General features: G+C 36.4%; 1 protein-coding gene and 2 long non-coding RNA genes across 9 annotated transcripts; 2 read left to right on the forward strand and 1 right to left on the reverse strand.

Moving 5' to 3' along the window:
• The first annotated feature begins 14499 nt into the window (after positions 1 to 14499).
• LOC127148907 (uncharacterized) lies at positions 14500 to 16359 on the forward strand. Of its 2 annotated transcripts, XR_007820146.1 has the most exons (6): positions 14500 to 14683; positions 14758 to 15470; positions 15543 to 15790; positions 15858 to 16024; positions 16090 to 16195; positions 16287 to 16359. It is a non-coding gene; the product is annotated as an uncharacterized LOC127148907 (long non-coding RNA). The 2 variants fall into 2 exon arrangements; XR_007820145.1 differs by having other exon boundaries at positions 14500 to 15470.
• A 92-nt stretch (positions 16360 to 16451) lies between these two features.
• On the forward strand, positions 16452 to 24065 carry LOC127148908 (uncharacterized). Its single transcript, XR_007820147.1, has 3 exons — positions 16452 to 16540; positions 16622 to 16663; positions 23521 to 24065. It is a non-coding gene; the product is annotated as an uncharacterized LOC127148908 (long non-coding RNA).
• A 12851-nt stretch (positions 24066 to 36916) lies between these two features.
• LOC103502754 (putative pentatricopeptide repeat-containing protein At1g13630) lies at positions 36917 to 43339 on the reverse strand. Of its 6 annotated transcripts, none has more exons than XM_008466825.3 (7): positions 42228 to 43339; positions 39902 to 42060; positions 39426 to 39617; positions 39162 to 39308; positions 38087 to 38129; positions 37714 to 37790; positions 36917 to 37324 (listed from the first exon to the last, which is right to left on the reverse strand). In XM_008466825.3, the coding sequence occupies exons 1-2, from the start codon at positions 42661 to 42663 to the stop codon at positions 40010 to 40012; spliced, it is 2487 nt and encodes an 828-aa protein (XP_008465047.1). In that variant the 5' UTR covers positions 42664 to 43339; the 3' UTR covers positions 36917 to 37324; positions 37714 to 37790; positions 38087 to 38129; positions 39162 to 39308; positions 39426 to 39617; positions 39902 to 40009. The 6 variants fall into 6 exon arrangements, with proteins under 6 accessions (XP_008465047.1, XP_016903313.1, XP_016903312.1 ...); XM_017047824.2 differs by adding an exon at positions 39699 to 39771 and having other exon boundaries at positions 38087 to 39308; XM_017047823.2 differs by lacking the exon at positions 39162 to 39308.
• Positions 43340 to 72089: the final 28750 nt, after the last annotated feature.

Below are 72089 nucleotides of genomic sequence, written 5' to 3' on the forward strand. Positions count from 1 at the left end.
AAGGAGCTTGACTGAGGGATCTCTTCGTATGATCAGTTTAGTAAGTTAGGGAGTAGACTGAGGACGCCACTCTTTCTTTTAGTCTTGAGTCCTCCGAAGGTTCAAATGTGGACAGTCCTTTGGACTTCGGACCACTCAAACTCGTTCACGAAGTGACCTTCAAGATCGAGCCTAAAGCGGGATAAAGGGTTGGCACGATGTCAATCTAAGAAGTTCATTAACGAGCCAGGCAAGAGGCCTTCCATAGAGAGATCGTGATCTGAAACTCCTTCCAAAAACTACCTCCACAGTGGGTCGATCCTTTACCTCGTAGTGTGCTCTTGGTACCAAACCTTGGGCCTCTAAAGTGGGACCTCTGACTTCACAATTGGTTAATTGACAGGTGTCTGATGTCTGCACCCTTCTGATCATAGGATGGACTTCCGGTATAATGCAATCACAAAAAAGAGAACTCCATACTCGATACATTTGTTTTGGATAATCTTTCATCATCGTTAAGACCGAAGGACTCAAGTTCCATATAATTGAGCGGGCATGAAGGATTCCCTTGGTTGAATCTCTCTTTTCCAAGGTTTTGACCTAGCCTCCAGCTTCTTATTTGACTCCTCCTCAATGTAATCTCGCCTTTGAAGTTTTCTCGTAAAGTCAAAAGGGGTTGTTTTGATTTTTTCATCTTTTCTCATTGATAATAATCAAGTATCTAAAACCACTATTGAACTCCATTTATCAACCAAAAAGACGGAAAAAGGCCTCTAACGGTTTGCATTTTCTGAACTCGTACAACTAGCCTCTGTTCTCGCATATTTCATCTCCTATCTGGAAGGATTGATCTTGTTTTGACAACATCAACTGAATATTTATCCCCTGAATTAGGAGAACAAAGGCTGGCCCCGAGAGACAAGAGTCCTCTAATCTTGAGTCATAAAGCGTACCCGAGTTGATGATCGACTGAATTCAAAAACTCCACGGGTTAGGAGCCGTTGTTGTGTCTCTTCTTTCAGTAGCAGGAAAATAGAGTAATAGAAGACTTTTCAGAAGATGTTGAAGCTCTGATCAAAGGTAATTCAGAAAGAGTATCCATGTCTGACCAGAAGTTCATATTCCATAAATCAGTCCTTCGGATCCATACATTTGTTTTTTAGAGTCTTTCGTCATCATTAATACCAAGTGAAGATTTATCAGTTTTAAAGATAAGCGACTAACTCGACAACTAGACTTCCACCAGGACCCCGAATAGCTCCGACTTCCAGCTTCCATACAAGGCGAAGTTTTTGGAGAGGCATCGACAGGTTAAGCATCAAAAGAGAGAGGATGGAGGTCTAATCTTAGATCATCAAATTCATTCTCAAGCGCACCCATATAGAAGGAGATATCCCGAGAAGTTATGTTGAGGAAGAAGAAGTAGCTTTCTTAGTGATCCGACGATCGATAGCTTATATATAGATAGATGAAAGAGGAGGTCAGGTATGATAATATGCTTTAGCAAATATGTGACCTGGAATTCTGAAAGGGGAAGGACAATCTCCAACTTGAGTGATAGATAGAGTGGAAGAGCGAGAGAGAGAATACAAGGATAGAAGGAGCTTACCCTGGAATGGAAAAGGCCGGAAGCCCTAACGTAAATAGGCAGCGACCGGGCTCTCAGTCTCATGAATCTGAAGATAGGTCAGTAGGGTTGGGAGTGAGTACGGTATAATTACCAGTTATAGGAAGAGTGCAAATCAGATAGTTGGGCCTTAGTGGTCAATACGAGAGAGAAGTAGTTCAAGTTTCATTATCCCTTTCAAAAAATTAGCCTTGGGTCGGCGCTAAGGTCGGTAGTCCACCCAAACAAAGAATGAGCTTATAGAATCTCTTTCGGAAGGAGAGGTGATTCAATATGCTCGCCTAGAGGTTCTCAACTCTTTATCTGATTAGGTTAGTGAATTCATAACTCAAAGTGTCTAACAAAAAGAAAGAACTATGGGCCAGATTCAGTCTATTCTTTAGATGAAGAAATAGCGAGAACAATAATTGAGTCGACTGTTAAGGAGAGAGAAAAGGAAAAAGGTCTGATGGGCTGGCCCACGGAGTATGAATGATTTATCAAGACTATCCAAAACAAAGGTATGGTGCGGAGGCAAGGTTAATTTACTTACTCGTAGGACTTGTCTTCCAGAAGAATAGACTATTACAGATCTTAAGATGCGAAGCGAAGTGACTGCTATATAAGAATAAATAAGGAGGTCTTGAGCTCTTTTCCAAAGCTAGGGAGGAAGCGATACCGGATAGTAGTCTCGATCGGAGCTATGTTCTTCCATTGAGGAGTTGATATCTTGTGCCATTTCTTCCGAGTCATCAGTCTCTTTCCAGTGTCAGAAAGCTATTAGAATAGAGTATATTCACAAATATTCCTAATAGACTATCCCACGTAGCGGTCTTCAGCAGCGAGACCCACTACAAGAAGCTGCAGAATGAGAATAGGCAGAAGTCTTAGTTTCATGATCCTTTTCATTGGACGATTCCACACGTGTGAATCAAGCATGAACAAAGAAAGAATCTCAGATTTTCTTCTGTTACGGTACGGAGAAGATCGGAAAGGAGCGAGACCTCTCAATATTCTTTGTTAATATTCTTTGAACCTTGTTTATTCTACATCGGCTGCTAGGGAAGAAGCCTCTGTTGCGTAAGGAGTTGCAAGAGACTGCTGGTTTTGAGGGAAGACGAACCTTCTTGATTTCATTTCAAAAATTCCCCAGTTCAATCTTTCCCAAAACGAAGAATTACGACCATGAAAACCCACTATTTAGATTCCCATGGAGGGGGAAGAGATTCAACAGTCCTCACTGGTTTAATTTAAAAGAAGAATGAAAGGACATAATATCTAAGACTCGGAGGCCCTTATTCACTGATTTTATAGAGCGGACTGGTCCTACATAGCTTAATAGACTCCGTCCTACTATGCCTTCTCCGTCTTCCTTTCACTTTTTGGAGGTAGGCTTTCCCCGCTACGTGGGTCATTTCTTTGTCTCGCCTTCTTTTTCTTCTTTTGAAGTGAAAAGACTATTTTCCCAGGTTTGAATCCTAGGCTCTCTTTTTGGACGGAGGGGAGCCTTCTAAGATTCCCATGGAGCGGACATAATATCTAAAGACTCGACTACTCCGTGGAGTGGGCTTACTAGTAATGCTGAAGTTTCTTCCTTTTCTAGCTTTCTAATGCCCTTCTTTATGGTCAAGTGTATGGTCACTTCCCCGAGGCACAGATCCCATAGAGCAGGAATATCTTCTTCTATAATGAACTATCTTCTTTCTAATAGCTGGTTTCAACAGCCACCCATTGGGGAGGAGATAAGAACTCAATCTATTGAAACAAGGGATTCAACCACAACGACAACAACGACTTCTCTAATAAGGAAGAAAAAAGACGATAAAGGCGAGATTGAAAGGTGCGAAGCAGCTCGACTAAGAAGGAGTTAATGAAAAAGGTTTGCGAAGAAAATCAGATGAATATGGATATAAAAAGTCATTCGGACGGGTCAAGACTCCTAACCTATCCGGAGGACTCATGAAATTCCACTAACCCGTGCTACGTAGGACGAGTCAGAAATCCATATGAACGTGAATCAATGAACAAGGGTTGTGCTCGCTTCGCACCTTTATCGTCTTCTTGACTAGCCTAGGGATTTTTGGTCTTTTTTTCAGCCATAACTCATATTTTTTTTCCATTTTTCACATGAAGCACAGGTTTTTGAGTCCATTTATTCATTCACATCTTCCTTTGTTTCCTTATTCTTTCATTCAGAACTTCTTTCATGAGTCCCGCTAAAGGCCGCTGTCTCTTCCACATTCGGCAAAGTCAGTCAAGTAGTTCACGAGGAATCATTATTAGCATTAGCAGTCGGTGAAGCTTTTTCTAATCTCGTTCTTGATCATGGCACAGATGTATTATGTTGGGCGCAACTGCTCAAGAAGGAAAAAGTGCTCAAGCTTTAGCTGCTTGTAGAACATTGTCTGAAGAGCTCACTGAAATGCGGTTCTTTCTAGCTCGGAGAAGAATCTTTCAATATGAACTACTTGACTTACCTTGCTAAATAGCTTGGCTTGATCTTTCCAAACTGACTTCAAAAAATAGGATTCCCTTTCCCTTTGACTCTCAATTCCTTCTTCAAAGGGATCCTCGTTCGAGCTCAATTACATCGAGCCTCCCTAAATCTAAAAAGATGTTTTGATGATTTACAAGATGACCGGAGGCAAGGAATGCTAAGAGAAAGAAGAAAGACAACTCAAGAGGAGTGGTCCAGAGGTTATGAAATAACTCGACTGTGAGGAGAGGGGAGAACTCGACTCCAAATGATAAGGGACGGTTCAAATAATTTGAAAGCGAAGTTATGATCCTTGAACTATTTGAAGGAGTACATTATGAAATAACTCGACTCCAAAATCAAATGAAAGGTTGAAATAATTTTCAAGCTCATTCCTTATTCTGCAACTTAGAAAGAGCCCTTTCAATTAGAAAGTCCTCAATAAAAAAGAAAGTCACTGGAATGAAACTGAAGCAGACGAGTCAAGACGAGCGAAAGCGGCTCCACTTACAGTAGAGGCGCAAAGAATTTGTGGGTTAGGACCAACGAATTTGCAAAAAAATCTATGGATTCTTTATTCTCTGGGCTTGGCGGGCTCATTCTCTTTTCTTTACTACAAGGCTTCACGCCTTATTTATTGGGTGGAATTCAAAGTTCAGACTCGGGAAAGTTCTTATTGAGATCAATTCACTAGGGTAGTAATCTCATCTATATGATTCAGATAGTTTCAGCTTTCGATCTCGATCTTCTTCTTTTTTTTTTCAAAAGAGATTGAAAACTCGAAGATGAAGAGACAAAGCAAGCACTATCGATATTCATAGTTCTTCGTTCACTATCTTATTTGAAGGAATGATTTTTAAGTCACTTTCAACGTTATCTCATTATCAATGAGAAAAATAAGAAAGAGAAGAGAGTTTGAACGTTGAATTCTGGTATTTTAGGATTAGTTAGTTGCTTAACACATTTTGGTGAGTCTGAGATCTTTCATTCTCTTAGGGGAAGATTCCTATTCAAGAGAGAGAGAGGCCGACCCAATTGTCTCAGGGGGACCCCACGCGGGTTAGCTGCGAGGACAACTATCCTTCCCTACCTACTATGCCTTTGACGATTTTCTTTCTTTCTCCCACTCGATCGCTTCTTCCTTTTCCCCTCAGCTCAGCAGCTTAGTAATCCCCCTCATCAACTAGGTAAACCGCAGCTGATAACCTTCAAAGTAGTCTTTCTGACTCTTCCCCTGCACTCTCTTTCTGACTCTGATTCAAGTTCAAGTACTTCCTTTGCCTCTATTTCGGCGGAAAGAGAGAATGAAACCTATTCCGACCTCTCTTATCCAGTCAAGCTACTTTGTGCAAGACCTCTCCTCTATCGTTTGCTTTGATAAAGAGATCCTCTTTTCTAATTGAACCACCTGTCAGAAGAATCACTCTGCACCCAACTATGACGCAAGAGAGAAGACTCACTCAAGAATGAAATACCGCTGAAACCCGACCCCTCTCCTTTGCAATCGAGCCTTTTTCAACCCTATATCTAATTCTGCTTTGAGTACTGTTAATAATGTTTTTTTGATAATAATGAGTTCCTTGGCTTCTCCATTGAATCTCGCCTTTGAACTTTTAGAATAAATAAGAAAAGTCTCAAATCATCTTTTAGAATAATAAACGTGAAGTAGTAGTGAAAACACTCAATTCCTTATATCCGTCCGGAGTCATCCTATATATTCCCACCGGGCGGTCGGACCTCCAGGCTTCCGAAAGTCATTCATTCTATGAAATTTCTTGAAAGAATGGAATTTTGATGCCTTCTACGCGGAGCTTTCTTATCTTTTTCTTTCTTATGAGATCTTGAACTTTGAATTGACTCTTTCAATGCCTGTACTCTATTGAGAGGTAGGCTTTCTCTTTCCATAGGAGGACGGCTCCAACCAATAACATCGATCAGTCTCATCGATAAGGACATATTAACCTGTCCTTCGGATTGGCTTTTTGCCTTCTAAAAGTAGTCTTTTGACTCAATCTTCCACTTATCTTACATCACGATAAAAGATCTTTTTTGACTCAACCCTATATCTTGCTGCTTTATATAAAGAAAAGGATACCCAAAAGTGCAAAATGGCTATTCTCTTTCCCAGGGACCGGAGGCAAGGTTATTCCATAGTGAGACCTGTCCCATTTCAGAGTCCTTCGCCTAATGAATATAGGGATGATCTTGGATAGGCTTTCCATGAACTCCACTAATATTTAACGGAGGATTCATGAATTCCACTAAGTTAAAGATTCCACTAAATCAAAAATCAAAATTCAATTTTTCTTTGATAATTCTTGAGATAATTCTATCTCATATTTCAATGACCATAAAAGTAGGCCTTTTTTCCAGACTAGAAATCCATTATTTTGAGGTCTACAGGCTGGACACGCTAAAGGAAGGGAAGTGAGTAGCGAGACTGAATCCATAAAAGATAGAGGAGGAACCCCCATGAAATGTGAGACACCCGCTCAGTGGAATAGAAAGTGGCTCTTGCATAAATGGTTGAAGGAGATAAAGTAGCTTTTCTTGTTCGATCATCGTCTTTCTACGACAAAATGCTTTGAACGAGATTTAAGGGTAGAAAGACATTTTTCACCCAGTAAATGAGCCACCGATTATCTCATTCGCCACACATGGGTGAGTTCGAAAGGAAAGGCCTCAATTTCAGACCTCCCGTCAACCTTCTTTTCTTCCTGCGAGCGATCCCATTATTTCTTTTGTCTACTTATGCTTTTCTACTTTTGCAGATGAATGAAATATGTCAAGAATGAATAAACCTCAACACTAAACTATGCCTCTTCCTCCTGGACTGAGTTCGATCTTTCCTTTGGGGGTACCGGTATTCCCGGTCCATGGTAGCTTAACTTCAACTTTAGATAATGAAAGGGATCTTGCTTCATTCACACCTCGGTCAAGCAAAAGCTACTTCATACTTAGAAGTCGAAAGAGATCCTTCTTCTTTAAACAGTCGCAAGACCGACGAGGTGAGGTCTCAATAATACCCTTCCTTCCAAGGTGGAGATGAAGGAATGAAACTGTCAATACGAACTGATCCTTCTTTCTTTTCTCTAGCACGGGAGGATTTGAACCTCTCTTCTACAACTCAAAAGAGCCTAAGAAATCAGTTTGTATGAACAAGGAAAGAAAGACAAAGAGAGCTGCTACTGCTAATACGGCGGAGAAGGAGGCTAGAAGCGAAGCTTAACCTACAACATTTCAAGTAATTGTAGTCCTTCCCTTCGGACGGAATAAGACTCAAAAGGAGAAGTGCAAGGATGACCTTTCTTCTGCTTCGGAGATTAGAAAGCTAAATAGAGGTTTATCAAGCGATTCTGATCTTTCATACTCTTACTCTTCTTTCTCAATCGCATATTTCATTGCGCCTCAATAGCTAAGGATATTCTTTTCTTCCCGCGTAGTGCTTTCTTTAGCTAAGTGGAATAAGACGAGAGGCAATATGGGCAATATTCTTTACGCCTTCTACGCGGTCTACAAGATCCCTGCCTTTGTTTTGTTGCCTAGACCATAAAGTATAAGAAAACAATGTTCGTTTCTTTTACCTGTCCTAGGACAATGCATCCAGCTGCAATTAATTAAACTACTTTTTTCCTTCTTTTTCATAGTTTTTCTCATATTTCTATTTAACGATAATTGTATAATTTTTTACTGATTTTGAATGATTTCTTGCTGCCAGCCATATCCAAACCCTAACAAATTGTTCATTTTAGCTATGAAAAAGATAAGAAGAGAATCTTTCTATTTCACGAGAAAAGATCAGTAAAAAAAGATCTTTTATCATTATTGAATCAAAGTCTAGTCCTTCGGACTGTAAAAATGCAAGAAAAAAGTTGAGAAAAGGCCGATCAGTCTTTGACTTCATTCTCATTGATTCGTTGTTTAAAACATTCATTCCTAGATTTCATTCAATGGTGGATCAAGAAAAGAATGAATTCAGGAATCTAGGACATACTCATATCCTGAGGAGCTGAAGCTCTCATATGGGGAGGAGTTTTTCTATCTCGAGAGGTGAGGGGCAAAGGAAGCCGCTAGACTGTAAAAGGGTAGCCCCCCGCTTGACCGATTAAGAGGAATAAGAGGAAGAAGATCTCTCATCTCTGAGATGACCCTGAACAAGTGTTCTCGATGTGAGATCAGCAGGAAAATCAGTCGCGCAGAAGAAATACTATTTAAAGAAGCTGCTTTACTACTGTTAGCATCGAATCTCTCCAACTAATGAGAATGGGAAGGTGCGAAGTGGCTTTACCCTCTTTAAGATCAAGAGTCAGATTGTGTTAGATACCAAGATTCAAAGAATATTGACTTGATTATCTTATTATTAGTTGTTATAATCAGAAGAAGAAAAGAAAAGGAACGAACCGGAACCATACTAATCTTTGTAATAGTCAGGACCGTAGGCCTTACAGCAGAACCTACAAAACGTATGGTAAGGAAGAAAACATACCTACGACAATGAACCTACGACAAAGAATGTCCTCCGTCTGAAGGATTGTCCATATAATAACCTGAGGAGGGAAACAAGTTACCTACGCCAAAGAATCTCCTACGGAGTGGAGAAGGATCATCCTTTCTTCTTTTTTTCTAAGAATAAGTTAAGGTTGAACATCCTTGATTAGGGAAAGAGGACATTTTGCAAGGTTTTGACCTCTGTACTCCTCAAATTTCATTGAACCCCAATCCATAAACAACAAACGAGTCCTCCGAACTGGAAAAAAGGGCAGCAACTTTTCAACTCAAATCAGTCAAAAAACATGAAATATCGTATTCTAATCAAAGTCTCTCAAATCGCTATTTCATGTCAAATAGTGGAATAAACTCCAGAGGTTTGAAGAGTCCTTCGGTCTTCAGACTCCGACCGACTAATTAAGCTACGGAGGACGAGTTTCCATATTAGCTTTCTTTCGTCTCCTACTCTACGAACTAAAACCTTCTTCCTTCAATTGAGACAGATTCCTATGCTACAAGGACAGATTCTTTTGATTATGGAACAACTGAGCAGCTCCCATTCCGTAATCTTTATAGTCTCCTTGCTTCAGAAAGAGATATTCATTCAATGCCTGCTTTGCTCCTCTCCCGGACCGGATCCTCTTTCTTCCTTCTTTGTCAACCGACCTTACCTACTAAGGAAGACTCTTCCTCTCCTTTTAGTCTTCTTATTCTACCTGATGACTGAAGTTGTTACATAGCCGCACCTAAGCTCCTCCGATATAGTCTATTGCAGCTCCAATCCTAAGTAAACAAAGCAGCCTAGCTCCCAAGATACTCTATATTATATTAATAGTGAGAGCTTGACTCAAGAGACCTAACTTCACTTCCCTGACTGACCCAACAAAATAGAGTTTGAATCCTGCCTCTGGATGTTATGCTTCTTCCGTCTCCTTCTCGCTTTAAGTTCCATATCTGATGAAATGGAGGAATAAGAGTAGACTACTAGGGAAGCAACCTATCCTCTCTACAGTAAAGCTATCTTTTGACTTGGCTGATCGGTCTCTTTCTTCAATAAAGAGATACTGACTGACCACTAACCGAAAGAGAGAATGAAACTGGTCCGAAGGACTCTTATATTCCTTGTAGTAGGTTGGTTATTCATTCCCTTTTTAGAATAGTTATCGATCCGAAAGATCCTATTCTGCTTAGTTCAGTGACTCATTTCGATACGGGTTAGCTGAATCACTAATAATCCTAGGAAAGAACCTATTCGACAGGCCTTACAAGAGCCAACCCGAGCTACTTTGTTCTCCTTGGTCGAACTACTATTTTTCTTCCTCGTCAGTTGGTATCGTACATTCCTTCCTCTATAGGGCCTTACTCATGCAAGTTTCAACAATACAATTGTGACTCTTACAGGTCTGGCATGGACTCGATCCTTCTCAAGAATAGAATCAAACTCAACTTCCTTCCTCTTAATCTGGAAGTTCTTTAGCTCTGAATATTTAGGCTTATGACTCAGCCTCTGCTGGAGATCCAAGGACCGCGGAGTGGGACTAAACTGCCTTTGCACTTTGAAGCATCAACTGGGATCATAGTCGAATGACTGAAGGGGTCAAGCTTCTGAGTGAGATAGAGCGACTGAGTTTGACCTTGAACTCTGATTCTGCTAAGCGTACTTCTTTCTTCTTTGAAAGAAGATGATAGGGGGGAAAAGACTGATGATAAATAGGCCTTGCCTATAGATCTCATTCACGAGCGCATTTCCGCTACGTAGGGATCTACTTTCGTTAAGACAAGAGAAAGAGAAGAAAGAGAAAGAATAACTACCACAGAAACAAGGGTTTCAACCACAGCGACTGGAACAACTCGAACAATAACAAGGGCCTCGACAACGTCTGCAACCGGTTGAGCCCTTCCTCCCCCATGGGTCGGTTACTTACCTCCATCTTTCTTCTTTTAATGGAGAGATGGATGCACGATTCCTTCATTCTGGACCCTAGGCTTGATCTTTCTTCCACTATAGCCCAGATGGATCGATTCTTTTCATGACATATCGATCAAAATCAGTCAACTTCCCTAGGTCAGTCACCTGGAAGAGGCCTATGGAGCTGGTTCGCATTGGGAATGGGCACCGAGCCATTGAACCTGAAGTTTAAGTTTTCCAGGGCAAATGAATGTAGAAGAAAAGCTTTCTTTCTTATTAATCGTACAAATTCCCTCTATCCGTCTTGGCCTCAGGCCGAGTGGTGTGGGTAGAACAGGTCTACACCCTGGTGTTGACTAGCCATTCCATTGATCTAATGCTCCTATCCACCTTTCTAAACAAGTGATTTTTAGTCAAACTTGCAGGTCTAATTATCGGATTCATAGTGGATGACACAGGTCGGTCGGCATGGCATCAGTTGTGAAGATCAGCCTGAGCCCGGTGAGGGGAATTCAGTAGTGTCAGTGGCTGTTGGCGTCGTTGCAGAAGTTGCTTTGCAGCCATATCTCTTGCCCAAGGGTAAATACCCTTTTTCAACGTTCAAGTGAATAACCCTCAAATTGCATGAAAAAGTACGATTATGATTTGAAAGGGGATTTCGATTATCTATCAAATCAAGGATTTTTCGAGTCAACCCATAAAACCCACTGAAAAAGAAGTGCAAAACTCTTAAAGGGGCGAAGCAAGCTTCCAGATGGGTTGGCAAAAGGTAAGACGAGTGGGATAGGCCGAGTCTCCATTATTATTCAGATTGGGAAAGGCGCCTAAGCTTGGGGCCTCAGATGAGAGGACGAGACTGTGCTCGTTGGATCGGGAGTTCTCCCCCCCAAGGAAGGGTATTTGGTGGTTAAGGTAAAGGAGGAAGAGGCGCAGTTCGACTGTATGTTGAGGTGAGATGGAATTGATCAGACTTTGCAGGAGTGGAACGAGAGGCACCCCTTTGTTGTTCGCCTTTCTCTTGCTTTTTCAGTTTCTGTGTAGGAAAGCTAGTTATTCTATTTGCATATCGTATCTTGTATCAATGGTGCTTTTGGTCTACTCATTCTCTTTTGTTTTCTCCCTATGACGGACTACGAGTGGTTATTTCGGCGAACATAAAGAGAACTCGCCTAAGGTCCCGACTTCAGGTTCAAAGTCACTCTCCAACAAAGACTAGCTCGAACGTGAGGTTTAGGGACTAAGTTGCTCACCCATTTTTCCAATAGACTCATAAATAAGACACTGAAAGCTAGAAGGCGTAGTAGAAGATGTAGTGCCATAGCTGCCTTTTCTTTTAGTAGGTGATCAAACTATAAATGAGTAGGAAGATCTAAGCACTAGTAACTACATTAAATGGATCGATGCCCGGGCTATTTGGTTATTACAGAGGCATGGCCTTTTGATCTTGTTTATCGAAGGTAATTAAGGTAGTCCGGACTCCATTTGCACTTCCGTAGTTAGGATTCATCCTTATTTCATATATAAGCAGTCGCTTCGCTCCCTCCTATGGACGTCAGAGGAGATTCTTTGTCGCTCCGGAGGAGTCCGGAGGACTATTCATTGCCGTAGGTGAAAGTTCCTTAATAGTCACTTGGCTTCGCCCCTATACCGTAGGTATGTCTTGTCTTCTTCTGATCTTCTTTTACATAATCTTTCTCAGAATTAAGACCTTGCCTCCGGTAAGCTAAAATGCCATTTTGCAAGGTTTCTCCCTCTATACTCCTCTAGAGGTCCTCAGGACTTGTTTGTTTGTTTATTCTGGTACTTACGACAATGAATGTCCTACTAATTAAGCTACTCCAGACCAGTAAAAAAACCACTATTATCCTAGTATAAGAAAACAACAAAGGAGTCCTCTGGTTTTCAGACTCCTAACGGAGTGTACGGAGAGCAGTTAATAAACAAGTGGAATAACAAACTCCGGAGGAGGGGTCCGAAGGACTTGAGAAATCCATATTAAAGATGTCATGTTCTCGGATGACTTTTCTCCCTATCATTTGCTTAACACAACGGCTCCTAACGTAGTAAGAGGTCCTTTGAAGTAGGTAAGTTGCCTCCGATTGTCGCTTCTTCCTTTGATTTGGAGTTGTCTTTCTTCTTTTCTTATCTTCTTTATAATAGTCTTAACTACGACAACTCATATTGCAACTAATTAAGCTACTATGGACCCTTCTACGAGAGTGAGGAGTAACCTACTTAAAGGAAGAAAGATCAAGCCTAGCGAAGCATGAAAAGAAGATTAGCGGAATCAAGGCAATGAACAAGGGCTTGCATTAAGTTATTGTCCTTTCCCTTGTTTATCCATAAACGATCATTGAATAAAGACAATGAATTTGCTTGGCGAAAACCCTACCCGACCCCGACTCGGGCATATTCATGGGTCGAGAGTTTAGTCTTTCTCTTTCTTGATAATACCACCAACGACTTCTGAAAGGGCAACTAATATAGGGTTTTAAGAGCATCTCCTTAACTCAGCCTTTCCTTGGAATGATGAAGGATGAGGCCACTTCTTCAACAAGATCTCATGCCTCTGGCAGTCGACTTTGCTTCCTTTGTTCCACATCCCTCTCTTCTATTTCTACTAATAACGAAAAAAGATGAGATCCCGCATCCTTTTTCAAGGGAAAGAACTCCTGACTTTGGAAGGAGATAGAGAAAGATGGATGCTTTTGACTAACAGAAAGTTCAATCAGAAAGCCTAGGGGCGTCCATTTGAATGAGGCGGCGAGCTAAGCGCTCCAAGTCGAGCAACATTTCATCCTCCACGAGCCACGGGCTTTGGCTTCCTTGTTCTAGATCTGGTTGGTTGGGGAGCTCCCTTTTCTTGGGAGTTCATCTCTGTCTATAGTTCATCCCTCGTTCTGACTTCTTCATACCACATATTAACTAATAATTGCTTTTTATTTCCACTTCTCTAGAGACGAGAACACCGGATGGTGCTGGAATCCACTACAACCCTCTTGAGCAAAGGTATTTGATGCCCGTGAACCTCTAAGCTCTACAATCGCACATTCAAATGACCAGACTTTGGAAGTTAGTAGACTTTAAATGACCAGACTTTGGTTTTCTGAACCTAGAAATCTCCGTTTAGCATTGTCAGCAGATGGAGTAAATCCTCATGGTGGCATGAGTTCTAAATACAGTTGTTGGCCGATAGTGATGGTTATTTATAATTTTCCACCATGGTTGTGTATGAAAAGAAAGTACATGATGTTATCAATGTTAATTTCAGGGCCAAAACAACCGGGGGATGATATAGGCACAAACATAGCACCACTAATTGAAGACTTAAAACTTTTATGGAAAAATGGTGTTGAATGTTATGATGCTTATCGAGAAGAAGTATCCAACTTAAGGTCGGTTTTGTTGTGGACAATTAATGATTTTCCTGCATATGGTAACCTCAGTGGATGTTGTGTTAAAGGGTATAAGGCATGCCTAATTTGTGGAGATAATACAAATTCAATAAGGTTACTACATGGGAAGAAAATAGCATACCTAGGACATCAAAGATTTCTAGCACGCAATCATCCGTACTGACAACAAAAGAAGTCATTCAACGGTAAAAAAGAACTTGGTATAATTCCAAAACCACTTTATGGGGAGGATTTGTACTTGAAATTGAAAGATCTTGAATTTCCTAAATGAAAGAAGATCCATAAGAACCTATCAATGAACAGAAGTGAAAAGATTTGTTGGAATAGGTTATCTTCCTTTTTTGAGTTGCCATACCGGAAATATCTGCATGTTAGAGATTGTTTAGATGTGATGCACATCGAAAAAAATGTTTGCATGAATATCTTAGGTACGCTTCTTGTAAGGCTTTGTATAGTTTGTGTAGTTGCATAAAAAGTTATAAGTTTGTTTCTTGTAAGGCTTTGTATTCTTTGTAGAGTTGCATAAAAAGTTGTAAGTTTGTTTCTTGTAAGGCTTTGTCATTTAGGGGGGGGGGGGTTGCATAAAAAGTTGTAATTTTGTTTCTTGCAAGGCTTTGTCATTTAGGGAGGGGGGTTTGTTTCTTGGAATACAAGCTAATATGTTTACCACTTGAACTCCATGTTCTCGAATGGAGAAAGAGGGTTTAAATGAAGTTTATGTTGATCGAGCTAAAATGTGGAAGAAAGCTTGAGTTAACAAACACGGACAATATGACAACGACGACATTCAGCAAGTCGTCCATAAAATAGTAAGTCATTACATGTAATCAAACATCACTTTTTCACATTTCTATAACTTACATTAATTTTGCTATCTTTTTAGGATGAGATATCAATGAATACAGATTCATCGTCTGTGAATAGACACTATTCAAATGATGTGTTAACTCAAGCATTGGGTACAAAAGAGCACAATAGTCGTGTGCGTGGGGTTGGTGGATACGTTACTCCGACAACTTACTTTCATTCAGTTAAGAAAACATCAAGGGGCCGTTTGGGGGAAGGGTTGGGTTATGGGGGGTTAGTGTTATGATAAACCTAGTGTTAAGATAAACCTAAGATTATAATAAGATGTGTTTGGGGGAAGGGTTATGAAGGAAGTGTTATGATAATGTTGTGAAGAAGGATTGAGGAAAAGTTGAAGAAGGGTTAAGAAGTGTTGAAGAAGGGTTGAGGAAGAGTTAAGGAGTTAAAACTAGGGTTACATAACCCTTCCCCCAAACGGGGGTTGGATTACATAACCCTAACCCCCCATAATCCAACCCTTCCCCCGAACGCCCCCCAAAAGATGAGACGAACATTCTAGTTGAGAATGAAGAACTCCGTAGGTAAGTTAGTGAATTAGAGGCACAAATTCGCTCAAACTTGTCTACACCATTGTCTGCACATGGGAGTTGTTCAAGGCCAATAATGTTGGAGGGGATTGAAGAGAAGGGTAAGACAATAGAAGTGGAATCGTTGGACAAACCAAAAGAGAATTAAAAGAAAGGGAAGGAGGTGATGAAGATGAATGAACCATAGTTGAACGTCTTGAAGGTATGTAATCCACTATTAAACTGGAATGTCTAATATTGTACATCTTACTGAATCTGGATGTTCTTGAATTAGGAGACGGACTTAGTAAAAATGCCTACAGAAAAAGAAGTTGTATGTGAATCGACATCAACTTTGCCATTAAAGTTGAAGTCGATTCTCAGATATGCCGAGAAGGTAATGGAGAAAGATTCCAGCATCACTTTCTCACTACCTACTGACCTTTTTGGCATTAGTCGAAAGAGTTCTGTGCTTCGAGAGGATATCATTAATCTTTGTAACATGAACGAAGTTAAAACGTTTACATTGGTGGCCTATATGATGTAAGTCAATTTCATTCCTTTGCATCTAAATTTATGTATCTCCTTTACGAGTTTATATATTTTGTAGGTACTTGTATTCATCTGTTCTTGGTTCGAAAGAAAATGTGCAGTATGTCTTTGTAGATCCGTCCCTAATCTCTTCAGGAAACACACAAGAATCTTGAATTTGAAACTTGTCTAGTAGATTGATGGTGTCAAAAGCAAACCAAGTAGTTCTTGCTCCTTTTAATCCGGGTAAGTTAAGTTAGGGTATCAGTTGCATTGACAATAAAATAGTACTTACATTTTTGTATAATTAGGGGTCATTGGGCACTGCTCGCCATAGATGCGTGTGAGGATACAGTGTTTTACCTTGACTCACTAAGGACGACATTTAAAAGCAACTACATGATATGTAACCGACACGTAAGTTTAATCTTCTATATCATGTAGTGCTGTTAATTCTAATGCATGTACAATATTATAAGATATGTGCAATCTTATCTTGGCAAAACAGAGCAATAGCGATATTTCACTTGCAAAAGAACATTAATAAAAGCAGGAAACAAACTTTATGGCGAATAGTAAAGGCAAGTATAAATATTTAAATTCATTGTATTTGTAGATTACTAGCAATTAAGATTAGTCTGTTATTCTAATTTGTTGTTTTTATGGTGTCCACTACAAGTCGGGAGCACTGCGTGTGGATACTATGTCATGAAGTATATGAGAGAAATTGTAAATAGGGGAAGCATTGTCATCTCCAATTCGGTATGTTATATATCAAACTATTTTTTTTGTGGGTATAATAATTTTCATGAATACTAATTCATTTCTTTTGCATGTCTACAGATTGATACATGAAAACCATACTCACAGGCCGAGTTAGATGAGGTGCGGGTTGAGTTGGTTGAGTTTTTGGGTTCGTACATATGATCTAGGACTTATTTGTCATCTCTGAACAAGAAACTTTATTTTTTGTGGTAGATTTTTTGAAATGTTCATAGGGAGGGGGAGTGGGAGGAGGGGGAGGGGGTTGATTGTTAAAGAAGGGAAATTTTAAGCGGACTTTACAATAACAAGAAAGCTTTGAAAACATCAAGAAGAGACTAACTTCTAATCCTATTTTACAACTTTCAGACTTCACTTCACCTTTTGAAGTTGCAGTTGACGCTTGTGGCTGGGAATAGGAGCTGTTCTATCTCAAAAAGGACACCCAATCGAATATTTTAGTGAAAAGCTTAGCACATCTAGACAAGCGTGGAGCACATATGAGCAGGAATTTTATTCCCTCACACGAGCATTGAAACAATGGGAGCATTACCTACTGTCTAGAGAATTTGTCCTTTTAACTGATCACATTTTCACTAAAGTATCTTCATTCCTAGAAAAGCATTAGCAGGATGCATGCTCGGTGGATCTCCTTCCTACAGAGATTTGATTTTGTTATCAAACATCAGGCCGAAAAAGAAAACAAGGTGGCTGACGCCTTTAGTAGAAAGAATTCCCTCCTTACATTGCTATCTTCAGAAATCACAGCCTTTAAGCATCTCCTTGATTTTTATAAAGAAGACGTTGACTTTGCAAAAATTTGGTACAAATGCAATAACTATCTAAAGGCTGATGATTACCATATTGTAGATGGATTTCTCTTTAAGGGGGAACAATTGTGCATTCTGCACACCTCCCTACGAGAGGCATTACTTAAAGAAGCTCATTCAGGAGGCTTATCCGGCCACTTTGGCCAAGACAAGACATATGATTTAGTATCTAAAAGATACTATTGGCCACAACTAAGAAGGGATTCCAATAATTTTGTCAATAGATGCTCCATTTGTTAAAAAGGAAAGGGATCAAGCACTAATGCCGACCTATATTGCCTGTTACCTATCACAGAATCCATATGGGAAGATCTTTCCATTGATTTCGTGCTTGGCCTCCCTAAGACTCAAAGAAACTATGACTCTGTGATGGTTATAGTAGACCGGTTCAGTAAAATGACCCATTTTGTTGCTTGTAAAAAAACAAATGATGCTATATATATTGCTAATCTCTTCTTTAGAGAGATAGTATGATTACATGGGATCCCTAAGACAATCGCCTCTGATAGAGATGTATAATTCCTAATTCATTTCTGGAGAACCTTATGGAAGAAACTTGATACAACTCTTAAATATAACACCACAGCTCATCCTTAAACAAACAGACAGACAGAGGTGACTAACAGAACATTAGGCCAAAACTCCTAAATATAAAAATTAAAAATGAGAAAAAAAAGATTAAGGAAGGGTTGAGGAAGAGTTGAAGAAGGGTTGAGGAAGGGTTGGGGAAGGGTTCAGGAAGGTTTGAGGGGGTAAAACTAGGGTTATATAACTCTGGTCCCCCAAACGAGGATTGAATTACATAACCCAACCCTCCCCTTTATAACCCTTCCCCCAAACATGACCTAAGGTTCTATGTTTAAGTTAAAGAAGGAAAAAGTTGAAAAAAGTGGCTAAGTGTCAAAGGAAGGAGTTAGCCGTTTAGAGGTTAGGTGGACGGTTAAAGTTCATAAATAACTTTTAAATGACATGTTTTAGGCGGCCAAGTATTAGTTAAGAGCCTCCAAGCTAGGCGAGAAAGACACAAAGGGGGCCAAACTATGAAATGACCTCTAAAGAATAAATCTAGGCATTTAAGATGGCTTGGCAACAATGGAATTTCTAGGCAAGATGGTCTATCAAGAGGTTAGCAAGGTTTGGTTATGTGGAAGGAGCTGGTCATGAGCTAGGCGAGAAGGTACTAAGAGGTTAGTAAGCTTTAAGATGGGTGGCTAAAGCTATGCGAGGAAGAGCTTGTGTGCGAAGAAACTTGAAACTATGGAGGTTAGTAGGCGAGAAACAAGACATTTGACAAGACTAGGTGTTTAAGGACAGCATGCGAGAAAGGTTATAGAGGTTAGCTAAGTGTTTTGGCAAGCTACATGGCTAATTAAGAGCAATCGGTTTAAAGCAAATCTAGGTGTCCTAATTAAATTACATGCATTTTGTGACCTAGGTGGATGTGGATTAAGGAGATTTAAGTTTCTCACAATCCACTCGTGCAAATTACTTCAAACCACTTCTTAAAGATCATGAATTGTATCTAGTTTATAGACCTGGGTTGTTGTTCAAGTTGGATACAAGAAGATTTGCGTTTGAACCAAGAGAAGGTGAGAAGACCATTTTCAATGAAAATTGAGCAATAAGGGCGTTTTAGTGTCTACAGAATATGTTAGTTGGAATTAGAATATGAAGTTTTGAGGTAAGGAAGTTAGGGAATTTTCAAGTAACCTTTTAAAAGGAAGTTTTTCCAGAATAATGGATTTTAAGTTATAAATTTTCAAATTCAAGTTATGTTTTTAGGCGAAAATGGATTTCTAGACAATGGTCGAGTTTCAAGCATGTCTAGACGAGATGAGCATGGTTTTAATTTTCATAAAGGTTTTTTGGATTGTTTCTAGACTAAGTGTTTTGGCAAGCTACATGGCTAATTAAGAGCAATCGGTTTAAAGCAAATCTAGGTGTCCTAATTAAATTACATGCATTTTGTGACCTAGGTGGATGTGGATTAAGGAGATTTAAGTTTCTCACAATCCACTCGTGCAAATTACTTCAAACCACTTCTTAAAGATCATGAATTGTATCTAGTTTATAGACCTGGGTTGTTGTTCAAGTTGGATACAAGAAGATTTGCGTTTGAACCAAGAGAAGGTGAGAAGACCATTTTCAATGAAAATTGAGCAATAAGGGCGTTTTAATGTCTACAGAATATGTTAGTTGGAATTAGAATATGAAGTTTTGAGGTAAGGAAGTTAGGGAATTTTCAAGTAACCTTTTAAAAGGAAGTTTTTCCAGAATAATGGATTTTAAGTTATAAATTTTCAAATTCAAGTTATGTTTTTAGGCGAAAATGGATTTCTAGACAATGGTCGAGTTTCAAGCATGTCTAGACGAGATGAGCATGGTTTTAATTTTCATAAAGGTTTTTTGGATTGTTTTAAGGCACACTACATGGCCATGGCACATCCGAGCGGCAAAGGATGCGCTTAGGCTGCGGGCATAACCAGGCGTAGAGAGGTTAGCGTGCAACGCTAAGCACGTAGCACAACACACACAAGGCACACAAGGGTGGTGTGCACTGGATATTCGACCATGACGCATGCGGCACCTCACTGCAAGGTTAGCACGTGGCAAGGCCTGCCTAGGCCATGCGCATGCATTAAGCCCAACCACTATGCTATTGAGCAACAGAAGGCCATTTTAGACTGTTTTTAGGCTGCTTTGCTATTTTGGGGAATTTAAGGAAATGTTTGGATATTTTCTTGACCAAATGGTTTGTTAAGGAATAAATGTTATATTTTCATGTCAAGGAGGCTCTAAAGGAAATTCCCCAAACTAAGGATCAAACTAAGTACTGTCAGTGTCACATTGATTGAAAGTTATTTATTAACATAATAGCTTGTGAGTGATAAAATGATTTCCATAACGTTTATAAAAGCATAATTTCTAAGTTATTATTCAAGACATGTTTTATGATAAATATTTATTGAACTGATGTTTCAAGCTATCTATGTTGATAAACTATGAAAACTAAGGAAATATTTCAAAGATTTTCAATATGCTTTATCTTAGCTCGAATATTCCAGGAGACCTATTGTATACATGTGGTTAACTCTATAATTGTGGTAGGATTGACGAACCTATAGTTTATGGGCCATCAAGAAGGGTATATCTTTATGCCTTAAAGGAGGAGGATTATAGTGAAAGTTGTTTTCTATTGACTGATCCGTCTTAGGACGAAGAGGTTTAATATTGCCTGTGGCTATGGATCATGTCTTCCAAAAGCTATGTAAATGTTCTCAAAAGTTCAAAGATTTCAAGTATCATGTTTTATGATAAATGTTTACTGATTGAATGTTATATAAGCAGTTTTATTTATGACTATAAAACTGTTGCTCACTAAGGTCCTTCAATAACTTACTCTTTCAAAATGTTTTCCTTCTTTTCCCGGTACAGAGATTGTGAATCTCCAAATGCTAAACTTATTATACTACTAGGTCACAAAAGAAAATTATTTATTAAAAGTGTAGTCATTTTTTGTGAAAATTTATACTTCACATGTCTTATAAATTTTACTTAGTATTTATAAACGTTATTTCAAATGGGCTACATTGTAGTTTTATAGGTATAAAGACTTCCACTTGCAAATGTTTTTATGTTTTCAAGTTAAGGGTCAACTGAAATTGTTTCAGAGGAGAATAATTTTAGTTGACATCAATCCACCTTTCTGGATCTAGAGCAGGTGATCTAGGAGGGGGTGTGACACCACTTCCATCTCAGGTAGCTGGTCGTCGCTCCATCCATCTTCATCTTCTCTCTAATCTCTTCACAGTCCATAGCTCACATGCCGCCATCCATCACCATCACCATCTTCTCTCTAATCTCTTCAATTTTCCACAATTTTAATTTTAGTTTGTAGTTATTTAAAAATTCTCATCCAAAGATGAAGGCAAACCCTCGGTACTCACGCATACGAAGATGAAGACAAAGGATTTAAAACCGAACCGCAAAAGCAGTTCAGTTTAACACAGATGAGTGATTCAATTTGGTTTCGGATGAGATTTTTATTACATTTTGTGGTTCAATGTGGTTTCAACTTCAAACCAAACCAAACCGAACCATGAACACCCTATTCCCAGGCATCTATAAAACCTTCAACCAAATGACTCCTAAGGTGTTTTTTTCTCTTCCTCCAATTCTTTCTTTCTTTCTTTCTTTCTTTTTTTTTTTTTTTTTTTTTGGTTTTTTGATTAATTTTGGAAATATTTATACATGTGTTGCATGTATTTTATTTTTCTAGTTTATTTTACCTTCTTATTGTGGATGTTAACACCAATACATCATTCCTATTTTAATTTTTATTCTACTAGATGTCATTCTTCTAATTTGCTTTAATATTTTAATTTGAAAAGAAATAAAGGTGGAGAGTCGGGGAGGGATGTGAGAGATTTATGTTTCGAAGAAAACTAGAACAAAATCATTTATAGCAATGCTACCAAGAAATCTTGTTCTTCCATTGTATGAAGGAGGGAATAAAGTTAAACTAAGTCATAACAACTTAACTGAATGAAACAAAGTTCAAACATAAATAACAGAGTGTTTTTTTTTTTTTTTATAGAAACTTACATTGTTAACATGGCCCCTCAACAAACACTAATGAAGCATGAGTTTGCTTATGAGAAATTGAAAATGATCAGTTGTAAGTGGTTTGGTAAACAAGTTTGCAAGTTGGTGTTATGTAGGAACAAATTGCAGAATAACATTTTTTGTTTTAGTTTTGATCTCTTGGTTCATATCACTACTTAACATTCAAAAGACTAGATATCTCTTTCTTTGTAGGGAAGTTGTTTCAACATATGCCTTCTCCACATATAACACACCTAATAGCTGTAAAAAGAGTCCTTAGATACCTTTGTGGTACCACTACCTCTTGCTTATTATTCTAAATAACCTCAACCAACCTCCTTCAATTAACTGCCTTCTTCAAACTTGGATTGAGCTGGTGATCATGATGATCGACGATCTCAACTGGCTTTGTAGCATTCTTAGGCCCTAATTTGATATCGCGGGGAGCTAAGAATCAAGCCACAGTTTCATGCAGCTCAACTGAAGCCGAATATAGAGCCTTAGCGATCACTGCTGCTGAAGTGTGCTAGCTGAGACAAATCCTAATGGACCTACAGATTTTTGGAACAAATCCTCTTCAAATACTTTGTGACAACAACTCTGTAATTTAGTTGGCAAGAAATCCTATTTTCCATGAGCAAACTAAACATGTTGAGATAGACTTTCATTTTCTGTGAGAACGTACAACCAGAAAAAATGTTATTCTGCAATTTGTTCCTACACAGCACCAACTTGTAGACTTGTTTACCAAACCACTTACAATTGATCCTCTTCATTTTCTCATAAGCAAACTCATGCTTCATCAGCGTTCGTTTGAGGGGCCATGTTAACAAAGTAAGTTTCTTTGAAAGAAAACTCTGTTATTTACGTTTGAAGTTTGTTTCCTTCAGTTAAGTTGTTTTGACTTAGTTTAACTTTATTCCTTCCTGCACGTGGTTGCTAGTTGATAATAAGTTGTAATCAATCGTGGGTGCTAGTTGTTGATGGATTGTGAGTGATTGTGGCTACGCGATGTTGGTAAGCTGTGAGCGATCATGGCCGTTACTAACTAACCGTTGGGCGATTTTTCATTGATCTTCATAAAATCACCGATTACGCGATTAATATTTGTCCGTTGGAGCCTTTTTCATCCACCATAAAATTACTAGTTACGTGATTAATATTTGTCTGTTACAACCTCCCAGTCCACTGTAAAATCACCATTCCACCTCTATAGAATAACAAAAATATTTTCTCCACCTCTCTAAATCTCTTTACCTCGCTTTTTTCTCTTGAGCTCTCCTTACTATTCTTTTTTTCTATTTTTGTTCTTCCAAACAAAATTTTGTTTCTCTTTTAGTTTATCGAACATAATAGTATCTATTGAGTGTTGGGATTCCAGTGTGGTTCCAGTACAGTTCATATGGACGAAATTAGAGGTTGTCTTATCCTCGAAATAACAGGGCACGTGATATCTATTTGCACATCCGAGTAGAAACATGAAACATCTTAAAGAGAGCGAGATCCATACCTCAACATGTTTATAAACGTACTTTTGTTTTGCAGCTTTCTTCACCATGAAGCCTAGCTCTATCGAACTTCTACAACAATTTAAAGGCGTGGTTCTGATCACCGAACACTTCATGGATCAGATCTACTCATCGTTTAAATGGAAATCTTTTGATCTCAACGCCTTAAGGACTCAGTTGTCTACTGATTGTTCTTCAATTTTGAAGACGCAATACCTAATCTTCTCAAAGTCGTCGTGGAAAGTGCCACCATGAAGGCTCAATTTCTCTTGCATCCATTTGCCGCCCACAACTGCACCACGCTGGCAGCTTTAGTTGTGTCGTACACTGTTTCTGCCATTGGTGAATTGCTCTGTAATGTGTATTCTTGATTTTTAATTGGATACTCAAAAGATTTTGATATTCTTTTACTCAAACAGCAGTGACTGTGACTTCGAATCGAGCTTTAGAGAGTGCAATTAGAAACAACGTTGGCTTGGGTCAAAGACTAAGCATTCTGTGTTGGAGGGTGGAAATAATTAAGAGATGTTGAATTTCATTAATGTGATATGTAACTCTAAGGAATTTCATTTTTTCTTTTAATATGTTAGTAACAACCATTAGGCACGCCCTTCTACTATGTGGTTTTTTGTGATGTGTCAATGAGTTAATTTCGCGAGGGATAATTATCAAAGCTGCATTTTTCCTATTTTCTAAACAATTATGGTTAACTTAATTTTTAATTTATTTAAATAAAAAAAATTAAACTATTTAGTGCTAGTGTTGACCTTAGTGGGATTTTGGAATGCTTTTTTCACCTAGTGACTAATGGTCTATAGGGGACATGTTTCTATTGATTTTCTTAGTTTAGAGGAGATATCATCAATTGGATGCAGTTGTTGACCACCCATTCTAAGAAATGAATAAGAAATTGTGTACTTCCCGATAAGAGTACATATTTTGTACATACAATTGAGTTATGCTAATAGTTACAAATCTTGTTTAAGTTTTGATTATAAAGAATAGATGAATTATATTTCATTAATACTATTATGCATATAAACAATATCCAACAACTTTATTATCCTCTACTTACATGTTGTCTTCTTTTAATTTTTGGCATGCTAGGCTTTGTTATGTAATAAAAGATTAATTAACAACATAAGTAGGTTAAACCTAACTCCTAAGTTATCTTTGCATGAATTTGAAAAAGTACGCATGTTGTCGTCAAGCTAAGATAACTAAGACCTCGTATAAATCTATAACTAGGGTAACTGAGTTTCTAGAATTAATTAATTCTAATTTATGTGAATTCGATGACACGTTAACTAGGAATAGTAAAAGGTACTTCATAACCTTTATAGATGATTGTTCTGATTTTAATCTTATTAATTTACTTAAAACTAAAAGTGATACTTTTGACATGTTTAAGGTGTTTGTAATTGAAATAGAAAATTAGTATAATAAAAGAATTAAGAGACTTCGTAGTGATAGAGGAACTGAATATAATTTAGTTGCTTTTAATGAGTTTTATAACTCAAAAAGAATAATACACAAAAAAACTGCACCTCATTCTTTTGAAATGAATGGAAAAGCTAAAAGGAAGAATAGAACTCTAGATGAGTTAGTAGTTGCTACCTTGCTTGATTAAGGAGCAACACCATTTTGGTGGGGTGAAATAACTAAAACAGTTAATTATGTCCTTAATATTATTCCTAAATCAAACAACACAATCTCACCTTACGAAGTTCTTAAGTAAACACCAAATCTATTTTATCTGAGAACTTGGGGTTGCCTAGCCTATGTAAGAATTCCTGATCCTAAAAGAAGAAAACTAGATAGTAGATGCTATGAATGTGTCTTTATAAGATATGCCGAAAATAGTAATGCCTATAGGTTCTATGACTTAGAAAATAAAGTAATCATAGAATCAAATGATGTATATTTCTTCGAAGATAGATTTCCTTTTAAATCTAGAAAAAGTGGGGACCTAAATAGTCAAATTAGTGGAGGCTCAAGTTCGAATAGCTTACTTTCAATTAGGATTCAAACCCAAGATAAGGAAGTAGATCTTGAACCTAGAAGAAGCAAGAGAGAGAGAACCATAAAAGACTTTGAAAAAGATTTTGAAATGTACAATGTAGAAGAATATCCTAAAGATCTAACAGAAGCCTTATCCTCAATAGATGCCAACTTATGGCAAGAAGCTATTAATGATGAAATGGATTCTCTTGAATCAAATAGGACTTGGCACCTAGTTGACCTACCCCCTGGCTGCAAAGCAATAGGTTGTAAATGAGTTTTGAGGAAGAAACACAAACCTGATGGATCAGTAGATAAGCATAAGGCTAGACTAGTAGAAAAAGGTTTTAGACAGAGGGAAAATATAGACTTTTTCGACACTTTCTCCCCAGTAACTAGAATCACCTCAATTAGAGTGTTGATTTCTATAGCTATCCCAAACAATCTCTTAGTACATTAGATGGATGTAAAGACTTCCTTCTTAAACGGTCATTTAGAAGAAGAGATCTATACAGAACAACCTGAAGGTTTCATAGTTCATGGTCAAGAATCTAAGGTCTGTAAGCTAGATAATTCACTCTATGGCCTAAAACAAGCTCCTAAGTAATGACATGAAAAGTTTGATAATCTAATTATGTCTAGTTTGATAATCTAATTATGTCTAGTTTGATAATCTAATTATGTCTAAAAGATTTAAAGTAAATAAAAGTGATAAATGCATCTACTATAAGTTTGAGAATGAGTTATGCACTATCATATAATTATATCTAGATGACATGTTAATCTTTAGATCAAACATGCACGTCATAAATGATGTAAAATCAATGTTGAGTGAAAATTTTGACATGAAAGGTTTAGGAGAAGATAATGTAATCCTATGAATTAAAGTCAGTAGAACTGAAAAGGAATTTTTTTTAGATCAATCCCATTACATAGAGAATATCTTAAAGAAATACAACTACTTAGATAGCAAACCAGCCTATACACCTTATGATTCTAGTGTTAAGTTATTCAAGAACATTGGCGAAAATGTTAATCAATTTGAGTATTCAAGCATCATAGGTAGTCTGAGATATGTTGCTAACTGCACTAGACCAGACATAACTTATGTTGTAGGATTACTATGTAGGTTCACAAGCAGGCCTGACCTAGAACGTTAGAATGATGTAGAAAGAGTAATGAGATATTTTAAGAAAAGCCAGAACCTAGGATTACATTACCAACAGTTTCCCGCTGTACTAGAAGGCTATAACGATGCTGATTGGAATTCCCTCTCAAATGACTCAAAGGTTACAAGTGACTATATTTTTAATATAGCAGGAGGAGCTATTGTTTGGAAATAAACAAAGTATTTTAGCCCAGTCAATAATAATCCATTGCGATAATACTGTAGTTATCGCAAAAGCTCAGAACCATTATTATAGAGACAAGAGATGACAAATACGTCATAAACATAGTATCGTTAGAGAATTTCTCACTATTAGTCTAGTGATAGTGGATCATGTACAGACTAATGATGACTTGGTTGATCCTTCAACGAAAGGACTAGCTAGAGAGAAGATTTTTAAAACCTAAAAAAGAATGAGACTTAAGCTTATAGAAAACCGCATCACTTGTGAGGTAAACCAAACTTGAAAGACTCGAAATACCAAGAAACAAGTTCAATGGATAATAACTAATCACAAGTGATATGAAGAGAATCATGCTAAAATAACTAGGAGTTCCATTCTTACGATTCAGTAATTAGCATGATATCATTAAGCGAATGAAAAGGTAGAACTAAGTTCTTAATGAATTCTATACTTGATGCCAACTAGGGTACCTAGCTATAGAAGTACTCTTGATAGATTCACCTTTGTGGATGTGGAAGTGAGGGCAACTTCCTATAGGATTTTAGGAAAATTCTTTAGAGCATCCACTAAACTGGGATATATGTGCAAGGCTTTAAAGCACAGCCATTTAGAACTTCACTCAAATAATATTGTGTGTGCAATGTTGTTAGGGGTAAAGTTCAAAACCAATTGTTACTTTACAATATTCTAAATCACTATCACTACGTAAAGGTTCAAGTCGTAAGACACCTTTGATTAAGCATAATATTACACAGATAGATATTGCTTGATTAAAATGTTTTTAAAAATTTTCAAGTGAGGGATTGTTAAATGAAAAATTTGTGTGAGCGATTGTGGCTATACAATCATGGATTGTGGGTATACGATTGTGGTTTTCTGCACGATCGTGGTTGTTATTTGCTGATGAGTTGTAAGCTATCGTGGCTGCTTGTACGACATGGTTGGTAGTTGCTGATAGGTTGTAAGCGATCACGCACAATTGTGGCTACATGATCGTGGTTGTACGATTGTGGCTACATGATGTTCCTAAGGTGTGAGCGATTATGGCTGTTATTGAGTAATTGTTAGACAATTTTTCATTGGCCTTAATAAAATCATTGATTACATGATTAATATTTATCCGTTGGAGCCTTCCCCATCCACCATAAAATCACCGATTACGTGATTAATATTTGTCCGTTAAAGCTTTCCCCATCCACTATAAAATCACCATTCCACCTCTCATTTGCTATAGAATAACAAAAATACATTCTTCACTTCTCTAAATCTCTTTACCTCTCTTTTTTCTCTCGAGCTCTCCTCGGTATTCCATTTTTATATTTTTATTCTTTCAAACAAAATTATGTTTCTCTTTTAGTTTACCGAGCATAATAGTATCTATCGATTGTTGGGATTCCGATGTGGTTTCATGCAATTCATATCGACGAAATTAGAGGTTGTTTTATCCTAGGGACAACGGGACACATGATATTTGTTTACACATCAGAGTAGTGCCGCGAAACGTATTAAAGAGAGCGAGATTCGCAACTCAGTCTGTTTATTAATATACTTTTGTTTTGTAGATTTTTTCACTATGAAGCCTAGTTGCACCGAAGTCCTAGGTTTGGTTCAACTTAGATGGAAAAGAAAAATAGAATTGGACTAATAATTAAATTAGGAATATGCAAAAATTGAAATTGAACTGGGCCTCCATGAGAAACCGCGTTGCTTGGTCGATTCATTATCAGTTCAACAAATAGTTATATGTGAGAGAATGGCTAGAGAAAGATCTATAGAATGAAGGTGCGCCTACTGACCAATCTAACCAAAGAGCTTTTTTAAATGAATGTTAGACCATTATTATATATAATATATCAATTGATCCAGTTTTTTAATTTATTTTTTTACTTAAACCAAAAATTGACGGTTTGGATTTATGTTCTAAGCTCGTAGTCTATAAATTGTAAACAATTTGTTGTATAAAGAAAGTGTTTTTTTTTAATATTTATTTTGGCAATCAAATTCAATGAACCACTACAAGAAAATGGAGCATTCCCGACGTAGAAAAGGACGTCGGGAATAAAGACTTTCCCGACGCCGTCAACAACACGTCGGGAGACGCGTCGGAAAAACACTTTTTTCCGATGCATCACGAAAGCGTCGGCAAGTATACGTCGGGAAAAGGGTAAATTAATTTTAAAAAACGAACTATTCTCGACGCCGTGAACAGTGCATCAAGAGCGGCGTCGGAAATAGGTGTTTTTCCCGATGCAGCATCAAACGTCGGGCAAAACGTTTAATGAGCGTCAGAAATTCCCCTTTTCCCGACGCTTTTTGGGGGATTTTCTGACACCACATCACTACGTCGAGAAATCCCCTTTAAATCGTTTCAGTTCTGTAATTTATAGAACCAAAACCGAGAGGGAAAAAGAGAAGAGAAGCCGAGAGCGTCGTCGCCATTTTCGTCACCCTTCCATCGCTGTTCCGCCGTCGTCCATCGCCGCCCTCCCTCGTCGTTGTCCCTTGCCGCCGTCTGCCACTTTAGGTAAGTGGAAAATGGAAATTTATTTAGTTTAAATTTATGTTTTAGGGTTTTTTTGATGAAAATTATTTTAGGATTTTCTTTTGGAATAGATTTTTGTTTGTTAAATTTATTTTTGTATAGAGTCTGTGTAATTTGTGGTTGAATTGAAATTTGAATGGTTTAGGGTTTAGGGTTATTTAGAAAATTGAATTGAGGGGGGATTTTATATTTAAATGAAAATTGAATGGGGGTTGAATTGAGGAGGGGGTTTATTGTTAAATTGAAAATTGAATTGGGAGGGAGGTTTATATTTGAATTCAAAATTGAATTTGGAGGGAGGGGGTTAATAGTTAAATTGAATTTGGGAGGGGGGGGGGGGTTGGGGGAGATGTATAGTTAAATTTAAAATTGAATTGGGGGGAGGGGGGGTTTAAGTTAAATTGAAAATTGAAATTAGGGGGGGGGGGGGGGGGAGGGGAGGGGGGGTTAATAGTTAAATTGAATTGGGAATGTAATATGTGTGTTAAGATTTGGTTTGGCTATCCTGCAGTTATGGTAGCCTGTTTGTGTTGAATATTTTTATTGTTGATTTGAGATGGCTATCCTATAGTTATGGTAGCTTTTTTGTTTTGAATTTGTTTATGTTTGGGATGGCTATCCTGCAGTTATGGTAGCCTTTTTTGTTTTGAATTTGTTGGTTTCAAGGGGTGGTAGTAGGATAGCTTGAAGTATTTTGTTGCTAATAATTAGGTTGTGTTGGCTATCCTGCAGTTATGGTAGCCTCTATAGTTTGAAGTTAGTTATTGAAAAATAGTGAAAATTCAGGGGAGTAGGGAGTGAGAGATATATGTTTCTAATCAAATCTATTTATGTTTTAGGGACTTAAACAATGGATAAGGGTTGGATGAAACTTAGAAATAAGTTATTCCTTGAGTATAGACATGGAGTGACCCAATTTTTAGAATTTGCCAAATTTCACGTTGATGCTTACGGAAGATTAAGGTGTCCATGCAAGAGATGTTTGAATTTAAATTGGAGCTCATTAGAGGGTGTGGAACGACATTTGCTGACTATTGGAATATCCCCCTACTACACAGAATGGGTGTATCATGGAGAGTCATTAAGCTATAGAGGTACAGAAAACTTTGAGGAAGGAACTAGTGGTAATCCTTTTAATGAAGGAACTAGTAGTACACAATTTAATGAAGAAGGTGATATCTTTGGTATGCTAAATGATTTACAAGCCCCTATTGAACATGAAGAGGAAATAGAGGAATTTCGTTTGGAAGATGAAATGTCGATGAATGTTGGGGTAAATATAGATGAAGATACAACAAATAATATATTTCAGGGCTTATTGAATCAAGCACGTAATGAGTTGTACCCCGGTTGTTCTGAATTTTCGTCGTTGAATTTTTTGGTTAAGTTGATCCATGTGAAAGTTCTAAATGGTTGGAGTAACAAGTCGTTCGACATGTTGTTAAAACTCTTAAGAGCAGCGTTTCCAATGTGTAATAGTACTATTCCTAGTTCATTTTATGAATCAAAACGAAAACTTCGTGACTTGGGCTTGGGATACGAGACTATTCACGCGTGCAAGTATGACTGTGTATTGTATTGGAAAGAGTTTGCTGATTTGCAACATTGTCCTACATGTGGCGAGGCTTGGTACAAGGTTAATCATAATAGAGGAAAAAAAATTCCGCATAAGGTATTGCGCCACTTTCCTTTGGCACCTAGATTACAGCGCTTGTTTATATCGCAGGAAGGGTCTGCTGACATGAGATGGCATAGGGACAAATGTGTTGAAACAGATGATGTCTTGAGACATCCAGCTGATGCAGAGGGGTGGAAGCACTTTGATTCTGAATTTCCTGATTTTGCTTCTGATCCACAAAACGTGCGTTTGGGCTTGGCTTCAGATGGGTTTAACCCATTTGGTCAAATGAGTACCTCGTACAGTATGTGGCCTGTTGTGTTACTTCCTTACAATTTGCCACCATGGAAATGCATGAAAGAGACAAATTTCTTTATGTCACTGCTCATACCCGGTCCTAAATCTCCTAGTAGGGATATTGATGTGTATCTCCAATCATTGATTGAGGAATTGGAAGAGTTATGGACTTTTGGGGTGCGTACGTATGACTCTCTTACAGGTCAGTTCTTTCAGCTATACACAGCCTTGTTGTGGACGATTAATGACTTCCGGCGTATGGTGACCTATCAGGGTGGAGTACGAAGGGGTATCAGGCATGTCCTATATGCATGGGTGATAGATCGTCCTTCGGAATACGAGGTAGAATATCTTTAATGGGACATAGACGCTATCTTCCACAGAATCACGTGTGGCGTAGAAGTAGGATACACGATGGAAAGGTAGAGCGTAAGGCTCCTCCTGTGGTGATGAATGGGCATGAAATATTAAAACAACTAGATCAGTTGGAGTCTCCAGTTATGAGTAAACATCCTTCAATACATGATAAGAAAAGAAAGAGAGCTCTGAATTGGACGAAGAAAAGTATTTTTTTCGATCTTCCTTACTGGTCGAGACTTTTGTTACGTTACAAACTTGATGTAATGCACATTGAGAAGAATGTTTGTGACAATTTGGTTGGTACGTTATTGAACATCAAAGGGAAAACGAAGGATACCACGAATGCTCGATTGGACCTACAGGATCTGAAGATAAGAAATGATTTACATCTTGTAGAAGTGGGTAACCGATTGGTGAAGCCACATGCTAGCTACACGTTGAGTACCAGTGAACGAGTAGAGTTTTGTAAGTTTTTGAAATCAGTTAAGTTTCCCGATGGATTTTTTTCCAATATATCGAGATGTGTGCATGAAAGAGAGGGTAAAATATCAGGACTAAAAACGCATGATTGTCATGTTTTATTACATCGACTGCTACCAATTGATATTCACCTCTTCCATATTAATCTGTGAAAAGAAAGCCTATCAAACAAAACGACTGGTTTAGTAGGTTTGGAAGGAAAGCCTATCGAGTGGGATGGGAACGAAAGTTCTCATTCCATAAATCAGCCCAAGGAAAGCCGTCGGAGAAGTGTCTGAAGTAGGAGTTGAGAATAAGTCGGATAAAAGGGAACTAAAAGGTAGCATCCTTCTTGAGTAGGAGCGAAGGATGCTCTTCCCCCCACTATGCGGTTGATAGGGCACTTACAAAAGGCAACCTAGCTCATCCATGAGATCTTGCTGGTGCATTAGAGGAATATAAGTCTATCCTAATCTCGGAATTCTCAGTCTGGTTCCGCATGAAGCGGTTGACTGTCTGGTTAGAGTTAGAGAAGCTTCTCTTTGGTCGAGTCAAGCAAGTCCCAGGATCGGGTGAGGGCGGATGGAACCCTAGCGCGAGAATAAGGAAGATCATAATCGAGAACTCAACTTCTTTTCTTAATAGGAATGATCAGAGTGGGACCATTGTTTACTTGGGATTGACATCCTCCCCCTCTTCTTTCCTTAAGTACTAAAGGAAGCCTCAGCTTGAAATCAAGCGAGCGCTATGCGAGAATAAAGTATCATAATTGATGCGGGCAGGTGGAACCCTAGTGCGAGAATAAGGAATATCATAATCGAGAACGTAACTTCTTTCTTAATAGGAATGATCATAGCGGGACTATTGTTTACTTAGGATCGGCGTCCTCCTCCTCTTCTTTCCTTAAGTTCTAAAGGAAGCCTTAGCTTGAAAGCAAGCAAGCGCTATGCGAGATTGAGGAAAACTAATGAAAAGAAAGGCTCAAAGAATGTGAAAATGGTCCAAAGGACTCATGAAATTCCACTTATTCGCCCCACATAAAGAAAGAAAAAATTCTCATAATTCAAGAAGAGACTCGATGGAGGTTAATTTGAAAGTGAAACCCCTTCCTTATTCCTTATTAGAATTAGAAGATGTACCATTGTGGAGGGCATCTATGTCTGTGTCCATACACTGTGATTCATAGGCTACCATAAGTATTGCCAAGAAAAGTGTCTATAATGACAAAAGGAGACATATACGTCTTAGGCATGGAGCTGTGAAACAACTACTAAAGGAAGGAATTATTTCCTTAGAGTTTGTTCAATCTGAGAAGAATTTGGCTGATCCTTTAACCAAAGAACTAACAAGGAAAGTGGTTTTAGATTCCGCAATGAACATGGGCCTAAAGCCCTTCGGTGATCCATAGCACTTGGTATTAGGTGGTCTATTGCAATATGCTTGATAGTCCATAGCCTCTTATTGGGTGGTCTGTTGCAATAGACTTAATGGTCCATAGCCCATTGTGTGGATAGTCTTGAAATGGACTCAATGGATGATACTAAAACCTTTGAGTGGTCCATAATTTGTGTGGATAATGATGAAGTCTCCATAGCTCTTTTTGAGCGGTTTGTTTTGGCAAACTTGATGGAGCATATAACGTAATAGTGAACGTGGGGCCACCTTTTATAAAAGAGTTTAAAGATCTCTTTCTAGAACTTTCGTGATGACACGAGGTTCATTTTATGTGCATGGCCATAAAGGCACAAATCTACATTGCAGAAACAAGAACTAAAACCAGATATAAAGCATGCTGTAAGGGTCTCAACTAGTGTTATTGAAAGTTCAAGATACAATTCACTCTCTCTAACAAAGTTGTTGTCTTACTTCACTACGCATCAATTCAAATCTTCGGACATTGATGTTTAAGCTTAATATTATTTCCTGGCTCAGAACTCAACTGTTAAAATCTCATTCTCCTTCATCTACGTACCCAGTAACTTTGCTATTATAGTCATTTGTGGGAGATTGTTAGAAAGACATTTGCGCATTTGGCCCATAAACAAAGTTAGTATACTTTGTCCCACATTTTGATAATTTTAGAAGAGGTAAGTGGGTTTATATACCAAAGATATGAAATGGAAATATAAAATACTTTGGTAGTGAGAGCATAACCTTGTCACCATACGTGTGTCGTTGCTACCGTCCATTCGATCAGACAGGTGGGCTCGAGTTTGGGTAATCGTGCTTACGTAAATAAAGGAAATAATTTTTATTACTTGTTCGATTATTTTTTATTTTCGTTAGGTATCTTCACATTGGTCCACGACTTGTTATTTCAACGTGTGCAGGTCACCGGACGTTCTTCAGTTGTTGCCGACCCGCGCACTCTTCCATCATCTTTATCAAATTGTAGTTGGAGCTCTTCTCCTATAAATTGAGCTCCACTGCTCATTTGTTTCATCATTTGAAAATCATTCATCCTCTTTATCAAATTCTCTCTTCATTCATCCTCTCTACCGTATTCTCTCTTCCCACTCACTTACCTTTCCTGAGTTCTGAGTCTGGTTCTTATTTATATTCCTAGTTCCAACGAGTGCACGTCAGAATTAGGAAGTTGTGTTAACTTTGGGGAGCAACTGACATCACAATTAGCACATGGTCGGTCGAAATTGCTTTCAAAGCAATGGTTTGCCACAACACAACAATTCCCTTTTGATCGAAATTCTCACATATTTTCCAACAGAAATCTTGTTGAAGATGGAATCACAGACGGCGGCGAAAATGTTGTAGGAAGAGAGAAAGCGAGAGAGGAAGAAGTGGGAGATGAAAAGTGGATCTCCAATCTCCAGCAGAGGGGAAAGGGATCAGAGTATCGAAAATTAAAATGGGGGAAGTTTGTTGAAGGATTTGCTGGGAAGGTGTAAGAACCAATTGGCTGAAGTGCCCCAATCGGAGTTCAATGAATTGCAATGGTTGATCGTAGGTGGCAACACTGATGTTGCCATTGCAGCGAATAGAGCATCAGAAGGAGAAAGTGGTTAGGAAAGACATAGTGATGAATATGAGTTTGATTAAAACAGAGAAGAGATCGAAGAAAAACTTGAATTGGATGAAAACAACAAAAAAATGATCAGAATTGAAGTTATTAAAAGAGGGAGAAATTAGGAGGGGGTGGGTCTGACCGTGGTAGGACACGGAAGATTTGGTTAATAATCCTATTCACCTTCCTCTACCTCAAAGCACATGACAATTGAGAGTTTATGGTTTGATAAAACAAGTTTTGGACAGTGAATGTTTTATCAAACTGTATGGATTATTTACAAGGTTATCAAACCATATGTTACTAAATTCTAACTTAGGTACTAATTTCTAACTTTCTTTCATTAGCCAATATATATTAAACATGCCTTGGAATTTTGTACTTTTGATTTTTGAGCAAAAAATACCTCAATTTTGAAAGTTTCTAAGATATCATTGAACTTCCAAAGAGTTCTAAGGCATTATTACTACAAATAGTTTTAGATGGATCTTAAACGTTGTTTTTAGAAAAAAAAAAAAAAATAATAGTCTTTGACATTCAAAAGTTTTAGAAAACACCCATGAACTATAAAGAAAACTAAAAAAATATCGTTAGTATTAAACAAAAACCATTAATGTTTTCTTTTCTATATCCATTCTTTTTTAAAGGTAATTTCTAAGCTTTTGAAAGTTCAAAGTTATTTTTCACACAAACTATTAATGCAAGGGTATTGTTGAATTATTATTTAAAGTTAAACATACATGACTTTTGAAAGTTTAGTCATATTTTGAAACATAGTAAAAAGTTTAGGAGTGTTTTCAATAATTTAGCTTCTCTTTTATGTGATTGGCAACACTTTACTTTTCCAGATACTTGGCCATGGTGTTCTCTATGAAAAAGGTTTGAATCCATCTATGATTGATGAATTCTAAACCTTGAAGTCATAAAGACTAATTTTTCCAAGATAGATTTTTATAAACAGTATGTTATTCGGTGTGCTTTCAAGTTTTCAAAGCTTTTGAAGGCAACAAAGGTTACAGTTATGCTAAATCGTGAAAATGCAACCATCTAAATAAGGCATTGATATAGGCAATCCACTAATAAAAAAATAAAAAATAAAAAAAACTAGCTCAAAGGCTTAACGAGGATATATCACTAAACTAATTGCACAGTGGATAAAATTCATTTTTAATTATTATTTAAATAAAAAATAACAAACAAACAAGTAACATAAGTTCCTATATATTGATGTAACACTTTTTTTAGGTTAAGGGCTCAACGAGAATCAACAAAAAAAAAAAAAAAAAAAAAATTAGTATTAACAGAAGTGCTTACATATTTGTAATACAACAAAACCTATCAATAATATACTTGATCAACTCAAATTCTTAAAATTTTGTTATATATACATACCTAATGGTTATATTTGCAACAAATTTGTTAAGAAAAAAAAAAAACTTACTTTTGAAAAGTAGGTTATATTTAAATTTCAACTTAAATAACTTTTGAATTTGATTAGCTTTTAGGTAGATGAGATCTGGTTCATTCCTACAACAATTTGACTTTTTTTTTTTGAAGTTTTTGTTAAGTCACTAGATCTTCTTGGATAAAATTCTTCTTGCAATCTAATCTGTGAGGGACTAAAATCAAAATAGCATTATCCAAAACTTTGAGATAATCTGCCAAAGTGGTGATGAATATTCCATATTTTAACCCTAACAGAAGTAGATATTATACTTTATCCCTTGAAATAGTGAATGAATCAATAATATAAAACACAGTAACCAAAAAAGCCCCCTCCCAAATGCAACATTTTCTTTATCCATCACAAGTCTTTCAAGGTCTAATTAGTGGAAAGCAAATAAACTTCCAAGTTCCAAGATGTAGAGTACCAAAATCTGAAGTATATGTACAAGTATCAAGACAGCACTGACCTTAACCGGTTTGACGCCAGGTCACACTTGTCTCCTTCAAGAGGCAAACTTTACTAGCCAAAGACTGATTTCAGTGAATTGCGTATTACTAGCATTTCATAAATCTGATTAGCCATTGACGTAGCACGTACGAGAAGAGCATCCAACTGAAGCATTTTTAGGTTGCACTAGTTGATGAAATAGGGAGGCTGCAGAACATCTTTGAGATCGAATTATCCCCCATCAGGTAAGGGAGGAAATTTTTATGTGGGGAAAGACTTTTGGAAGTTCTCCATAACTGTGGGGAAAAACCACTGAGTTTTAAAGGAAAGAAATTCCAGTACAGAAAAGACAACTAGAATATAATTCTGTTGATCAAAAGAAGAAATTCGCTTCCCTCCACAACCAAGATAGTTTAGTTTGATCAAGTACAGGTGGGGAGAGATACTTAAATTCTCCAGAATAGGAGCCTCATATAGCTCAACGAACTACTCCCTAAGTATTCTATTCATTTCATCGACATCACATGCATGGGTCAATATGAATCATGGACTCCTCTAATGGAACATCGTAAGAGGAGATATGATCACGATTGAACATTGGAATTAACTGAGTTTGCTAAGATAAAAGGACCCAGTTGGGAAACAAAGGAAAAAAATGAAGTTAACCTGCAAACTTTAGGCCTACCCTTTTGCAGGCAATAGCAGTCATCATCATATGAGAACCATTGAGGGAAATGCTGTTCTCTGACGTCTAGCCATGACCTACAGAAAATAATAAAAGTTAACTGGCTAGTAAACACATCATGCAACACAGTCTGACTACTTCCTACAGACATGCAGTATTGACTATGGCCCTTCCAAAGCAAGTTAATAAATTTGAAGCGTCTAGAGACGACACAGACATGCAATATTTTTGTGGGGTATTCAACAAAAATCTGAAAGTGGTAATAAACAGATGGAAGCCACCCAATAATGCATCTGGTTGCCCTTATTTAACACGCGGTCTAAAATTTTAAAAGTCAAATCAACTGAGAAAAGAGAATACTTAGTTTATCTACCTTGTCAGTTTCTCGTTGTAGAGACAAAACTTGCAAGGAAGTCCTGATCAGCAACAAGTCAAGTACAGCTCTTCAGTAACATACAGAAAACACTACAATCGTCCAAGTTTGTATACAGTTCAAAACACAGAAACATAAATTTCACAAATTCAGTAGAGCTTTACAACATGGCTTCCTAGTTGCCGGAAAGGTTTCTCCATTGGAAATCCGAGAGGAGTGGTCCATCAAACTGGCTGATTTTGTGAGGCTATTACCTATGGAAAATTAAACGAATGGCCGATGGAGGCGGATCAATTTATCAATGCCAGGCTATTGGTAGAAGATTTGGGAGTTGCGGTGCGTGTTTGATAGGGGGCAAAGTCAGTGCCTGAATCGAAGGAGATGGGGAAGGTAATTGTCGAGTCTTTGAGCAGAGATTCTCCAGAGAAGATGAAAGCGAAAGCAGTGAAAATAGAGGCGGTGGAGGCAGTAAGGAGAGATGGGAGTTTTCATGGAAGGACATGGAAAATTTGGTCAATAAGCTAATCCATCTTCCTCTACTTCTAAGCACATGACAAGGACATCACTATTTGGCTTTTAATCGGTAAAAGTAAAACTCTACAATTTTTAATTAAAATAAGCCTAAGTCAACTGACACTCTGTGTGCCGGGGAGTGAAACCAAAATGGTATTATAACCAAAGCAATCTGGAACTTAGAAATTAAATCTTGTATCAATTCAAATATGTATCTAGTTTTATCAACATCTTCTCTATTAACAACGTAAGGATTTCAATGTTCTTATAAATCATAAGGAACTGATAGCAGAGTCCAAAATATATTCATGTTCTAACAGTATTGACTATGCATTAGTAGTTTGACATTAGAGACTTTTAAATAGTATTTACTGTAGCAAGAGCTAGTTATTATAGAACTAGGTAATCTTTGCCCCAAACGGCCCCTAAATATCTTGGGAGTGTTTGGTTCAAAGAATTGAGGGGAACGCACTCCTTATTTGGTCCAAGGAGTTTGTGGTTCCGACAACGAAAAAAGAATACAAACGTATTTCTTATTAATTCACTACGTTGTGGGCCCTACGAGTTCACAACTCCACTCCTTGTCTTGAACGACCAGTCGAAATATCCATGGTTGGTATTTCGGAATTTGGTTTTGATTTGAAGCAATTCTCTGCCATATTTAACAAATATGAGTTCTAAAAGTGAGGCCCACAGGCTTGGAGAATTCCTGTGCAATGAAATCACATAGAAATATGTTTAGACATTTCTTCCCCTCAATGACAACAGTTGGCCAGGGGCATGCACATAAGAATATCTCCCATGAGCAGGAAGCTATATACCTTACCTTCGATAAACTAGCTACAAGAAATCAAGCCCAGCTTATAGTTGAAAGCACAACTCGTCATAACCACCAACTCAGTAAGATCGTCAGCTGCAGCCTCCAAGCTAGGAGAGCCCCATGAGGGTCATCAAGATGATTTTCCTTCATGCCATTAAGTTTGATATATTCCACAGTAGGAAATTTATCCTCTACACCCTGCAACATAACCGAGCAAGTCGTATAACTGATTGTTAACTTCTTTGAAGGTTTAAGCAAATAAAGAGCAAGAAGAAAAACCTTGAATTAAAAGGTTCTTTGATATAAAACAAATGAATGACTGCTTCCTAACTATGAAAATCCCATGTGAAACCTAGAAAGTCAAAGTAGTAGTTTAAAAATAATAAACAAGTTTTGATGTGCCATGGTCACACACAGTAATAGAAATTAGAATCTAGGGGCAAAATCCATAGTTGAATTTTGATTTAGTTCAAGTATTGTACCTCATGCCAAAGGACAGCTTATCTATAACAGCATGATGTGAACAAATGAACACTTAGATGGATCAATGAGAAATAGAGCCATATTAAACCACGATATCGAGGAATGGATCAATGTGAGATAAAGCCAGATTTAACCACCATAGCAAGGAATTCAAACACTGAACTGTTATCGCCCTGTTGATGGAAAGCATTAAGCACTGTCTCACAAATTTCAGGATCAGGAGTTATGCCTTCAGATAGCATCATAACAAAGAAGTACTTTGCTTCAGTAATTAGACCCCTTTTGCAAAGCCGATTAATGACAGCACTATAATCTCTAATGGAAATAACAAAATTCTTAGCCAGCATTTGATTGAAGTACCCTAATGCTTTAGAGACCTGACCCTTTGCACAATGTGCTTGAATTATTGTCATATAAGCAACTTTTGTCAAGATAATATTTCGATCCTCCATAGAAACTACCATTCGATCAACATCCTTCAGATCACCATATATACAAAGACCATTAATAAGTACATTATAAGTTACATGGGTAGGATCACAATTATGGAGCAACATCTTATTATAAAGCTGGAAAGCTTTGGTAATTTCTTTTCCCTTGCAAAAACATTGGATAATAGTGTTATATGTGACTGGATCTGGCACTAGACCCTTTGCATACATATACTCTAGCAACTGGAGGGATTCATGCATCTTATTTTGTCTGCAAAGTCCCTTGATTAGTACAGTATAAGTTACATGAGTTGGAACAACAGCGTTTGCTTCCATCTCATGAAGAAAATGAAACATTTCCTGCATGTTTCCCACTTCACAGTACGCATTCATAAGGGTAGTATAAGTTACCACACTAGGTACCAACCCTTTCAACCTGATGACATCCAACATCTTTCGAGCCTCCATTAGGTCTCCTCTTCTGCAGAATCCATTGATAAGAGTGTTGAAAGTGACAACACTAGGAGTGATCCCCCTTTCAATCATGTTGTAATATAGCTGCATAGCCTCAGCAATATCACCAAGTCTTACGTAACCATCAATCATAATATTATACAATACAACATCCTCTATCAAATCCATGCGATTCAAAGTATCAAAATACTTTCTTGCCTCAGATATATTTCCATTCTTAAATAGACCTAACAGTACAGCACGCTGAGCAAAGTAGTGTGGAAAAATTCTCTTCAAGCACATTTGTTCATATAGTTGGTAAGCCCTTTGTACGAACCCTTCCTTGCATAGACCATGAATGAGGATTGAATATACTATAAAATCAGGTTTTAAATGTAGAGTTTCCATTTCATCAAACAATGTCAATGCTTCTTCTATACGTCCAACTTTACACAAGCAGCTAAGTAGCACACTGTAAGAAATGATATTCAACTTAAACCCCCTCGAAAGAGTTTCTTGCCGCAGTTTCAGTGCTTCCTCAATATTTCCCATCTGACAATGTCCACAAATCAGTATTGTATATGTCACAATATCTGGATTTAAACCTTGCAACAACATTTTCTGGACAACTTTACGAGCCCCACTCATCAAACCAAGCAGGAGAAATCCTTTGGCAAGTGTGTTGTATGTTACTACATCAGGTTCCACACCATGCTTTTCCATGTCATCTGTGAATTCCAGAGCTTCGTCCATGGAACCTGCTACACATAACCCATGAACAAGAATATTATAACTGAAGGAATCGTGAAGAAGTCCACTCTTGACCAACAAACAGAAAAATGACCTCGCAACATCTATCAGTCCCACTTTGCAAAACTTTGACATAATGGTATTGATAGACACAGTAGAAGGTCCAACTACTTCATTGCTGTCCTGTAGAAATGAAATCGCATCTTCTATCTTGGATTGCTCACAGAGACCATGTATAAGTATTGAGGTAGTATATTCACTCTGAGGAGCTCCACTAACTTTGATCTCATTATATACATCCCAGATAATATCAGTGTGCCTCAAGTTATGCAATAGAGAGTTATAAGTTGGAACTGAAGCTTGTAAATTTAGATCCTTCATCTTTGCAAAGACAAAGAGGGCATCGTGGATCATTTCATGTCTAGAGTACGCAAATGCCAGCATATCCCATACCACACCATTTGAATCCCAGTTCCTGAATTTGTTCAAGAGCAGGTCACAAAAGGTAGACGCAGAACCCAACCCTAGCAGAGAGTAAATATGGAAAAAGACATAAAAAACATAAAATAGATCAACAAAAGAAAAATGGATTAGTGAATTCAAAAAAATTCCCAAACTAGTCTGCTTTTCCCAGCAGCTCCCCTTAACATCAGCCAATCAATCATGACAAAAGAAAGTCCAAGAACTATACCTTGCTCCTCAATCAAATGCTTTATAACGGAATGCAACTCCTTGAATCGTCCTTCACCCGCCAAAATATGAGAAACAACAAACTGAGAGAATCTAGAATGCCGAAATCCGTACTCGTTTATTAAAAGATAGAAAAAAGCCACAGCAACATCAGGCTTAAGAGTTCTCAAGGAATCAAGAACGCCATCCACTACAGTTTCACTCAAAGTAGAAACAACAGTTCGAAAGTTACATCCACCAACATAGGCTCTAAACCCAAGGGAATTCAAACCTGTGAGAATTTCACGAACTGAGTCGTTCTGATCCGGAAAGAAGGAGGTAGTGACGGTTGCCGGTTCAAGCCTGGCGGCAGAAACTGAAACTGAAGGCCTAGCAAGGATGACAGAAGAAGCGAATATCCAATGCAATGGCTTCCACTGATGAATACGGCTAAGCATGGAAATGTGAGCACGATTGGGAGAAAGCCTGCCTTCTTGTCGTCGGTTTTAGCAAACCAATGGGTTTTAATAGAGGACAAAGGCAGGGCAAATATCAACTGGACCATCTCCTAACTCATCAACTGGAGGTTGAATATAGGCTGTTTCCATCAACAACTGAACCAAACCGCATCCAAGCTGGAAGATAATAGGAACCAGAATTGAGACAATGGACAGAAAATGAAAAACAAAACCCTTCACATGAGCCTCCTGGCCCCAAGGCTTTAAATCATCGTGCTCCTTGACTATCAAATTCACCTGCTGCAATTTCTGTTGTTTCATCAGCTTGGTGACTTTTTTCCTCAATATGTCATGATCTTTGTCGGCCACAGGCTGAGTTTCTTCTACAAAACTTCAAAAGGCAGTTGATGGATAAGAAGAAGATGAAAGTGTGATGGTAAACATATGTAGTTTCTCCGAAGTAGTTTCGGGAAGTGAGAAACTGAGCAAACAAGCTTGAAGACGAAGAACTCAAAGCGAGAAGAGAGGGAGCGAAGTTAAAATTTTCAAAGTAATGGGAGACTGGAGAAGAGAATCAGGACGGCGACCATTAAACCCTCCTTAAACCTACGTCTCCCTTCCTTCACCCGTTCTTCAAGCGAGCTCAAACTCGACCTATTTCGTCCCCGCATTTTTCTATGGGCTTTCTACAATACTAATCCTAATTAAATATGTCAAATTAGTTACAATATTACATTAAAAAAACAAAAAAAAATACAAAAAAAAAAAAAAATTGAAATCTCTATAATACCATTGTTAATTTCTAATTTATAAATATAGATACCCGTAACCAACGTTTACAATTTTCATATAACTCTAATTCAATTCTATATTTTTAACATTCATCCTATTGAATTCCATAATGTAACCCATACATAATATTTTCTATAAATAGAGATGTATAGTGCCTTAAGTCACACCACAATTGAGTCTTCTCTTCTTCCTCTCTTCTCTATTCTTGTTTTATGTTGTTGGATTGTTCTTATTTAGATTCTTGGTTCTTTATTTTATAACACGTTATCAACACGACACTCTATAATTTTATTATTTACAAAAGGTAGGTTATAATATTAGTTTGTTTGTTTTTTTTTTTTTTTTTGGTATTTGTGAACATTGCATAAAACAATCCATGTATATATCATACATAGTTTAAATGTTTGAGAACGTAATATTTTATACCTATTGCATGTTGTAGTTTTACTTATTATGTTTACATGATTATTGTTTGTTAAAAATATTTTTAGTTCATGATAAGATTATGGTTTAGTTCATCTTAATTTCTTTATGATCTATGTGATTGTTTATGTTTGATTCTTATTTCAATTATTTTAAGATTTATGCATAGTTTATGGATTCTTTATGATTTGTGTCTATAATTTAGTTGTTTACTTTCTATTAGTATAAAATTTGTAATTGTTTTAAGGGGCGAGTGGGTATATAGCATTTGACCCAAAATATATTAAGGATATAGCAAAAATTATAAAAAATTGCAAATATGGCAATTTTTAATAAAAAAGACGAAATTACCCCTACATATATTTTCTTCCACTTTCTTCGCGTTTCAAGCAGATTCTTCGCGAGTGGGAAAGTGCAGACGATTTCAAGCACATTGTGGAGTCTGCGTTTCATCCTCTTCCTATTTTCTTCCACTTTCTTCCTACTCCCATTTGGTTTTCCGGTGCCGGTACTTTTCTCCTCTTTCTATTTTCTTCCACTTCTTCCTACTCCCATTTGGTTTTCCGGTGCTGGTGCCGTTCTGCCCTACTACTTTCTTCTATTTTGTTTTCCTTTCGCCACGCTGCAGGTACTATTTTCTTCTATTTTGTTTTCATTCCACCGCACTACGTTCTACGCTATGTTTTTCAGTTTGTGTCTATCAATGATGTGTTTCTATCACTGATTTAGAGTTTTAACTTATTTATGTTGAAATGTTTAACATGCAGATCTGTTTTAGGTTTGTGTGTTAGTGTATAGGGTTAGAGTCTATCGGTGATATATTTGTATCACTGATAGTCTTGAGGGATATTTAGTTTGTTTGCATTGGGATGTTAGTAGATAACCATTTAACGGGCATTGTTGTTGCCTAGGGTCTATCGTTGATATGTTTCAATCCCTGATAGCCTTCGAAGATGTTTAGCCTGTTTGACTTGGAAAATTAGTAAAAGCTCTAGTCTAATTTAGATTTTGTGTGTTATGTTGCTTAGGGTCTGTCAGTGATAAGTTTCTACCACTGATTAATGAATTTGGAGGATGTTTAACTGGTTTATGTTGGAATATATAACATGCTGATCTGTTTTAGGTTTGTGTGTTAGTGTATAGGGTTAGGGTCTATCAGTGATAACTTAGTTTAATGTATATTTTTAGTTTAGTGTATAGGTTTGTGTGTTAGTGTATATTTTTATGTGATGTTGTTTATGTTCTATCAGTGATATGTTTCTATCAGCTTGAAGGATGTTTTACTTTGTTTGTGTTGGATTGTTATTATATGTTTGTATCACTGATATGTTTGGGGGATGTTTAGTTCATTGGGTTGATGTGTTTGTTGTAATTTTAATAGATGGATAAGAAAAAAGATATTAATAGAGGAGATTGTTAGTTTGTTACTTTCACTGACAGAAGTGGTAAATCAAAGACTTTCGCACAAATGGGAAAGTGAAAAACAATCTCAAGAGCCCTTGGAAAAGAATCCTCCTCCACCAATAAGTTTAGAAATGATTGATGCTGATGTTGATAAAGAGAAAGAGGTAAAATTATTAATAGTTCTTTTACTTTTAATTTTTCCAAGACTATTATGTTTGTGTGTGAAAAGTCTATCAATGGTAGAATTATATCAATGATAGACTATTCTTTCTATGATTTAAGTCTATTAGTGATAGACTATTCTGAAATCTCAATTCTGATTCAAAAGTCTATCAATGATAGGATATTGACCATTTCTATAATTCTTTTCATTGCAATACTAATATTAATATCTACAAAAGATTGAAGATAATGAGGAAACCGAGGAAGATGATAATCATCGTGAAAATAAGTCAAAAATGGTGCATGACACATCAAACAAAGTGAAGGTATTATAATAATCACATTTTTTTGTTTTATGATAGACTTAATGTATATATGTAAATAAACTCTAGTTCAATATTATATATTTTTCAGGTTGTTCAAGAAAAGGCAAAAGTGAAAATTATGGAAATAGCGACGAATATTGAAAAAGCTAGGCCGAAGAGACAACCTAAACCATCAAAGAAAGTGTTGGAGAATGTGAAAGAATAAAAGAATATAAGAGGCAAGAAGAATGATTCTCCAAAACCAACAAGACATTCTCCTAGAATAAAGGATCTAGCACCTAGTTTTGATTTGCAAATCTCTCAATTATAAGTAGATGGATATTGTAGTGCAGTAGTTTTGTTGATATTTGTGGTAGACTTCACATTGCAAATCTCTTAATATTTAGTAGATAGATATTGTAGTGCAATAGTTGTTTTGTGGATGTTTGTGACAGAGTTCACATTGGACTTTCATATGTTGTTAGTTGATTTTACCATATTAATGAAGAAAAAGTTTTTTGTCTGTCTTTGTTTGCATTGAGATTAGTATTTATTGAATCATTCCTTTCATCAATTATCCCTTCTAATTCCTTCAGTTGAACATTGGTTCCTATCATTGGTGATGACTACACAATAAAGTCTATCATTGATAGAAACTATCTATGATAGACTTTATAGTGGATTACTTCATATTACTACTTTACAACATAGTCTTGAAAAAAAGATAGATTATTATTGAAAGGTTTGAACTATTCCTTTCATCAATTATTCCTTTTAGTTCCTTCAATTGTATATTGGTTTCTATCACTGCTAGAAACTATTGGTGATATCTACACAATAAAATCTATTATTGATAAAAACTATCTGTGATATACTTTACAATAAAGTCACTTTTACTTTTATAGTCTTGAGAAAAAGGTAGATTATTATTGAACGGTTTGAGTCAAACAAATAGAAAGTATTTACTACACATACAAAATAAATGCTCTATATGCTAAAGCTAAAAGTTTATTATAGAAAACATAATATCACGTCACTGTAAAAATGGTGGAAATTTACAATTTCTACGATTGTGACCAGCACGATGACAATGGCTGCATCTTGAGTGACTTTTCTTCTCGCCAATTGATAATATTCTTTGTTTTCGCGGTCGTCCTGCTCGACGCTTGAAAGTTGGAGGTAGTATGTTATTCTCAATCCCAATAGATTTTCAATTGGCATGGTTCCCAACCGGACGAACTGATCCAGTATAAGTTGAAATCAAAGTACTTGACAAAAAATACTTGGAAACAAAAGAGTAAGTATTCATATTACGCCCACGAAGGAGATGCATCAAATCGAACTTCTCTTAATATCAAACTCACAAAATTTTCAAAAGACATCATCTCATCAACCAATACACCTGTAGTCTTGTAATTCAAGTAACTATTTGTATCATCCCACTGTCCACTATGAAACACTACTATTGGAAGCTTAATCATAATTCCAAATTACTGCAGAATTAAAAAAAGTAGTGTATTAGTGCTAGAAGACAAAGTGTCTATCAGTGATAGACTTGTATCATAGTGTATTAGTGATAGACTTTTATCAATGATACACTAGAATACAAGTCTATCACTATCATTAATAGAAAATGATAGACATGTAATTCTGCAAGAATTAAAAAAAATAGTGTATTAGTGCTAGAAGACAAAGTGTCTATCAGTGATAGACTTGTATCATAGTGTATTAGTGATAGACTTCTATCAGTGATACACTAGGATACAAGTCTATCACTATCATTAATAGAAAATGATAGACATGTAATTCTGCAAGAAGATGAATTCATATCCAAGATTACAAACAGAAAAATTAAAATACTAAAAAGAAAAAATCTAGAAATTTAACGAAACTAAAATCAAAGACTACATACCAGATGATTTAACGAAAATAAGAAAAAATTGACAATAAGATGACGACTGGTTGGAGGTGGAAGAAGTTGTGGTTGGAGGCGGAAGAAGTTGTGGTTGGAGGCGGAAGAAGTTGTGGTTGGAGACCGAAGATGACGACTGGTTGGAGGCGGAAGAAGGCGTCGTTGGAGGCGAAAGAAGGCGTCGTTGGAGGCGAAAGAAGGCGTCGTTGGAGGCGGAAGAAGGCGTCGTGCGGAAGAAGGCGTCGTGCGGAAGAAGGCGTTCTTGAGAATGGTAAGGCGGAAGAAGGGAGAAAATCACGCAGACGAATGGAGGAGGAGAAATTCGCGCCAGGATTCTTTTTAAAACAAGGGTAATATTGGAATATATTTTTAAAAAATCATCAATTTGCTATATTTGCAAATTGTTTCATAAACTGCCATATCCTTAATATTTTATACAAAAACTGTTATACATTACAAAAACTTTTGTTTTAATGATCTAAATACTTTTATCAATTTACCTAAGTATGTTGTTTTAATATATTATGTATAAGTATGTTGTAAAATTAACATTTTTGGTGTGTATTGTTGTTAATTTTCCATAATATGTATATGTAATTTTTATTTGTAATTTTAATTATTGTACGTTAACATGCATGTTTTGAATTATTATACATGTGTTCCATTGATTTTTGTATCATGTACATAGTATGATATTTATATAAGTTGTCTTAAAATGCATGTTTGACATGTTTATTAAATTTCTAATATAAGTTAGTTTCTTTGTTATTTGTTATAGTTTTACCATGTCAAGTCTAATCAAATTATAATTTTTAGCTCTTGATATTAATGGTGATAATTATTTATCATGGGTGCTTAATGCTAAAATTCATTTGGATGCCATGAATTTTAGAGAAACGATTAAAGAAGGAAACACGAATTTAAGTCAAGAAAAGGCGAAAGCCATGATTTTCCTTCGACATCATCTTCATGAGAGACTAAAGATTGAATATCTTACGATAAAAGATCCCTATGAACTATGACAAAGTTTAAAAGAAAGGTATGATCATCAAAAAAATGTGATTCTTCCTAAAACTCGATATGATTTGATGCACTTAAGGTTGCAAGATTTTAAATCAGTAAGTGATTATAATTCCGCATTATTTAAATTTTGTTTGAAATTATTGCTATGTGAAGAAAAAGTTACTGATGAAGATATGTTAGAGAAAACCTTTTCAACATTTCATGTCTCGAATATGCTCTTGCATCAGCAATATCTAGAAAGAGATCTTAAAAAGTATTCTAAACTTATATCATGTCTTCTTGTGGCTGAACAAAATAATGAGTTATTAATGAAAAACCATGAATTTTGACCAATTGGAGCAACACAATTCCTTGAAGCAAATGTTGTATTTTCAAATAGTATTAATGGTCGAGGTCGTGGTCGTAATCGTAGTCGAGGTCGTGACTGTGGTAGAGGAAGAAGTAATTATACTTTACGTGGTAATAATCATTTAGGTTTCAAGAAAACCACAAATGATGATCATAGAAGGAAGACTCCACAAAATAAGAAAATTAAAAGTTGTGAAAATCAATGCTTCCGTTGTGGTATGAATGGTCATTGGACTCGTACTTGTCATACATCCAAGCACTTAGTCGACCTTTATCAAACCTCATTGAAAGAAAAGAGAAGAATATAGAAGTAAACTTTGCCTATCAAGAAGATGTATTTGACCATTCCAACATTACCCATTTGAATGTGACGGACTTCTTTGAGTCTCCTAAAGAGAAAAATGATATTAATGAAGGAATAGCAAATACTTCCTTTAATTATGATAATGTCCAAAACTAATATTTGCATTATGTTTTCTCTATTTAACATTTACCAGTTTATTTACATTATTTACATTTCAATGTTAGTTTTTTCTTTTTACTAAGAGACTTATTGCGATTTTTTTTTAATGAAGAGTTATGGACATTTCTCATATTTTGGCTGACTCAAATATGAATAATGAAGACTTATGTCGGGCAGATAGTGCAACTACGTATACAATACTTAAAAGTAAAAAAATATTTTTCTACATCGACAATGTTTGAAGCAAATGTCAATACAATATCAGGTTCTACAAACTTGATTGAAGGTTTTGGTAAAGCAAACCTTATTTTGTCTAGTGAAACAAAATTCACAATTAGTAATGTTTTTTTCTTTAGTAAGTAAAAAAGAAACTTATTGAATTTCAAAGATATACGTCAAAATGGTTATCATGTTGAAACTAACCTTAAAAATAATATAGAATATCTTTATATTACATTTATTGTTTCACATGAAAAGCGTATATTGGAAACAATCTCTACCTTTTCTTCTCGATTATATTATACTCACTACAAGAGAAGGGGGTACTCTCGAGCCACAAAACGTCGGTGAAAATGAAAAGTACGTCGGGAAAGGATATCCCGACGTACCAAACGACGTCAGGAAGAACGTCGGGAGAAATGCGTCGGGCAGTGTTGGTACGGCGTCGGGAAAGCCTCTCCCGACGCATATTTTGGCATCGGGAAAACCTCTTTTCCGACGTTTTTTCCCAACGTTTCTTTACGTCGGGAAGTCCTTTTTATATATATTTTAAATATTTTATTTCTACTTTTTTCCTTATAATATTTTGCTCAAACATTCACAATAATGTTCGGATATCTCAAAAAAATTTCCCGACGTTTTGGATTAAATTAAGATAAATTAAATATAAATTAAAATAAATTAAGAAATATAAAAACACAAATTAAAAATATAGAATTAAAATAAATAATACAAATAAGTTCACTACAACAAAATATAGTTCTCAAAATAGAAAAAACATAAACATTAAGAAAAAATCTCCCAACGAGGTGCGTACACGCGTTATTCTACACCTTCGGTCCTAAAAATGGTATAAAAGTAACTAAGTTTAGTACATAATCATATATTGCAAAAACTTAAGAATAATAGAGACATATACGTACCGCAGAGCTAGGGATCATGTGGTGGTCCCTGTTGTGCACAAGTTAGTTCTTCTATCATCTTTTTCATACTTTCCACTTGTGAAGCTAATGCTTGGTGATTTCTATCTTGTACTTCAATTCGTTCCAAAACTTCATGAAGTTTAGCTTGTAATTCAATCTCTTTTTCTGTGGACTGCGAACAAGATGTCAACGAACTGCTTGCACTCACCGTTTTGTGGGCCTTCAGCTTGGGTCCCCAACCAAGGCCTTTTGAGTAGCTTGGTCGTCTACCCAACACCTGATCGCATATCTCATCCTCAGAGAGTGGCTGACTACCCTCTGGGGTAGGCTGGGATTGGAGTTTCAGGATTTGATTCTGCAACAAATTTAAAAACTATGTTAGGTAACGCGCAAAAATATATAATGAAAGTGGATAATTAATAAGAGCATAACTTACATGCGCATCCTCGGCGGCCTACGACACGAATGTCCCACTCAAACGTGTGTTTCCCGGAATAATTCCACACGATCGACCGACTGCCCTCTTCTTTCAGCGAGCTCATACTGTCGTTGTAGAAACGAGTTGGACCCGCTACTATGATTGTAAGGCTGCTTCTGTCTAGCAGTCTTGTTCGTCAGTGATTACTCCTGCATTAAAACAATTATATTGTTTATTTCTTATACAAATTAAAACTTGTTATCATAATTAATCATGACAAATACCTGGAATGCACGGCTGATATAATCGTCGTAGAGGAAGTGCCAGTCCTCATCTCTCACTCTCTCACATCCATAACTTACTCCCCTGAATTTTCACTATTTTTCAATAACTAACTTCAAACTATAGAGGCTACCATAACTACAGGATAGCCAACACAACCTAATTATTAACAACAAAATACTTCAAAATATCTTCGCATCCTACAAACCCCTCCAAACTACAGAGGCTACCATAACTGCAGGATAGCCAACACAACCTAATTATTAACAACAAAATACTTCAAGCTATCCTACTACCACCCCTTGAAACCAGCAAATTCAAAACAAAAAAGGCCACCGTAACTGTAGGATAGCCATCCCAAACATAAACAAATTCAAAACAAAAAAGCTACCATAACTGCAGGATAGCCAAAACAAATCTTAACACACATATTACATTCCCAATTGAATTTAACTATTAACTTCCTTCCCCCCCCCCCCCCCCCCCCAAATTCAATTTAACTATTAACCCTCCATTCCCCTTCCCTCCAATTTCAATTTTCAATTCAACTATAAATCCCCCCCTCCCCCACCAAATTTCAATTTTCAATTTAACTTAAACCTCCTTCCCCCCAATTCAATTTAACTATTAACCTCCCCCCCCTCCAATTTCAATTTTCAATTCAAATATAAACCCCCTCCCCCAATTCAACCCCCATTCAATTTTCATTTAACTATAAAATCCCCCCTCAATTCAATTTTCTAAATAACCCTAAACCCTAAACCATTCAAATTTCAATTCAACCACAAATTACACACACTCTATACAAAAATACATCTAACAAACAAAAATCTATTCCAAAAGAAAATCCTAAAATAATTTTCATCAAAAAAACCCTAAAACATAAATTTAAACTAAATAAATTTTCATTTTCAACTTACCTAAAGTGGCAGACGGCGGCGAGGGACAACAGCGAGGGAGGGCGGCGACGGACGGCGGCGGAACAGCGGCGGAAGAGCGACGGAAATGGCGACATAAATGGCGACGGCGCTCTCGACGTCTCCTCTCTTTTCCCCTCTCGGTTTCAATTCTGTAAATTACAGAACTAAAACGATTTAAAAGGGGATTTCCCGACGTAATGACGTGGCGTCGGGAAATCCCCCAAAAAAGCGTCGAGAAAAGGGAAATTCTCGACGCTCATTAAACGGTTTTTTCCGACGTTTGATGCTGCGTCGGGAAAAACCCCTATTCCCGACGCCGCTCCCGACGCTGCTCCCGGTGTCGGGAATAGTTCGTTTTTTAAAATTAATTTACTCTTTTCCCGACGAATACTTGCCGACACCTTCGTGATGTGTCGAGAAAGAGTGTTTTCCCGACGCTTTTTCCGACTCGTTGTTGACGGCGTCGGGAAAGCCCTTATTCTCAACGTTCTTTATGCCGACGTCCTTTTCTGCGTCGGGAATGCTCCATTTTCTTGTAGTGACTCATATACGAGTAATTGAATATGCAACCATGAATCGAAGTTCATGAATTTAAATATGTTTACTGTTTGACATGATCGATTGGGTCATCGTGGATCAATAATGATGAGAAGAATTATTGAAAAATCTCATGGACGTCCACTAAAGAACTAGAAGATTTTTCAATCCAATAAATTATTATGTATTGTTTGCTCTCAAGGAAAATTAATTATTAGGTCATCATCAGTCAAAGTGGGAATTGAGTCACCTACATTTTTGGAACGGATTCATGGTGACATATGTGGACTCATCAATCCACCAAGTTGACCATTTAGATACTTCATGGTTTTAATTTACGTATCAAGTAGATGGTCACATGTATGTTTATTATCAAATCGAAACTTTGCATTTGCAAGATTACTTGCTCAAATAATCAAATTAAGAGCACAGTTTCCTGATTATATAATAAAAAAACATTCGACTTGATAATGCTGGTGAATTTACATCTCAAGTATTTAATAATTATTGCATGTCAATTGGGATAAATATTGAACATCCTGTAGCTCATGTTCATACACAAAATGGTTTGGCAGAATCATTTATCAAACATTTGCAATTGATTGTCAGACCATTACATATGAGAATAAAACTTCCATTATCTATATGGGGTCATGCTATTCTGCACGTCACTTTTACGTATAAGATCGACATCTTATCATAAGTATTCTTCAGTACAATTAGCTTATGTCCAGGAGCCAAATATTTCTCATTTGCAAATTTTTTGTTGTGCAGTATATGTTCCAATTTCCCCACCACAACGTACTAAAATGGGATCTCAAAAAAGGTTAGGAATATATGTCAGATTTGAATCCCCATTAATTATTAAATATCTTGAACCCCTGACGGGGGATGCATTACTACACGATTCGATGATTGTCATTTTAATGAGATAATTTTTCCAACATTAAGGGGAGGAATTAAGAAGTTGAAAAATGAAATTGCCTAAAATGTGTCATTGTCTCATTTAGATCCTCGTACGAAGCAATGTGAACTAGAAGTTCAAAAGATAATTCATTTACAAAGTGTAGCAAGCCAAATTCAGATGCATTTACAGCTATTAAGAAAGTGACCAAGTCATATATTCCAGTTGCAAATGTTTCATCTAGAATTGAAATCCCAACTCAGCAAATTGATACAATTAATGAATCAGCGTTGCGCCAAAAGCGTGGTAGACCGATGGGTTCAAAGGATAAAAATCCTCGAAAAAAAATTGACCAATGTCGAAATGACTTAATTGATAATAGAAACATTCAAGAAAAAGTCTTGGACACAACTAATGGTAAAAATGTTGAAGTGACTCAAGTATATGAAGATAACAATGAGATCTCGATAAATTATACCATGACAGGAAAAAGATGAAATAAAACTAATGTAGTTGTGGACAACATTTTTGCGTATAATGTTGCACATAATATCATTCATGAAAATGAGAATTATGAACCTAAATTGAATGTCGTAATAGAGAGGATTGGTCCAAGTGGAAAGAAATCATTCAAGCAGAATTAAACTCACTCACGAAACATGAAATTTTTGGACCTGTAGTTCATACACCTAAAGGTATAAAACCTGTGGGATTTAAATGGGTATTTATGCGTAAACAAAATGAAAATAATGAGGTCACTAGATATAAAACACGACTTGTTGCACAAGGATTTTCTAAAAAATCAGGCATTGATTACGAGGAAACATATTCGCTTGTGATGGATGCTATTACATTAAGATATTTAATTAGCCTGACTGTATGTGAAAATCTTGATATGTGTCATATGGATGTAGTTACAGCATACTTGTATGGATATTTGGAAAATGAAATCTATATGAAAATCCCTGAAGGATTTAAGATACCTGAATCATATAATTCAAACTCTAGAGAATTATGTTCAATCAAATTACAAAAATCATTATATGAATTGAAACAATCAGGACAAATGTGGTACAATCGCTTAAGTGAATATTTATTGAAAGAAGGTTATCAAAATAATCCAATCTGTCCATGTGTTTTTATTAAGAAATCACAATCATGATTTGCGATTATAGTTGTATATGTTGATGATTTAAATATAATTGGAACTCCTGAAGAGCTTTCAAAGACAATAAAATATTTCAAAAAGGAATTTGAAATGAAAAATCTTGGCAAAACAAAATTTTGCCTTGGCTTGCAAATCGAGCATTTAGCCGATGAAATTTTTATTCATCAGTCGACATATACAAAAAAGATTTTAAAAAGATTCTACTTGGACAAAGCACACCCATTGAACATTCCAATGGTGGTTCAATCAATAGATGTAAGAAAGGATATCTTTCGACCTCGACAAGATAATGAAGAATTACTTGGTCCTGAAGTACCATACCTTAGTGCAATAGGTGCAGTAATGTATCTTGTTAATGGTCTCGAGACCAGATATAGCATTTTCAGTAAATTTATTAGCAAGATATATTTCTTCTCTAACAAAAAGACATTGGAATGGAGTTAAGCATGTACTACGTTATCTTCGAGGGACAATTGATATGAGTCTGTTTTTTTCAAACAAATCAAACTTTGATCTAGTTGGTTATGCAGATGCTGGATATTTATCTGACCCACACATAGCAATATCTCAAACAGGTTATCTGTTTACATGTGGAGGAACTTCTATATTTTGGCGGTCTGTAAAGCAAACCATTAGAGTCACTTTATTGAATCATGCATAAATTCTTGCAATTCATGAAGCTAGTAGAGAATGTGTATGGTTGAGGTCAATGACTCATCATATTCGAGAAACATGTGGTTTGTCTTTCAGTAAAAATTTACCAATAATATTATTTGAAGATAATACCGCATGTATAACACAAATCAAATGAGGATATATAAAAAGAGATAGCACAAAGCATATCTCACCAAAACTCTTCGATACACATGACCTTGAAGAAAATGGTGACATCAGTGTTCAACAAATTTCTTCAAAAGACAACTTGGAGGACTTATTCACAAAGGCATTACCCACATCAACATTCAAAAAGCTGGTGCACAACATTGAAATGCGACGACTCAGAGAACTCAAGCAATGTATTCATACGAGGAGTAGAAATATTACCCTTAAGAAATAAGAATACTGGACTTTTTTCCCTTGACTATGATTTTTTCCATTGGGTTTTCTTAGCAGGGTTTTTAATGAGGCAGTTATTAATGTGTAAAAATGATGTACTATTTTTTCTTCACTAGGATTTTTTCCCATCAGGTTTTTTCCTAGTAAGGTTTTAACGAGACATTTATTTTTATATAATATGGATATCTAAGGAGGAGTATTATAAATATGATGATATATTATAAATGTAGATATCCATAACCTACATAGGTTACAATTTGTAAAAAACATATTGATGTATCTCTATTGTGTTTAATTTCTATATCGGTTATGAAAACACAATTAATGAAGTTCACGTGATTTCTTTTGTAACCATTGGAAGTTAGTAAAAATCCTAAACAATAGTTTTATGGCTAGGGGGTTAAAAAATTCCAAACAACTACATGTGACCGCGGAATTATGTTTTCTTAAAACAATAGCTAATTAATGTAAATGTCATTGCAAAAGTGAAGACATGGTATGTGTAGTATGCAAATGAATGAATAAACAAAACTATAATTCAACATAGTTATAAACAAATAACATAGTAAGCAAATAACAATTTATTTACAGAAGGTAACGACATGCATTGCAACCGGTCAACGAAACACAAGATGAATTTTGATCGAACCATTTTGGAGGCAGCGTCGAAATGCAACCGTCGTAAAACGAAAATAGGTTTAAAGGGCATGGACAAAAGAATCGAGGAGAGTAAGGCAAAAATCGAAGACGAACAACACGACTCAATGCTTCTAAAAAGGGAGGAAAATGTTTCATTTTGGTTAAGAATGAAGAGGAAGGGAGAAGAGATTGAAAAAGGGGAAGATATTTGAAGGGAAATGGAAGAAAAAGGAACGAAAAAGGAGATAAAAATAGGGATTTCAGCCGACATCTCAGGGTAGGGTTACGAGAAGTGTAGGACGGAATGAGGGTAGGAGAAGATAGAGAGTAATGGGGATTAGGATAACCCGAATCCCCTTTTACACAAAAACTTGGGCCAAACAAGGTTTGATCCAAAATCCTTCTCTTTTTCCCCCTAAATCGGAGGCCCAAACACACCCTTAGGATTTAAACTAAGTTACCTAGGTCATTCTAATGAAATAGACACCTAACTAGTTAATAAAGTTACCTATAGTGGTTACTATTTTGTGGTCTGGTCTTATACAAATTCATTGCATAGGATACCCTCACTCGCATGTCATCTACACGAACGCGTTGGATCATTGCATTTGTATCAAAAACAAAGTGAGTCATATCCATAATTTTATCAAGGTAAGATACCTGACCTTATCTCTATACTATAGACCCTTTAAACTGATCTTGAACATTGATCCCTGTATGTCTCTACATAATATTCAAGACTCATCAAACAGCTTAGGATGTTAGCTTATTGGATTTAGGTTATTAAGACAAAATTAATAATATAATCAATAACACTTATTGAAATTATAATAATAAAACTTTATTAATAAAGGTCAATGGATTACATTTACTATATACACGTTTAGGACATAAAAACCAACAGTTTTGTTTAAGCTTTAGTGTTATTTTATTGTATCCTGTAAAGTGTTGTAGAATGCATGGTTAAAGGTTAATAAAAGGATTGATTCCTCTTATTTTGTTGTGTTAAATTACATTATAGCCTAAAGTATGGATTTCAATTTAAGTGTGAAGTTAGGAGACAATTAAGCAAACCTTTATGACCTAAGTGAGCATTCTGGCGTTTCGTTTTAGAGATGCCATAATTGTTTTAAGTTATGTTTCATATCGTATGGAAATTTAGGATGTGTGCGGGACGGGTTGTGATAAGAAGTGTTTAATCCTTAGTTTGACCGCTGGCGACGTGGTAAGCTCTAGTTGGTTGCATGTCCCGACGAGCAGTAAATTGACGCATGTAAAGTTGTAAGTATGAACAGACGGGTAAAGAGAAGAACCGATTAAAAGGATTAGTATAAATAAGATGGATCAAAAAAAGTATTGTCATTCTAAGAAATTGCCAAGGAAGTGTTAAGTTTTTTGTTGTGAAAGCTAGACAAAAGAAAAGTGAAGCTAGTCGTTCTGAGAAGAAGAGAATCAAGTGTTTTTGTGAGTAACCTTCATGCGTAAAATAAGTGTTTTATGAATAATCTTCTTAAGGAATAAATGTATTTGAAAGTATTCTTTTCGAGCTTGTAGTTATGAAAAAAAGTTATGTATATCTATATATATTGTTGAGTTGTTGTTGATGTTGTTATTTGAAAGAGAAAACTATGATTTCTATGTGATGATTGTGATGCTTATGTGCAAGTAAACCACTAGCCTTATTCCTGTCAAGTGAGCAGATATTATGTGGTGTGCACATAATGTGTAAAGGTGTTGTGTGGACGACCTGTGCAACAAGAAATGGCTCAGGGAAATTATCGATTGTTGTGGATGGAGTGAACATCACAGTAGTCTAAACGCAAGATGCTAGCGAAAGTGAATTTCATTAGTCTTGGCGTAGGTAATGATACATGTTCTTGATGGAAAAGACTAAGAAGGCTAACGTGTGATTTATGAAATGAGGTGTTGTGAGTATGTGTTTATGAAATGAAAATGAATTCATGTGATTGAATTGTATTCCCGAAAAGGTATTTCTAAATTCTCACTCACTAAGTCTTTGACTTATGTTTTAAGTTCTCCCTTCCCCAGATAATTAGGTGTTAAGGCCAAGTAAAGAAGGATAAGATGAATTGCTACTCGAGAAAGCTGATCAAGCCATCTGTATTCAATTACTTTGAAGTTATTATATTTGAAAAAGGGTTGCATCTCAGTTTTGAAGGATTTAAGCCCTTGTATTAAGAAGCTAAGCGAGTAAAGTGAGAACTTGGACCCGACATTCTAATTAAGTTTTGTGTTATAATTAATGTACTTAAGGATCTATGCTTTACGATTGTAGAACACATGGTTTAAAGTTAATAAAAGTAAAGTTATGTTGTTGTTTTATTCCGATGCGTTGTATTGTGCTTATCACCTAGAGCTTAAGAGCTTAAGTGTTGAAAACTAGGTGACAAAGCCAAGAATAAGTGAACTAAGATGTTGCTTAAGTTTTTTTTTTTTGTTGTTGTTGTAAAATTCTCTTAAGGTGAAAGTTGGAGCTTTGTGTAGAGACTAGTTTAAGAAGTACTTGTTCCATTTATTAGACGTTCAGTGCTTATCACATAGTGTGATACGTGTTGAGTGTCTAGGCAGCATACCACTTGGCCGCATGAAATGACATGGAGCCTTTGACAACTAAATCCATGGCATTAGAGGTGGGTTGTGTTTTATATTTTTTTTTTAAATTGAAATAATACCACCTTTGGCATACCCCTTAAAATGACATAGAGCCTTTGCAAACTAAAGTGCATTTAAAAAAGTTACCACTTTTAGTAATTATCTATCTACCTTAGTCTAAATAATTGGTTTAGTTACTTTAACCAAACTACACATAAAGCTTTAAAAATAGTTAATAACATTTTTTTTAAGTAAAAGATGGTTAATCACAAAATTTAAAATTAGCCAAATCAAAACAAAAATTAATGTAGCAATTAAATTAGTTTTAAAGAAACCTAGACAAAATTAAGTGGCTATACCCACGACAACACTAGCCAAGGTGAACCAGCTCAGCGTCTAGTATGCCCCTCACTCAAATGTGCACATAGAGTCAGCTTAGTACTAGAAACAATACTAATGGTCTACATACAACGATACTTATAAAACACAATAGCTATAGCATCCAACATACTTTACTACTATGTATTTCCTCCATAATACTACTATCATGCTTCATAATTTACGATAAAACAATCCTGTGACATGTTTTTCATGCCTTAAACATAACATACATATATGCAATGCATGACTCGTAAGATGAATAACTTTTGATAAACTTTAACTTTTGAAAGAAAAGTCGCTCACAAACAATGGTTTGATTTCCTTTTCCTTTCTGCTTTTGATGCCTACTAAAAAAATCCCAAATACCAAGTCCTATTTAATGACCAACACTTTAGAATGCGGTGCTTTTAATGCTAACTTACTTTACCATCTTTAAGCCTTCAACTTATGGCAACTCTATACTATTTATACTAATCGTGGATTCATATTAGTCATCCACAATCTTCTTAGATTTGGTCAGCTCCTCCTTAGCTCTTTACACAGGTCCTTACTTAAGCTAGCTTAGCTTAAACAAATTCGATTAAGCCACCTTAAGCTCCACTGAGCTCTTAAACCGCCACGTGCCCCAATATATATAACACTTCACAGCCACCTTACCTAAACTGAACACATCATAGCTACTTCAACGTCAAAGTCTTAGCCACGAGCCCTATCTTTATAATGTTGTCCTCCTTGTTACCTACTAGTCTTTCACCACTTAACCAAACTTACATTGCCTAACGCTAGAACGCCTGTCAAAATATATACAACTTCCTAATTCTTAGTTTCTACCTGTCACCTAACTCTTCCTTGAAAATTTGAACATCTAACTTCTCAAAACACGACTTTGTTGAAATTTATGTCCTAAAACTCGTAGTTTGTAGTTAAAACTATATTCTATCAAATAAAGTGGTTATTGAGAACTTATTAGCGGAAATAGAATACTACAATCTTGAATCTAATTAACTAAGATCTCGAGGCTATCTAGTATAGACTTAAACTTTATGTAGAGACATAAACATGGATCAAGTTCGAGTTTATAGCCCAAACGGTCTATAGTGTATCAATAAGGTTGGACATCTTATTTCGGTAACACTATGGATGCAGCTCGTTCTGTAGTTAGTACAAACGAAGTGATCCTAAATCGTTCATGAGAGTTGGGGCATCCTATGTAAAAAGTTTGCATAAGACTAGAACCATGAAATAGTCACTTTTAAGTTATAACACCATTGACTATATAAACTAACTATTTCAATCATGATGACCTAGGTAACTTAATCTTAATCTTGAGCTAACTATGAACTTCTATTCAATCGGTATTATCCTTAGATCTACATAGGTGAGCAGCTCAACGGCGCTGGTCCAATAAGCTTCACATTTCAGAGGTAAGACCGGGTGGATGGTTATGGACATAGGGTGCAAGACAAAATTCCCTCCTACCCGTTTTAGGGTTAGTAGATAGGTTATTTCCTTAAGAACTGAATCCAAATCTTGAAGAAGGGATCCCGCCCTCCCATTGGCTCGAGAGGGATTCGATTTATAGGTTAGACCTTAAACCAATTGTTCAATAGTGGATCAGTGGGACTTAAGGAACAAAATGTAACCTCAGGGGTAAAACGATATTTTGACCTAGTCGAGGTTACGAACAACCTGTGAAGGATTAACATACTCATCATAGTTATATCAGATGGACATAAATATATCTATAGTGAGGGAAGTGCAACTACAAGACTTTGATGGAATGATTCGTTAGTTAACGAATGTTGATTAGCTCGGTCTAAAAGGTTTTAGCCAGTTAATTTTAGATCGTTGGATCACATGATCTATAGATCCATTAGGTTCCTTGCTAGCTTATACAGAATTAATTTATAACAACATGTTGGAATAATTCGAATTGTTCGAATTAGGTAAAGAGAGAAACCGACAAGTATATATGATATAGTCGTCGGTTATAGCTTTAAGCAAGAGCTTTATGATAAATATGATTTAAAAATTTAAAATATGAATAGATATTCATATTTGGAAGCTCAGAATTAATGGAAATGGTTAAAGTTGTACAAAGTCAAAATATTGACTTTTGACCTTGAAAAGTCAACCTTTGACCAGCTTTATATTCAAATGTGATTTGATTTTTAGAAAAATAAATGCGGATTCATGCTTGGGAGGTCGGAATTAGTCAAGATGGATAAAATGGTAAAAATTCAAAATGTTGATTTTTTACTTAAAAAAGTCAAAGTTTGACTTTGACTAGAATGGTCAAATGACCATTTTGCCCTTTGACCAAAGTTAGTGGGAGAATCCAACATTCGTTGGATAATCCCACTAACTTTTAGTAGGCTGTGTGGAAGTTCATGGTGATGGCACCAAGCCCACTAAGAGAAATTGGAATGGTGAGTAGTTACTAAAGGTTAGTGGAAAAATAGGTGTTGAGATTTTATGAAGAAATTACATGCAATTTTGCATGTACTTTGCTTATAAATAGCTTATTTTTCAAATTGTAAAAGTTTTTTTTTTTTTTTTTTTGCTTTTTTGAATTTGAGAAATAATTTTTTTTTCATCTCAACCTTAAAAAATCTCAAAATTCTATCTCTTTCTCATATTTCCTTCATTGAATGGGCCCCACAACTCGGTTCTAAATCTAGAGATTAGCAGGTGAATTCTAGTGGAGGTCCGAGATCATGCTCGTGAGGAGGTTTCGAAGTATCGAGAAGCTACAAAGGTAAGATTTTCATTCATCCCTAATTTAATTTAATCAGGGTTCTTATAATGCATGTTAATTACAAAATTAGTTTAGTTGTAATTAGAGTAAAAAATCAATCTCATTTCCGCTGCGTTTGTATGCTTTCCTTCAAAGTGTTACGTTGTTACTAAGATAAAGTACTGAAACACCTCCTAATTATACCCCCCTTTAGATATTATCTTGAACATTGATCCTTGTATCTCTCTACATATAATTCAAAACTCATTAGACCACTTAGAATGTTAGTTTATTGGATTTATGGCTATTAAGACAAGATTAATACTAAATAGTCAATAACACTTATTGAAATGATAACAGTAACACTTTATTGATAATGATCAATTATTTACATTTACTATCTATGAGTTTTAGGAGATAAAACCCAACAAATATGTCAGAAGTTTTAGAGATGAGACCAGATGGGAAGCTGGAAACATAGGTACTCATGATGAAATTCACTCCTCCCTACCTTTAGAGGAAAAGTAGATAAATTGTTCTTTTAATTGCTGACTCAAGACTTGAACAATAAGGTCTCACTTTCTCATTGGCCTAAAGAGACTCTGCTTATTGTTGGAATGTAAACAGATTGTTCATTAGAGAACCAATGGTACTTAAGAAACAATAGATAATTACAGGAGTAAAACAGTAATTTAACCCAACTGCAATTACAAATAACTTGTGAAGTATTGACTTGCTTGTAATGGTTACATGCATGGGATTAACTGCTTGTTTCATTTTCTGAATGCATTATAATTAGACTCTAAATATACAACTGGGTTAGGCTAGACTGATGCAATAAAAAGGTGTTGATTCCTACCTATGCATTGTTAACTTTAAAGATGCATCATGAACATACAAGTTTTCCTCTCTCTTGCCCAAGTATGAGTGAAAAGAGAAGTTTCTTGAGTAAGCTAGGTTGAACTTAGGGAATTAATGATCTTAAAATTTTAATTTTCCGTTCTAAAATCATGCGGTATCTGTACAATATAAATGTTTAGTTGGATAGTATTATCTAAACTATACATATGTACATTATGTGCATTGAAGAAACAAGATGGAAGTGACATTGGTGATTCATGGAGTGTGAACTCTAGTGTGTGTGTCGGTGATGTGGATGCATGAATGTCTAAATAATTAGGTGTAAAACAAGGGTAACTAATTCATGAAGGCAATACAAATCATTTATTAACTTTAGATTTAAGGTGAGTAGTCTCTTGGCGTCTTTGTCATACTTGCTCACCTTTTGAAATCCAAATACTCGAAGTTAAAAAATGATTTATATCAGAATCATCTTATTGAAAGCAATTAACAACAACCCGAGACTTACGTGAAAACCCGAGAACTGGAAGAAAAACCACGATACTTTAGTTTTTATTATTTTTCTTATGAGCAAAATACAATAGGTACAAAGGGAGAATAAATAGAGTACAATAGGAATAAGAAAGGAAAAGATCTAGGAAATATTTAGGAAATAAAATCATATGTATTATTCTTTCCAAAAGAACTCTAGGGCAAAGCCCTACTAATTCTAACACTCCCCCTCAAGTGGGGAGGTAAATATCAATGAGTCCCAACTTGCTAATGCAAAGGTCGAAGTGTGGTCTGAGAAGCCCCTTGGTAAGAACATTAACAATCTGTTGGCTTGAAGGAATGTACGGAATGCATATGCTTCCACTGTCAAGTCTTTCTTTGATGAAATGCCGATCAATCTCAACATGTTTAGTTCTATCATGTTGAACTGAGTTGTTAGCAATACTAATAGCGGCTTTATTATCACAAAAAAGCTTCAATGGAGTCTCACATTCCTGATGAAGATCTGACAAGACTTTCTGAAGCCAAATTTCCTCACATATTCCCAGACTCATAGCTCTGTATTCAGCCTCAGCACTGCTCCTGGCCACAACACTTTACTTCTTACTCCTCCAAGTTACAAGATTGCCCCAAACAAAGGTACAATAACTGGAGGTAGACTTTCTGTCAATAACAGATTCTGCCCAATCTGAGTCAGTATATGCCTCAATGGTCTTTCTATTTGTTTTTCTAAACATCAACCCTTTACCAGGTGTATTTTTCAAGTATCTTAGGATTCTGTTAACAGCTTCCATATGTTTCTCATAGGAAGCCTGCATAAATTGGCTGACAACACTCGCAGCAAAGGAAATATCAGAACGAGTATGGGATAAGTAAATTAATTTACCTACAAGGCGCTTATATTGTTCTTTATCAACTGGAACTTGATCATCAGAGTTTCCTAGTTTACAGTTGAATTCAATAGGAGTATCAGCAGGACGACATCCCAACATACCTGTCTCGGTTAGCAAATCAAGGGTGTATTTTCTCTGAGACACGAAAATACCTTCTTTAGATCTAGCCACCTCCATTCCAAGGAAATATTTCAGATTTCCCAAATCTTTGATTTCAAATTCATCACCCATTCTCTGCTTTAGTTGACTGATTTCTGTTTGATCATCTCCAGTCAAAACAATGTCATCCACATAAATTATTAGAATAGCAATCTTCCCTGTCTTGGAAGCCTTTGTAAATAAAGTATGGTCAGAGTGCCCTTGACTCTACCCTTAGGACTTGACAAAGGTAGTGAATCTGTCAAACATGCTCTCGGAGACTGTTTCAGACCATATAGAGATTTTTGGAGTTTACACACCAGCTCACCAAATTGGGCTTCAAATCCTGGCGGGGGGCTCATGTAGACTTCCTCCACAAGGTCTCCATTCAAAAAAGCATTCTTAACATCCAGCTGGTATAGAGGCCAATCTTTGTTCACAACAACAGATAGCAGGACTTTAACAGTATTCAATTTAGCAACTAGAGAAAAAGTTTCTGAATAGTCATACCATAGGTCTGAGTGAATCCCTTTGCAACTAACCTTACCTTGTATCTATCAAGCGTACCATCTGCTTTGTATTTGAGAGAGAATACCCATTTGCATCCTATAGTTTTATGTCCCTTCGATAGAGCACAGATCTCCCAAGTTCTATTCTTTTCAAGAGTCTTCATCTCTTCCATAACAACATTCTTCCATTCAGGACACTCTAGAGCAGTGTAGATATTTTTCGGTATTATGGTAGAGTCAAGGCTTGCTGTAAACGCTCTAAACTGTGGAGAGAGATTATCATAGGAAACATAGTTGCAAATGGGATGTTTAGTGCATGATCTGGTACCTTTTCTCAATGCAATTGGAATGTCAAGAGAGGGATCATACTCATCAAGTTTCCTTGTATGACCCTGTTCAGCTTCATCGTTACTGGTTTCTATTTTAACCTCAGTCTCATCATCACGGTTCTTTTCTTCCATATTTTCAAGAACAGCAACATCAAACTTGTCATTCTCACTCATCGTATTATTAGTACAAGGTTTTGTAAGATTTTCCATACCTTGGTCTCTAGGAGGTTCGAAATCTTGGACTGGAGCCGACGGTTAACTAGTAGGGGACCCAACTTCCTTTCTGAGATTCCTCTTGTAATATGTTTTCCAGGGAACTTGGTTTGTGGGTAAGATTATGGGATGATGGTCAATGTCAGACACGGTAATAGGAGTAGGTTCAACAAATTCAAAGGTGTTGTTAGACTCTTCACTCACATTCTCCCCCTAAAGATGGCTAACGGGAAAGTAGGGTCAGTTTTCACAGAAAGTAACGTGCATAGTGACAAAGTATTTTCTAGACGGAGGGTGAAAACATTTATAACCGCGTTGGTGAAGGGGATACCCAACAAACACACAGGCCTGAGCCCGAGGGGTAAATTTGGTCTGATTAGGGCCGAAATTATGGATATAAGCGGTGCACCCAAACACACGAAGAGGAACCTCAGAAATAAGACGAGTAGAGGGGTAAGACTCCTTAAGACAATCTAAGGGAGTCTGAAGGTGGAGGATACGAGAAGGCATTCTATTGATTAAGTGAGCGACTGTAAGGATAGTATCTCCCCACAGGTATGATGGAAGGGAAGTGGAAAGCATAAGTGAACGGGCTACTTCTACAAGGTGACAGTTTTTTCGTTTGGCCACTCCATTTTGTTGAGAAGTGTAGGCATACGAGGTTTGGTGAACAATCCCCTTGGAGGCTAGAAATTCACTAAGGTTATGGTTTTGGAATTCTCGACCATTATCACTTCGAAGAATTGCAATTTTTGTACGAAATTGTGTTTTGATAGTATGATAGAAGTTTTGGAAAATGAATGGAACCTCGGATTTATCTGTGATAAAGTAGACCCAGGTAAGACAGGTATGATCATCAATGAAAGTTACAAACCACCGCTTTTCCGAGGAGGTGGTGACCTTGGAAGGACCCCAAACGTCACTATGGACGATGTTAAACGGTTGTGTAGGTTTATATGGTTGTGAGGGAAAATAGACTCGATGTTGTTTAACCCGAATACACACATCACAAGATAAAGAAGAGACATTAAGTTTAGAAAAAAGGTGGGGAAATAAATATTGCATATATGTAAAGTTTGGGTGGCCCAGTCGAAAATGCCACAACATACAGTCTTGTTCAGAAGTGCTAAAGTAGGATGACAGTAAACTAACCCTAGACAAACTACTACATGAGGTATCATCATCAAGGATGTAAAGTCCCCTGCTATGCCGAGCAGTGCCAATCGTCCTCCCTGAGCTCATGTCCTGAAAATAAACCGATTCAGGTAAGAAGATAGCTTTACAATACAACTCACGAGTGATCTTGCTTATAGATAACAAATTGTAACACAGTTTAGGGACATGCAAAACATTCTGAAGAGCAAAATCGTCAAAGGGAATTATTTGTCCTTTGCCAACGATCGGAGCTAGAGAGTCATCGCTATTCGGATTTTTTCATTACCGGCACACGAGGCATATGAGATAAAGTGTTCCGAAGAACCTGTCAAGTGATCTGTAGCCCCCGAGTCTAAGATCCAGGGATTCTTCCCATCAACGCTAATAAGACCAAGGGACTGAGGCATACCTGACTGAGCAATGGCACCCAGAGTCGGAGTCTTGGTCTGGCTCGCAGTAAGATCAGTTGATTGAGAAGTGCTAGCAGGTGTAGTCTCACTAATGTAGGCACGTCCTAAGTTCTATTTCTCGTTGGAGGACCGTTTCTTACCTTTTAGAGGACGACCGTGGAGTTTCCAACACTGATCCTTGGTGTGCCATTGTTTCTTGCAGTGCTCACACACAGGAATTGACTTCCCATTATTCTTGTCACTGTCATGATTTGAGGACCGAGCGCTAAAGGCAGCGGAGTCAATGGTAGGTGTAGCCAATACACCCATGGCATTAGTGCGATCCTCTTTCAGGCGGACTTCAAAACAAACTTCCATTAGGGAGGGAAGAGGTCTTTGTCCGAGTATACGACCACAAACATTATCAAATTTGGGATTAAGTCCTGCAAGGAAGTCATAAACACGGTCAGCCTCTTCAAGTTTAGCATACTGTGTACAGTCATTTGGTGTGTCCCAAACTGTCTCTCTGCACAAATCCATCTCTTGCCCATGATGAGAGAGAGCTTGTTAAAATAGGTAGTTACGTCCAGGGTCCCTTGTTTGCAATTATAGACCTGTTTTCGCAGTGTATATAACCAAGAGGCATTCTGTCGTCTCGAGTAAAGGGTCTTAGTTGTATCCCATAAATCTTTTGTTGTGGCTGCATATAGTAGAGGTTTGCCGATCTGTGGTTCCATACTATTAATCAGCATGGACCGAAGAAGTGAGTCCTCTCATTTCCAAAATCGTTCCAAGGCGTCTCCTGGTGAAGGACGTACAGTCTCTCCAGTTAAGAAGCCAACTGGTGTCGACCTTCGAGGAACATCTTTATTGATTGGGACCAAGAAAAATAATTTTGACCATTTAATTTTTCACCTGAAAAATTCCCTGTAGACGAACCCAAAGAGCCAATTATATAATTTGACGGTAAATTAGGGAACGAAGTTATCGGGTTCTCGGAATACATCGACGACTCAGTTGGTTTGGAATGCGTCGAAGATTCGCCCGCTTCAATGTCCGATCTGTTCTAGGGTTGATCAATTCCGTTACCAGAAAACAGCGGTTGCTGTAAAGAGTCAATGTACAGTGGCTGCTTACTGTAAAAATTTGACAGATTTACGGTTGAGGGTTGCTGTCCGGAGCTCATAGGTAGCGCGTGAGGATGCGGATGGCCGGGAGGGTTTGACGGTTGGACATCCGACGACGCGTAGAAGGGAACGGGCTGGGCAGTGACGTGAAACGGTGGCGACGCGTGGGCCCACGCGCCGGACACGAGCGGTGCGTGAATCATCTTCTGATCAGACAACGGCGTGTACGGCTGCGGAACCACTCCCGTTGGATAGATCGACGGTTTCTGTAGGTTCTGGAGCAGTTTCTCCCCGGCGGCGTCCACGGCGGCGGCAGTGACGAGTTCAGTTTCGATCTTGGTTTCTTCTAGGTTATTTTCTATGGTTTCGTTATTGCTTTGCTCTGATACCATATTGAAAGCAATTAACAACAATCCGAGACTTACGTGGAAACCCGAGAACTGGAAGAAAAACCACGATACTTTAGTTTTTATTATTTTTCTTATGAACAAAATACAATAGGTACAAAGGGAGAATAAATAGAGTACAATACGAATAAAAAAGGAAAAGATCTAGGAAATATTTAGGAAATAAAATCATATATATTATTCTTTCCAAAAGAACTCTAGGGCAAAGCCCTACTAATTCTAACACATCTAACTAAATTATATGCAACTCATCATATATCAAGGCGAGTAACCTCTCGATGCCTTATCGCCACACACTTGCATCCTTTTTCTCACATTCATGCCAACCATTTTGTCTTCTAGCAATATTAATCACCTAGCTTCCATTCTTCTGATCGCCTAGTGGTTGCGTGTCTCCTTGCCTGACGTTTGTCGCTCAGATACCCTTTTTTGCCTAAAAACCTGCCTTCATATGTGATAAACAAGCATAAAACTCTTTTGTTACTTATAACACATAATTGATTTGTTTTATCTATTTAGCTACGCGTTTGCTTCATTTTTCTTGCATTGTGACTTCATTATTCTACCTAAAATACTATAATAACTTGTATTTCTACAAGTTATCAATAACACGGTGTGCAGTGCATAAGAGTGCAACTATAGATCTTCAGTTTGTGTGCATGTGTGCGTGCTTGCGAAGAGAGAGAGAGAGAGAAATTTTTATAGTAATCTTAATTTATAGTAAAATTATATATTACTTGGGAGCATCTACGTATTAGAATTTGATTCAAATAATAAATTAATATAGATAGAATTTATATTAAAATATAGAATGATGTATGATATATTATATATGTAAATATGGTATACATTTAAAATTATGTGTTATTTATGAAATTTAATGTATTAAATTAATAAAAATATAATTTATATTAAAGAATTTTCATAAATATAACAAAACACCACAATATTTGCGGCATTTATAACAAAATAAAAATAGTATAGGAAGTTGGTAAACTATTTTCATATATTCCAATTTGTCATCGATATTGCGGACGATTCATCATTTTCCTTTCTTATTTGCGATGTTTTCATATTCTCTTTTAGATTTCTCCAGCTTCTCTTCCAAAATATCAAGATCATTTAAATATTACATTACTTTCCTTATATACTTGTATTAATTTATTTGTATATTTATCTTCCCTTATTTTTCATGCAAAGTACAGATTAGAGATCTCAATAAAATCTTCACAGTGTGTTTTGGAGCACTCATTCATTTATAGGTAAGAAAAATTTCAATTAATTAACTGTCAACGTAAATCAAAGCAAATTATTACCTTAAAAATTAGCCGAAAACCAGAGCTCCAATACAAAATTACTCGAATAATTGCATAAGCTTCTCAATATTTATGTATTTGTATAAGTAAGATCTTTCAACAAATAAACCACTCCCACAAGTCCTCAGAGCAAATAACTGAAAACAACTTGAAATCAACAAAAAGAGAATGACATGTCATAACAAATTATCATTTATGTTGGTCCAGTGTTTTTCTTTCTTTACAATTTGCCGTCAGATTTAGAATAACCATAAAACTATCAGAAAATATGGTGCTTCATGTTCATAACAATTGCCACGTTCTTCTATCCTTACATTTTCTATCAAAACTCAAATAATTAGAAAATTAGTAAGAAAAAAAAAAAAGAACTGTATTGAAGAAGAATTCTTGCTTGATTATAGTTTTCTTCAGTTTCTGGTTGATGTAAACTGGAGCTGATGATTTCTTGTTCCAAACAATAAACATGGAAATTTGCAATTAAAATAATTATTTCTATGTGATATTCTGTTTTGACCATGAATCTCATCCTTTATTAGTTAAACTTCTTGAGGAGTGAACTTTCATTTATACCCCCAATTTAAAATAATTCTTTCTATGTGAACTTCCATTAATGCAAGTTGGATAAATTAAAACTTGCAAGTGTCAAAGTTTCTGTAGGCTGTTTCCGATCCCAATTTGAGTCAAACTGTTTCATTTTGACAAATAGATCAGCAGAATAAAAAATGTTGGCTTGTTAGTGAAGCTTTCCGAGAATGTTTATTATCAATATTATTATTATTTGAAAATTTGCTGACATTAACCCGGTCCCAGTCATCTTGCCAACATAATTTTACTAAATAGAGACACCAGCCATTTTTTTAACTACCGTTGATAATAAACTTGCACTTTAATATTGAAAACCTAATTTAAAATTGAAATATAGCGTTTGTTTGTTTCTATATAGGCGGTGTTGTATAGTATTTTATAACTATCATCAACAGTGATCTAATGTGTGAAATGATGGCAGTTTGTTGTGTCAAAAAAACATAAATATTGACATTTATACTCTGTCATAAAAATAAATAACGACATTTCTTCATTGACGTAAAATATACATAATGACATTTATTCTAAAATATAAGTAATGACATTTAAAACTGTCATAAAATATAAATGACATTTATTATATGTCATGAAATATAAACAATGATATTTGTTATCTGTCATGAAAACCTTTACTATGACAGATTTTTCTAATTGTCATAGTAGACTTTCCATGAATCCCTCATCTATAACTGAAAATAACTGTCAAGAATTATAAAGATGACAGATTTTAACTATCGTCGTATGCCATTTTTGTAGTAGTGAAAAGGAAAAAAAAATGATGAAAAGAAAGGCGATAAAATTCCCAGACGAAGAGGTGAAGAAAGACAGAGAAGAAAGACAATAAAAGGGAAAGACAAATTTGGAATATTTAAAAAATGGCTAACTATATGTAGACTTTGTTACACGAGTTGTAAATATTTTACCCGTTTGTTATATTTATGACAATTTTCCTTTTTATAATTTGTAAGTTTATGTTCACTACCAAAATAGAAAAGTTTAGGTTTTTTTCTTTGATTATGAAGTTTTTAGGACAAAAATAAGAGTTGATTCACTTTTTTTAAAAAAATTTATTTTTATGTCTCACAAACATCTATCAAAGATTTGTCAACTTCCAAATTTAAAGTGGCTAACTTCAAATTAATTTTATCCTTGTTTTAGTTGATCTAGCATGGTTTAACATGTTACACTTTTTATGGAGTTTTTAGCTAATAATTTTTGTCTCACAAAGATTGAATCCCAATTAATTTCTATACTTATTTAAGTTAAGTGATTTAGAGGTGAAGTTGATGGAAAATCAAGACATGTGTAGCTTAAGTATGGATCAAAAATTACTCTAGATGAAACTAAACTATATAGTGATTAACATGCTTAATTCTACCATAA

This window comes from Cucumis melo, chromosome 4 (assembly GCF_025177605.1).
Source record: "Cucumis melo cultivar AY chromosome 4, USDA_Cmelo_AY_1.0, whole genome shotgun sequence".
In the NCBI taxonomy this organism is placed as follows: Eukaryota; Viridiplantae; Streptophyta; class Magnoliopsida; order Cucurbitales; family Cucurbitaceae; genus Cucumis; species Cucumis melo.

Excerpts from the sequence above, each read along its gene's own strand:
- LOC103502754 (XM_017047823.2), bottom strand. The coding sequence starts at position 42,663 with ATGCTTAGCCGTATTCATCAGTGGAAGCCATTGCATTGGATATTCGCT. Across the intron at positions 42,061-42,227 it reads GCATTTGATTGAGGAGCAAG|GGTTGGGTTCTGCGTCTACC; the intron begins GTATAGTTCTTG and ends ACTCTCTGCTAG.